Source organism: Dermacentor albipictus, chromosome 3 (genome assembly GCF_038994185.2).
Source record: "Dermacentor albipictus isolate Rhodes 1998 colony chromosome 3, USDA_Dalb.pri_finalv2, whole genome shotgun sequence".
NCBI classification, from domain to species: Eukaryota; Metazoa; Arthropoda; class Arachnida; order Ixodida; family Ixodidae; genus Dermacentor; species Dermacentor albipictus.
The window spans coordinates 25,547,402-25,605,537 of NC_091823.1; the positions used below are offsets into that span (position 1 = coordinate 25,547,402).

The window sequence follows — 58,136 nt, forward strand, 5'->3', positions numbered from 1 at the left end:
TCAGTGGTGCAGGTTGTATAGTGGTGTGTTCAAGTTGGGCATATAATCTTTGCCCACATCTGTCATGTTAGAAGGTTCCCCAATGTAAATGTCAAATATGGCCATTCTAGGCTTACAGACATGTGGTCCTAGTTGAAAACTTTGCACAGCCTACAGAAACAGAATGTAGTGAAAAGAAAGTTGTTCACTTCAGTCTACAAGTACCACAATATAACAGCTTTTTATTGAAATTGGTGCTTTGTATGTAACTGACACACTTCTACGTAGGTGATTTTTAATTTAGCGGTACACATAATAAAAAACAATTTCAATTGAGCAAGGCTAATGAGACTTGCAAAATACGCAATTTCTTTTGTAATTTGTTCCTAAGAGAGCAGGAACACAATATCAACCACTACGTCAATGCAATGCACGTCGTGTTTTCCTGCGCAACTTATCAGCTTATTAACATTTGGCTCCTAAAACTGGCCTAGACTGATCTAACCAACATTAAACATCTCCCCTCGGAATGCAAGCCTCGATGTGAAAGGCTGTGATGGGCATGTGAGCATCAACCATCCATTTAACTCCTTTGCTGGCTTCTTAACGCAGTGTTCAGAATTTTCTGTTGCCACAGGTGATTTCTTGCCAAATGCTTCTTGAAGAGTTTGCTGCATGAGGCCTCCAGGTTGTGCAGCCACCTCACCAGAAGCGCTGCTTTCACTCATATTTGCGTCGCCTATTATCACTTCCTCTTCTTCTCCTGGGGCAAGCCTAACTTCTTTCACTTCCGCTTTCCAGCCTGCTGTTACATTCATGCCAGCACTGGTACGTGTGTCGGGGCCGTCACTGCTACTGCTGCTAAGGGTTGCTTCACTTGAGCTGTTTCGAACAAGACGTTCGTTGTCCTGCTCACTAAACTCTGATGCATTGGCATCATTTTTGTCACCATCAGATTTAGCAAAATCTACAACTTCACCATCTATTGTAGTTGAAACCCAAGTCTCTGTCCGAACTGCTTCTTGAGACCCTTTGTCAACATCTTGTGATGTGGAGACATGTTTTGAAGAACTGAGTTCAGTAGGTTCCTCAGTAGGCTGAGTGTCATCAGGTTCACTGTCATCGTCCTCTGCAGAAGGGTGGCGCGAAGTGTACTCATCAATTTCGTCATCAAACTCCTCTTCATCTAGAGCAACGTCGTTAATGCTTTCTTCTTCGGAGGGGTCAATGCTTGTCTCTGTTGAAACAGCTCCTTGTGACAGTTCTGGATGCAGTTCACTAGCATGATTTGTTTCAGCTGCATTATATTTTGTTGAATGCAGAGACCCTGCAGCTGTATTCTGTGTCAAGTTACTTGTGTCACTATCAAGGTCACTCGGAAAACGGTTCTCGTTTGACGAGATTCCTGGCTCAGCAACTGGTGCTTCGCCATTGCTCTCTACAGCCCTGTTATGACCACCAGTACTTGATAAGTTGGGCTGATAGCTGCCTCTAGCCTCACCTGTCTCTGAGTTTGCCACATCATTATCAGTTTCTCCAACTTCACTTAAGAAACCAAACATGCGGGCATCATTATCATTATCACTGGATCTGTCCTCTTGCACAGCTTCTTTAATATTGACTTCGACAGCGCCTTCCTCCGCATTTTCTTGTACAGCCTTCTCGGAAGAAATTAGATTGGTGAAAAATAATGCAGGATCCTGAGCTGGAAAACCTGAAGGAGCCGAGGGGGCTGAGGACTGATTTTTGTCAGCACATTTGGGTTCATCAGAATCGTCAGTGTCATCTGCATCACCAGTGTTTTCTATGACCCGCAAAGGCTTGATGAAGTCATCTCTAGACTCATCTACAAGCAATTTGCTCAAATCAAATTCTTCTGCAAAATTTCGAAGTGCTTGGTCCTCTGATGCCTTGTCTGCACTGCAACAATGTACGGCCGCCACGTCCACAGGGTGGGCCTCAGTGTTGAACACGTAAGCCCCTGTGTCTATGATGCACTCTCCAGATGATGTCTGTATGATGTCAGCAGAACTGCCATTGTTGTGGATGAAATGATCAGGAGTGAAGAGGAGGTAAAGATACTTGGTCGTTTCAGCTAAAAAGAAGGATTCCATCCTGTCTTCAAGGGTGTGGTCCCCAACCTTCTTTATCTAAAGAAAAGAAAATAGAGAAGATATTACTTCATCTTTATTGATACAATATTTGGCAGAGAGCACAATAATATATATATAAACACTATGAATGACAAGCTATGAACACAGACAAATATCAGGTATAATGTCAAAACAACTAAAGCAGTTGGAAAACGACAGTATTATCTCGTGATATTATAGTTGAGGAAGATAGAATAAACAAGTAAATAAATATAGTACACTAGTACATTTGTATGTGACACTAGAGACGAATATTCACCCAAACTATTGTTCTGGACACATTGTAATAATATATGTTTTACACCAAAGAATGGCTCTGTTGTGCAGAAAACTGCAACTGAAGGAGCTGCACTTTTCTTTTACAATTTATGTTGCAGAGAATGAACAGGATGATGTATCTTGCCATATTATTACCACCAAGTTGAGAAAGAGCTACACCATGTATGGGAAATGGAGAAACTGCATCAGAAAATGCATCAGGTGTGGTGACAAAAAAAAAAAAAACTAAACCTACAGCTCTTTGCATAGAATTGATTGAAAGAACTTGAAATGTCATATCCAAATATCTGGTACACACATTGCCAGTGCTCTTGTTCATCAAATGCCACTTAAAGTACATGGACAAAATGTAGCCAATAGGTGACTCTTTACTGATGCAGTTTCAACTAAACTCCACACACACATAAAGGCCACAGTGGTCCAGACGCAAGAAAAAGCCATGAAAGAAACTCACTGTTGCATAGCCACATTCAGTCTTGGCACTGTGCCTGATTGATTCAAGGATGTCAACACCTATCTCCAGAAAATGTGGATCCTTTGTGGCTTGATAGAGATAAACTAAGCTCTCGACAAGTTCTGGAAGGAACGAAAATAATTTAGAGAACATAAGACATAATTCAGGACACTGCACCCTAAGAAACAGCTAAAGCAGCTTAAGGAAAATGAAATGTGAAGTCACTTTTAACTGGCTCATGTTATATGAAGCTTCCCAGTGTTTGTTGTATAGCTTGGCTATATTGGTTAGCTTCTGTATCATGTCACTCAGGATGGAAATGCTTGACTGGCTCCTGCTAGTCTAAATTACTTTATTAACCAGCTGGTGCAGGTTGGGAATAGGCCAAAAATACAACTGAGCTGGTAAGCCAAACTCTGGTCTCCAGTCTCTCAGCCAACACACACTAACCTTTCGCCTTTCTCTTCTCTCTCAATAATCTGTTTCACAATACATTACGCCATTAAAAGAGCCAGTCATAATATCAACCGACACTTGCCAAAACATATTTTTGTGTAGAAAGTAAGTCCCACTGCTATTTTGTCACCATCGTCCAGATGCTGTGGACTGCTGTATGTGTGCACATACTTAATTACAGAAGGATATGGCAGTGCAATATGAAATAGTAGTATGATTAGAGCTCATACACATAGAAATTGTAAGATGCTATTTGGCATGACAACTATAAAGGCCTCACAGTATTGGCACGTTTTATTACTTGCACATAAGAGCAGTAACTGTCTTCCACCCTCTATTTAGTACTACTACTGGTTATCTGAAAACAGCAATTTATATGACACCAGACCAAAAATTCTTTACCATACAGCATTTAGCAATATCTGTATAAGATGGGGTTATGCAAGTTTTCCAATATGTTGCAAGAAATATTGTCCTAAATTAAAACACTAGGGATGTTTTAGATTACAACTATAACAGCAATGTAGGGTCACATGGTCAAGAACCCAATAGACAATATTTTCAATTAAGGCAGTGCCAAATGTGGCCGCATAAAAAGAATACCACCTGAAGAGGCTACATTAATATGTTTGTATTTATTTTTTTCAATTCAATCTGCAATACAAGAGTTCACGGCAGAGCATCAAGTCACAACTCACCTGGCCTAAGCGGGTAGCCATCTCGCTTTGGGTGAGCTCTTCCATGCACCACTTCATAAAATTCCGGGGTGAACCCATACTCTCTCCACACCTGGTGGTAGTTATATAATGACTTACGTGCATTGTCCAGATCACCTATTAAAGTCTGCAATTAATACAGTAGGAAAGGAAAATCACTCAGAAGTCAGAAATAAGCAAGCATTGCATGGATTTAAACACAACAGGGTTTAAAATGTGGTGCTAGCCTCTATGTTGGTTTCTTTATTGGTGCTGCAGTGAGCATAGGGATTAGGAAGCATGTAAGCCAGCTTGGTTCCAATGGTGGCTTATTGCACGATGCTATTACAGCTACACAAATGTCTCAATATGTTGCTTGAACGTACCATATATATATTATACTTCCTGTAAAAAATTTGCCACTAGAAATTATGCACGTACTGTAGACTGCCATGAGGTTGCAGGCTTGCAAGTTTTTTTCACGCACCAAACTCTGCCTGCTCACTCAATACTGCTCATCATTGATGGCAGCTACACCACACCTGTATGCCACCATTTCATGAAAGCATATAGCTTTGAAAATTAAATTGTAGGGGTTAACACCACAAAATTGCACTGTGGGTTAAGAGGAATGCCACAGCAGAATGTTCCGGATTAATTTCGACCACTCGTGGTTCTTTAACGCTATGTTGAAGCGATGTCGATTGCAATACTTTTTCTCATGCAACACAATATACTGTGTTACTCAACTTACGAACTTTAGCGACCCAGAAAAATACATACACAGTCCAAACTATTGATTTTGTGAGAGACAAGAATCAGAGAACAGACAAAGCAGTGCTTATATAATTTGCTTTCATGTTATCTGCTCAGTCATTCTTGCTTAGCAAACTATTCACAATATAAAATCCTGATAACTAGCCAAAGCTAACACCTTAGTTGACATGCATAATAATTGAAGCAAACACAATGCAGAAATTTAAACTTAGCCAAAGCAGAAATGAAGTTTAATTATTGGTGACCTAAATGAATGATTAAAGAATAGAATAACGGATGTGTTACTCACCAACAAACCTGGCCAAAATGCTTCGAGGCTTTGGAATACTGGCATGGTAACTTTGCCAGATGAGTTTTCCACCCAGAAGTACCAATCGTCACGCTTCATATATTTGGTTATTGTTTTCTCATATTCTGCAAGCAAACAATGAAACAACAAAATGTAAGAGGAAGAAGCAATATTATTCTATGCATAAGTAACAAGCAAAATGACAGCTTGCATGTCCACTTCTTGCATTCAGGTCTACCACAAGACCCATTTTAAGGACTTCCAAGTTCTCAAGCAAAGCAAGAACACAGAAAAAGTGTAACAAAATTGCACTCAATAAAGAGAGATACAACACTTGTATAAGAAAATACAGAAGGATCAGCCTCATACAGACATTCTTAGATTGCTGTGCTGTGCAAAAAAAGGTTTGGAAGAGACATTTAAGACTGCTTATGTATGGGAATGTGAAAGCATTTAGTTGCTTTGGAGAGATATTTTCACTTAGGTATTCATCCGTATGTCGTGCTCTTTCTAAACTTGTACAGCATTCCTTTTGCGTTCCCTTGCTTCTATCTTCTGCAGCATGCTTTTGTGGGCGACCATGTTTCACAGATGCCGCTGAGGTAGATGCTTCGGAGTGCATCCCAGCAAACATACCACCGACAAAATCTGAAAAGCTAGTGATGTGCGCGAGGCAGCAACGTGACATGTGAAATGACACAGGCACTAGGCACACCTCATTTTATACACTCATGAATTGGCATCGAGAGTGCATCGCTGTAGACACAGCACTGAATAAATCCGAAAAGCAAGTGACACGGGGGAGGCAGTGACGGAGGCAGTGATGTGACATGTGCAATGACGAACGCACCAGGCACAACTTTAGTCAGCCGTAACCGTGGAGCCACCACAGCGTTGGGGAAGCCTGCTTACCTCGCACCCCGAAGGCCCAGGTTTGATTGCCACCCAGACCGAAATGTACCAAATTTCATTTCAGTTCCATTAATTGACTTTGTTTAGAGAAACTTGTGTGACAAATTTGATGTCAATCCAAGCACTTCTGACGTGTTTTTATTTGTTATGCCGTCAGCCATTTTTGGTACCATCTTTCGGTCACATTGCCGCCAACAACACTGAATTTTTGCGTAATGGGGCATATAATGCTTTCGCATTAAAAGAAGATTATGTCTGGCAGTGATGTAGACAGAGAGAAAATGGCCTCCTGGTCATACATGAACATGACTAGTGAGCCTACTCCCAACTTCAACAAGTCAAGACAGGTGTGGCTGAGGAACTCCAGTAATGTATGGAAGGCTTCAACAAACTTTCATTATCTGTTGTGTTACCTGGTGTTTGAATAAATCTTCAACGGTATGTTCAGTGCTTCTTTTTCTTTCTTTTATGCTTGGTGTTCAACTATGCTGTACTACTTCCTTCCAAATGCAAGACCACTAACTTGCCCTGTGTTTTCTTTCCTTCTGTCATAACTCAGAATTAACTGAGGAAGATAACATGCATGCACATGCAAAAACAGACATGATATAAGATACTTAGACTCCAAGGGTGCAAAGGACTTTATGGGAAGGGGGAGTGGATTGAGGATTGTAACAGAAAAAAGGTATGTGTAAGAAAAAAACGTGATAAACAAAATAAAAGTGAATGACTAGGATGAAAAACTGTGCACTGTATAAACTTCTAAAACAATAATTGATAATGGTTAAACATTCATAAAGCACAAGACATATAGTAATGAGCAAAATAGCAAAATTAAGAAGAAAATTAACTGTTATGACAGCATAAAGCAATTATATCACACAAATGCACACACAATGAAATAAGACCAATGTGCAGCCACCAGTTGGTGCTGCACTATTTACTACCATCTTTATGATGCCAAGGTGCATCAGCTAATTTTCCACATGGTGCATGCACAAGTTCACAAATACGTATAAGCTTATTCGTTTAGTTATGAATTTATATTTCTTACATCCTTTGTTGTGTTAGGCATTACGGCCATTGCGGCTACACACAATGAAATAAGACCAACGTGCAACCACCAGGTGGTGTTATGCTATTTACCACCATCTTTATGATGCCAGGTGCATCAGCTAATTTTCCCAATGGTGCATGTACAAATTCACAAATATAAGCTTATTCGTTTAGTTATGAATTTATTTGTTTCTTACATCCTTTGTTGTGTTAGGCATTATGGCCATAGTGGCTATAATGAAATACACAGTACTGAAAAAAATGCATATAGAGCATGGTAGAGAACATTCCAATCCTTTATTTTCTAAATAAAGAAAGAATATCACAGGATGCCACCTCTAAAAAGGAATGGAATGAAATTTCACATTTCAGTCACATCTTTGCAATGTGTAAGACGCTGGCCTAATATAACGTGTTTCTCTACTGATGTTAAAATGCAACCTCATCATACTAAATTTAACTAAAGAAGTACGTGTGAAATACTCCAAAGGCATAGAAGCATTGCTCGCACCTTTAAACATGCGCATAAGTTCAGGCCTCTGCAGCATGATGGCGCCCTTCACCAGGTACTCGTAGTAGGAGTCCACACCAGCTCCTATGCCAGAATCTGTAGCTGTCCAGATGCCAAGCTGAACATCAATGTGGTTCCCTACCTGCAAGATGGCAGCAAGTATTGCATGCCCGTTGTCATCATTGCAGTGCGAAATGCACATGTAACCACTTCCAAAGCCAATGAAACTTATACAGAGCACAGAACTCAAGGGACTTATATTGCAACTAAGCATGTCAAGATGACTCATACAATGCGTACTGCCAGCACATATTAAAATACAAACATAAAAGCCATGGTTTTCATGAAACCTAGCAAAAAGCTGTAAGTATGAAAATTTGTGCCCCACTTTGACATGTCATTAGCATTACTTGTGACAAATCTGAGTTGGTCACTTGCAACATCTCAGAGTTGATCACAAATCCATCACCCAATTCTTTTTGATAGACTTCACATATACCTACTGCTCCGCTATTATTTCAATCAGCGTTGATAGCTATACAGGTAGAATTTCAGGCAAAATTTAGTTTAAAAAAAAGGCAGTTCTGACCCTTATGAACAATAAGCTTATACTCTTCTATGATTATACTTCATAGACTTTCTACGATATTCATTTTTAAAAAGGAACTACAAATGGCATTAATTCATTATCAACCTTAAACACTTTAGCAACACTAGTATTAGTCTATTCAGCTCATGCATTTAACGCAAAGTGTCTATGAGTATACTGTAATCTTCTGAAGGTGTACAAGTTTTTTGTGTGCACTGTGGCAAGCCCACTACCAATCGCTCATGGGAATGCGAGGCATGCGCAGAGAGTTAGGCCAGCTCCAGAATGGTGCGACTGCAAACCAGGCACTGTCTTCTTTGTTCCCTCACAGCTCATGCCCTACCTTGGAACCCTCGAATAAAAGATGTTCAGATCAACTTGGCTGTCTCCACAGCGCGAACTGTCAGAAGATTTGATAAAAGAAGCAAGATGTGAACCTTAATAAAGTGTATATCCTTTGAAGAAAAGGCAGTGTAGAAGAAATTCGCAAGGTTCACAACCAGCCGTTTTTCTTGTTTAAAGGAGGCAAAAATACTACTAATGATTTAACAAGGTGGCAAAATTTCTCAAGTACCAAAAGGCCCTGCCCAGAAGCCTCCTCTAAATATTTCTTGAAAGCATCTGCTTTTAACAAGGTTACCAAAAGTTACTGCCTATCAATGGATTTTCTATTGCCCTGTGATTGGAATATGTGGGGCTTTTTATCTTCAGCAAGATTGCAAACTAGTTGACATGGGCACAGAAGCGAGAAGAATGACACAAATTCACCTTCTTAGCTGGGGCTTTGCCACAAAAAAGTGACGCTCACGCTTCCTAACATTGTGGTGCACAATCATGCTGTTTCCATTCTTACTTTATGCAGCTAATCTTGGTGCTGCCAAATTAAGGGCACATGGATGCTCACCTACACCACAATGTGAGCCTGGGTGCAGCCTGAATTTAAGCTCAATGCAAGAAACTGGAACTTTCAACTGAGTGCTATAGAGGGCACTGCATTCTGTTTATATTGATTGGCTAAAATTGGACATGGAGAAAACAGACTTGTTAGCCATCACACAGTGCGTTAGTTGTGTAGCTTGTAATTATTGAATGTGTCGAGATGGTAGGTGACAAAAACATAAGGATGCCAAAGTATGCTCCAATGCTACAGTGAAGCAATGAGCTGGATGATGTCATATGAAGGCACCTCGAAAGTGAATGGTCAGCATTATCAATCAAGAGTCAACAAATAAGGACATAGACTGACGGTGCACATAAAGAGAAATGTAGGTGTGCACAGTACCAAGCCTATGGATGTCCGGGACCTCCAAAGTGCTTTCAAGGCTCGTAGGGCGACCTTCTCGAAGACCGGGTTGCCTGTCAGCCGGCTGAGGGTGGCAAACTCGACCAGAAAGGTGCCCACACCAGCAGTACATGTGATGCTGGTCTCTCCCAATGGCACTCCATTGATTAGGTTAACTGTGCCATATGGCATGCCTGTCTTGGTGTTGAAAGCTGCACACAGAAGCAACATTGTCTCAGTCTGTCGCACCAGGCTTGCAGCTTTCATTGCAGAGCTCCTTGGTAATCAGAAAGCTCCTATAATGTAAATAAATTGCTAAAAAATAAAAAAAGGAAAGATAAATTGGCATGGGTGAACTTTATCAGGTTATGCCAGCACATCCTAAAGGTATGAAATTGTGGCGTTTAATGCCCACAAACTGCACAGTGGGCTATGAAGGATGCCTTAGCGGATGGCTCCAGATCATTTTTGACCAGCTGGGGTTTTTTAATGAGCACCTAAATCTGAGTATACAAGCATTTTTCTCATTTCATCCTCATTAAAATGCAGCTGCCATGCCCAGGAATCAAAATTATGATCTTGTGCTTAGCAGCATGACATAGCCACTGAGCCATTGCGGTAGGTACCAGCCCATTTCAGTGCCAGAAAAGCATGCAAGATAGGCACTTGGACTATCAACAGCAACTTGATGCTTCCAAAGACAGATGTTGTTATGTGTCACGGCCACAAGTCCAAAGCTATAGTCAAAACGTTCAACATCAGCCCATGCAGTGTTTAGAGTTGAAGCCTTTTTGATGCATCAGAGGACAGTCAAGGTCACCTGTGTTTACTATGGTAGGTCTTTCACTTATACACTTTACTTCAAATGCATATTTTTCAGGTGCATGGCCACAAGCTACAAACAATATATTTCTATTGCATTGTTGGCATTTTCCTTGTGGCTAGTCAACTACTCTGCAATGTATAGGTATCAGCACATCAAGTGCAAGGGAAGTTGGAAAATGAAATGGAATAGACTAAGCAATGGTCATGAGGTAAATGCAATACCTGGAAGCAATCGTGTGGCCACATCTTCAGCAAGGCGCAGGAGGGGTCCCGAACAAGGCCAGCCAGGCTCAAGAGGCATTTGAGCTTTTCGAGACAGTAGATGTGCCGAAAGCAGACCACCAACCACTGCCACAGCGAAGCATAAGTGTAACAGAAGGCTGCGCTCAAATGCAACCATGTGCAGCTGCGCATCCACTGTTTGGCACTTTCTCTACTGCATCTACTTAATTATTAATAGTTAAAGTTAATAGAGCACAAAGTTCACTGCACCAGACCTTCACATCCTCTTCCCAATTGTTGGAAATCTCTCACAAGCATAGTAACCAACATACCCGCTGTGTCAAAGGTCAGTTTTGGAATACTTTACTTAATGATCAGAATGCAAACTACAAATTTGTAACGGGAGTTGTTAAATCCTCAAATGAAACCTATTGTGCAGTCACTACAAAAGAAGGCAGGTGCAGTGCACGAACACTGTACAGCTCATGAGCAGTAAGGACATGCTAAGCAGGAAAATAGCATGTGCAGCTTACAAGCACCTATTCTAGACAAGGAAAGTAGCATCAAAGAGGTATTACAGTACCACTGACAGATCATGTACAGTACATTCATGTGGTATTCAGTATTCTCCTTAATATGATTAACCAGTTTTCAACTTTTTAACTGAGACACCTATTTACAAGCACATGAAGGCATATTATGTTTTTCCAAGCCTTCGGACAAAGATGCAGTAAATGCTGAATTGCATTATGATCAATAATGGCTTCTCAGACAATCTAACTCAATGATATATCTGTTGCCCTGCAACGTTCATGCAGATGAAACACTTTCTAATCTCACACAAGATTGACTTCTTACATGTTCATTGTGGCGTTTTTGAGCACATCCTACAGAGCACTAATTGACATCTTGGTTTATTGGTTTGGAATAAGTGATCAATAAGGAATTGGAAAAACAGCAGCCACATCAAGTAAACACAAGAGGTAACAAGGAAGTGCCAATTTCATCTGCATAGAGCCCTCTATTAATTTCTAACGAGAGAGCGAGATTATAGTTGGGATAACCTGTATGTGTAGTGTACTCACCTCGAATGTTGGTCTCAAAGACCGAGACATTGATGTTGATGTTGAAATTGATGTTTTCTGCAATCATTGTTGCTACCTTTCTAAACTCCGTGTAGTTGCCCATAATGGCCAATGTGTCGAGTGCATCAATGAGCGTGAGTGAGAAGCTGCCCCAAGTGTCAACGCCATCACAGGAAAGTGGCCGTAGCTCATCATAAGGGTAAGCATACTTCATGTAGCCATCGTAAGCATGCTGGAACATCTCCAACACTCGATTCCTGCAACAGGATCACAAGGAATGTGTTCACCTTTGGCAGGGAAACCAGGTAACCATAGTATGAGCAGACTAGTTGAGATGACGTAAAACATCACATGCATCTAAACTTGGTCTCTGACAGCATCGATTCAGAGCACAAAAAAGAAAACATAATAAGTCACATCAGGAATATTATAGGAACTTGAGATAGACTATGAAAAGGCTTCAACATTTACTTTGCTCCAGCTGACAATGATACTTACCACACTTTATATTGCAGAGGTTTAATAGTAAGGATATTCATGCAGGGCTGTTTGACAATGTTCATTAGCAGCAAATAGTTATCATTGTCAGAACCATCAGTAACATTAACAAAAAGGCGATGTTGGCTATGGAAATGCTGCTTTCACATGTGGTTCATGTACTCTGAATACCTTTACAGTAGGCCTGTACACCATGTATATGTTACGAGGTGTGCAGAAAAATAAATGCCATTTCTCTAGCAGTCTTTCTTAAAAGCAAATTCGGTTAAACATTGAGTAATAAGACAATCGTAGCACTAGACAAGCACAATGCTGCAAGAATGCTACTGTGATCACACTGTATAGCAGCAGTAAAATAAGTTTCTTTTAGCACTAAATACGACTGGAGGCCAGAATGTCAAGGTCAGCTGTGAAATGTGCTGTTCGCGCCAGCGTTTTTCACACAATGCAATTATTTTGCAGTAAGATGATGACGTTTCTAAGCGAGTACAAACAGTTTCAAATACATGCCTTCTTATTTTTTTGTCATCCGTATTATACCAACTGTTATAGTTCTTTTTGTATATTTTTATTGTGTGGGTGAGAAAGAGAACACCTTGTGAGAACTATACAGCGGCTTTGCATTATAGGATACACAGGTGTCATACACCGGTACAAAGCTTGTACTAAATATATTAATGGAACTCATATATCTTAGAGAACTGTCAATGACCTTGTAAATAATATTTTATAGGGATGTGTGCGTTGTGGGAAGCTTCAGAGAAACAGATTAATTACACAGCGAACACGATGAGTGCATAACCATTGGCGAATGCAAGGAAGAAGCCTGTTTGGCCATAAACGTTAGTAGCACAAAAATATCTTTATTTCCTTAGCCCAGGAAAGTAAAGCTATTTATAGTAATAATGACATAAGCCCAGTGACAGCCAGTAGCATACAATACCACAATAACACATCCTAAGGAGCCAACGTACGCGTCACCCAACGTAAACAAAATCGACTTCGACACTAGGATTAGGAAGGCAAGATAATCAAAGGTTATATCTACCTGTAGACTCCCAGTTTGTGGTCGTTGAATTTTTCGCACGAGATATGAGGAATGATTGCACACGACAATAATATTACGTGTACTAAGGAGCCCATGACACGAACGCAGACGCTTTAGCACCGGCAACGCTCTCCTGTGGTACATGTGTGCGTTCTAAACTCGACGCGATCGGCTAGGGCGCCTTGCCTGTCAAGTAGATTCTAGCAGTGTGCCATCACGCGTACAACCATCCGGTCCGTCATTGAACGGCTAATTACTGACAGCAAAATTACCTCCTTTCCATTAGCACAGTAAATACTACTCATATTACGCGATCAGCGTCAGCGTCGCCAGCTTCCTGGCGGCGTCTGCGGCTACATACTTGTCACGTGACCACATGAACCACGTGCTTAGCATAGCCTCGAACGCAAAGCTGCATGAACCGGAATAAGCGCTTGTCCCTTCTCTTCCTTTTCCGCTTAGCTTTCATGTCGGGCGCATTGTAGCCGATTGAAGGTAAGTTAAAAATCTGTTCAATCAGAATCTTATTCAAAATTATTCCATTTCGGAAACCGCGAATACCGTGCGGCATTGGCCATATGTTTGCTCGTTTGTATTATTTTAACGAGGTAAATGTTCCATTGCCCTTTATTGGGGTTCGATCCTACCGTCTTGCCTGATGAGCCGGCCTGTGGCGTTTACTTTGCGCTGAACGTGTGTTGATTGATTTGGATTTATCGCGCATTGGAAACAATCGATGGTTACTGATTTTTGGTGCGATGTTTCTGTATTCCACAAGCTTCTCCGCTTTTTGGCTGACGGAGTCATTCGGCTGTAGGTGGTGTGTGTGAGAGCGGATTGTCAATCGCTCCATTCTACCCTGCAGGTTCAACATGTTGATGCCCAAGAAGAATCGCGTGGCCATCTATGAATATTTGTTCAAGGTGAGCACACAACTGTCTTCGTGCTACTAAACCATTTTATCGGCTTCTTTGTGGTGGTCTCGCGACTAATGCAAGATTATCGTATGACCGTGTAGAGAAGCCTACTACGGCGGGCGGGCGGGCTTCTTCGGAGCCAAGCATGGTTACGAACGTCCATGGTGTATTGGGATATCTTGCTGTTTCCTGGACTGCAATCCGCCAAAAGCATCAGTAATCAGCAGCCAGTGCGTGCGCGTCCGCATATTTAACGTAACACTTTAGCTTCGAAAACTCCAAAGCATAAAACTGGTGTAGATGTCCTAATATCTTACATCCTAGGAAGGTCTCGTCGCTGGAAACCACCGTGGTTGGGGATACAAAGCGATATTGGAAGCGTTTACTGTTATTGCTTTTGTTAGCATGTTTCAAAGCTGCGAGGACAAGAAAGTAATGTGGCTCAGAAGCTCTGTTTTAAAACAGTTGGGCGTGAACTGCACAATGCATTTGCAGCGATGGGCAAGGTTGTGATTCGTTAAAATTTGTTTAAACAGTGGCGCAAATAGGGAACACGTGCTCTCGGTTTTCTGCATGCACTTCCTGCGTGCCGTACTTGTTCTACAAGCAAGCATTTTGTTCTAGCAGTATATTGAGTGCAGTAATCCTAATTCACTGGTACGACTTTCATGCATATAAGTGTTTTTCATATGCCACTGTTGATATCAAATGCATTGCGTTTATGCCCAAATTGTGAATATTACTTACATAGCGTCTCGTCTTGCCCATTTCATTAAGGTCAGGCATACTTCATTGCTCATGTCCATTCTTGTAGGAGGGTGTCCTGGTGGCGAAAAAGGATTTTCACGCACCCAAGCACCCCGAACTTGAGGCCATCCCAAACCTCCAAGTGATCAAGGCGTTGCAGTCCCTCAAGTCACGTGGCTATGTGAAGGAACAGTTTGCGTGGCGCCACTACTACTGGTACCTCACCAACGAGGGCATTCAGTATCTGCGAGACTTTCTGCACCTGCCACCAGAGATTGTGCCTGCCACCTTGAAGAAGCAGTCTCGCCAGGAGGCACCTAGCCGTAGGCCCAAGAGTGAGTAGTCGAATTCTTCCACATTTTGCTATGTGGTGAAAGCAAGGGCCTGCGGAGAGGCTCTGATGTGCATTTAAGAAACTAGTCAAAGCCACTCAGCATTATGGGGCAGCTCCTCAACAGGTGCATGTAAAGAACTGTAGGTGGTGAAAACTAATTTAAAGCTTTGCAATGCGGCATAGTAGCCCTGGTGTTGCTTTGGGACATTGAACATATTCTATGAATCAATCCAGCATTAATAAATCTGTCGGTTCTTCATGTTAAATAAAGCATAAAGCCTTTATTGCATGAAGAAATAATAGTTCGGCTAGGTGTAGAGTTTTGACAATGCAATAAAAGCAGTTGCAGGTGCATCGTGTAGGGTGTTCCACGATGGTAGTACTGTGTTCTGTGCACTATCTTGTGCCTTCACTTTATAATCCCATGTTAAATAGAATGCCACAACATATGCAAGGCTGTTGACTTCTAATTATTGGCGACTCTGCTGCTGAAGACTTACCTAGATTCATACGTAGCAGGCAACACTGAAGCTACGAAAGTAGTACAGTCATACCGAATTTGCTCAAATCCAGGTCTGCTTCATTTACAGTCCGACCCCAGAAATTGGGACGGTCAGGAAAAAACTGAAATTTCCTCTCATGCAAGTCGAACTAAAGAATGCTTGTTATCGATGTGGTTGTAGACAGGCCGAGGTAAACAGGCACCCGAACATGTTCTGAGTGATGTGTCGAACATTTGCAACCCACCTCGTCTTCGCTTGTATGATCTCGATTGTCATAGTTATTGTTGCTTTTTCTTTGTGTCTTGATAAAATAAGCAAGTTCTTTTTTCACTTTGAGGCATTGGCCTCCCTGCAGTACACTCAAAGCTGTGCTCAACTTAGTTGGTTTTTGTTTCTGCCATGTAGCCACGAGGTGTCACGTTAAGTGGTTGGCAGTTGAGGATAAAGTGCATACTTGGAATATAGACCACCCCGACTCACATAACATTTTCTTCTAAAAAAGCCATCAGCCTATATTTCTCTCTGTATATTTTTCAATGCAGTTGTTTTTTAGTTGTAATATATTTCTGTAGAAAGTGCCACAACTACATCCTGTGAACATAAGGCAATCTTGAATAGTGCATTATCTTTGTGCTTCCAGCATTTTGGTCATGACTGCAAGTGGTGTGCCGTGGCTGCTGGTCATAAACATGTCACTCTGTTCATTCAGTGGTAAATAGGCTGTGGTTGTGATGCCTTCCATTTAATAGTTACGTTGTTTTGCTACATAAAAAGTATCATACAATTTTACTTATACAGGGGTGTCTACCAAGTTGACATTCCAAATTCCCAGAGTTTTCCAGGTTTTCCGTGAGTGCCTTTGCGAAATCCCCCGAGTGACACAAAACTTCATTTTATGTCAAGACAGGTTGACACCATGTCGCCCAATGCTGTCACTCCCTAGCAAGCATGTTACAAAATAAAGAGCAACTTATTCCAGTTTGAATAGTAAGGACTAGTGTTTATTTTACTCAAAAAGAAACAAAACGGCAGAGTTAGTAAAATGCACAGCGAATAAAATATCTTTAAAGAAAACGGTAAAACCCATTGCAAGTCGTGTCGAATATTCTCAGATACGAATAAAAGGGAGATGCTTATGGAAGCAAATATTTTCGAATGTGAGCTACAGTGAAACCTCGTTAAACCGTAGTCGGCCGGAGCTCGGAAAAAGTACGTACTAAACGGTAGTACTGTTTAAGCGAAATAGCATGAGATCACCCACTTACCTGTCGAAAACGGAACTCAGCGAGAGTACGATGAAAGCGGAAAAAACATGCAGTATTTATTCACTTCGCGGGACGTAAGTGTTATTTTCGTTTGATGTCGCGGCGGCCTAGCACGACGACAGCGGCCTCAAACTTACTGAAGCTGCGTGCCAGCTTCTCAGCCAGCCCCCCCTCGATCCTCTCGGCAAACACTCGCACGGCGGATTCCTCGTTGGCGTTACGTATTCTCCGTGCACGCGCGCAGTAGTGCTGCATAAGTCCCGGGGAACCTTTTTCATTGCCGGGTGCCGGAGTTCGGAAAACTTTTCGTTTGGAACAGTTACGTTATCGCGCCCCTGTTCTCCTTGCGACGATCGCATTCATGAGGCTGACGTAACGCGCAGCTTCTGCCACTGTCGGGCCTGTCGGGAACACGCTTTCCGTGTCGTCCTCATCACTGTCGCTAGTTGACACTTCGGCAACAACAGCGGCAACGATGGTGAAAAGTCGAACCTCGTAGCCGACATCTCTTCGCGGTCGCAGCAGCGCTGCCGAGCAACTTCGCATTCCAAATGCCACACACTGTAGTCAACAGCAGATCCATGTCGCGGGCCAGCGCCGACTTCTTCGTGTCACGTTCGGTAGCACAGACGATGTCTAATTTTTCTTCTATGCTGAGCACCCGGTGTCTTTTTTATCCTAGCTTCGGCATGACACGCGTCCTCGCTTGCACGGCGTCCATGCGGCGTCGACATGCTGTTGATGTTGATGCGGCTTCACGTGCAAACGCACAGGGCGCTTGGAGGCCGTTGTACCGATCTCCGAGGCTTGTTGTTCTGCCGGGCCGCCCGATGGAGATGACGCACCGCCGTGTTTGCGCGACGAAAAGTGGAAACGCTACGTTTTAACCGATGAGTACGCAATAAGCTGGTACGGTTTATGCGGATACAAAATACATTATGTTCAATGTCCGCTGAGTCGGGGAATTGACTTTACTACTTTTAAACCGAAACTACTGTTTAAGCGGGTACGGTTTAACGAGGTTTTACTGTATTTCTATCAACTGATTGCAAGCTCATGGTATGAGGCCTGAACTTTGTCACAATTGAGATTCTCTCAAGATTTAGTAGGTCAACCTCAACTGTCCTGACATACTCTCAGCCCACGCACAAAGCCTCAGTGTTGTATTTCACTTCTTTAAAGAGTTTAGTTTGGTTTGGATGAGGGACACCTGCATGTCGACGTCAGCCAACACTTCACTTTTTGAGCTCAAGCTCCTTCAAAGAAGTGGTGGCACACTTCCTTTCCGTTCACTCCTCAGTGTGTAAGTCGTTTCTATTTTCGTCCTCGTTCTGCTGCGCGTTCACCCCCATGGACCACTTGAAGCATTTTTTGGACTCCCTAGGGGCCACAAAAACGTCCGAAAAAAATCGGGCAGTTCAAAAAGATGAATGCTTGCCTTTTACTGCCCTTAAAGGCTTAAATTGATACAGGCACATCCGTAAAAGCTCTGAAGGCCTGCTAGTACACGTATTACGCATATAGGTGCTCATACTGTGACCGGAGATGGCAGGTGCATGTTAAGGAATACATACTGTGTCCAGTGACAGTTGCCCCTTCCTACGCTTGCTTTGCTTCATTGCAATACTTTTGCATATGCTTCATTGCGTAACACTGCCATACTGAGGCAAAGCTGACTTTCGGAAACTGGCATTATGCACAGTGTTGTGCTTTACAAGCTTCGAAGCCAATCGCGAGGACCACAAAGGCTGAGTCGGTACCATTGCTCACAGCAGCGAAGTCTTTCAATGAAAAACACGACATAGGACAGCAAGAAGCTTAAGAGCGAACATCGAAGCAGCTAGGCCTAGCGTTGCTGTGGTGGTGGCTACAGCTGCCAGTGGATCTGCGTGCGAGAGTGCCGGTTCGAGCTAGGCAGCAAGGTAATCAAAATGGCGGCAGTGGTGGTGGCTTTGATTAATGCCGTTTCCGACCTGCGGTCACGATAAAAAGTTAGAAAAATCGGACGGCGAAGGGTTCTCGCGCCTGAAATTTTAGACGTTCTTCTACAGCGACTCTATGGGGTATGTGGTAGTGCCGCAATGCCATCCGGAAAGTCTGTAGTTGACAACTCCTCCAGCGGACGACGTGGCGTCAAAAAGGACTTGCTACGATTACCCTGTTATTCGAGCCAGCATTACAGGGACTTGTTCCCTTTCAACAATATAACCGTTCATTTCCCCTGGTAGAAGCACACATTCCCCGAGATTTCCTGTTTTTTCCGGTTGGTAGACACCCTGATATAGTTACATGACTGATACCCATATATTTTCTTTTCATATGTGATGCGCACTTTGGTTGTGATTGCATGTAGCTGAACTCTCTCTAGTCCTCACAACATTGCTTGCTATGTATGAAATGGAATGTCTAAGACCCGAAACCTTTGCTATGCTTAACTATATTTCTTTTCTTGGCACCCACACTTTTAATAAACAACCAGTTGACTATTTCATGCTTTCCATGACAAGTCAAGACCTACCTTTTCTTAATTTCAGCTGTACACAGCTGTAGTTGAAGGTTGAAGCTATAGTGAATAGTCATTCTCTTTGAGGGGAATTTCCTGCTGCATTCTTGACCTTGTATATTTATTTGTAACTGCGAGTGCTTTCTGGTGGTGTAATAGCTGTGGCTGTTACGTCTCCACGTAGCGTAGTTGTCAGTGTTGTAACTAAACATTATGCTTTGCTGCTGTTGCAGTGACACAAGACATGCAGAGCAAGACGACAGACGACCGCAGCGACTACAGGAGAGCACCAGGTCTGGACAAGAAGGGCGACGTAGGACCAGGAACAGATACCAACTTTGATTTCGTAAGTTTTTGCCATATCGGAAGATTTTGTCTTTAGAACTCTTGGTGCTTTTGTGTATGTAGGTAAGCATTTTTTCTGAGTGGTTATGTCAGGAGTTGCAGTACATTGGTTCTAGTACTATGGGTTACCTAATTTAGTGCCTCTTTGTGCTTGCTTGTGTAGGTCTGACAGTCGCACATTATGGAGATAGAGACACCTCATAATGTGTTGTGCCTCAATTTGTGAGGTCTTCGTGCCACCCTTCTAGAGGTGTTACATTTTAGTAACTTAGAAATCATTTAGCTTGATTACATTTTGCCTTTAGCTACCCTCCAAGCAATTGGCAATTGGTTTGTAAATTATTTGGGCTAAGTATCGCTTTAATTCTGGTTGGCACTTCATTCAAACCCGTCAAAATATTAGGCTCTCGTAATCTGCAGGTGACTGTTATGTCCTCAGTGCAGCTTAGGCACGTAGTAGTAGTAGTACATACCTGCCAACCTGTGAAAATTAAACTTTGCAAGAATCTCACGAACACAACACTGGAAGGGAATAGCATACATTTTTTTGTTGTCCCAAGCATGCTTTTTGTGGGATACATGCAATTTATTAAAGATTATTTATCATTATACACAAGCAGCAGCAAATTTTGAACACTGTAATTGACAAGCAACACAGCAACATTGCTGTTGCCAATTACACCTGATTTTTCAATCTGTTCACTTAAAGAAGTTACCCCTTTGGTTTCCTTTCACAAATGGAAAGACATTTAAGAGAAAAATTTTTTGCTAACAGCATTTACTTTTTTGCAAAACTACTAAACATGCGTAAAATTGTGGCAGCACGAATTCATAAAGCTTGCGAAAAAATATGGAAGTTGGCAGGTAATTGCCTCTGTGTAATCAGCTTTTCTTGTGCATTTTCTGTCCCTAACATTTTAGTTGTGAAGTTGTGCATTTCACTTATCAAATTGGTATAAGGATGGTTATTCATTGCACAGAGAAAGGCTGACAAATGTGTATGGTTCTGGAGGGAAAGAAATACCGTATTTATTCGAATATAGGTCGACCTTCTTTTTTTCCAGAAATGTTACCCATAATTAGCTATCGACCTATATTTGTGATCGAAGCTAGAAAAAGTACTGAGCTAATGGAGTTCCAATCTGGAACAGAGCTGGAGCCGGAGCTGCGAGGGCCAAGGCCACAAACCAAAACGCCCTGCCATGCATGTCGATACCATACATCGAAGCCGCAGTCACGCAAATCACAAATGTCTTATTTACTCTATTCTAACATGCACTGATTGTAATGTGCACCCGTACAGTACAGTACTAACTAAATTAACAACCATGGTTTTATGTGCGCACAAGCAAACATGAGCACATCTCACTTGATGACCTCAGAAACTCGCCGTCAAAATGCTGGAGTGAGGAAGCGTGGCGGATTCTGTTCTCATAGGTCGCTTTCAATATAAGGCCAAGGCGATCGTCACAAATTCGCCCTGTTTCGGTGCAATGTGTTGCTTTGCTGGCGAAAACCACCTTCTGTTTCCAGTCCCACACGAAAGTTTCGCACACTCTAAACACCCATGATGCAGCCCGATTTCCATCTGTCTCCGCACATATCACTTTTAAATGCGGCATCAAGAACTTCGCACTTCATGCTGGTAGAGCAAACACAGAAAATGGGAAGACAGATGGTGGACTAATGCCCAAGTACACATACTGCAGCACATGGAGGAAGCTACAGAAGCTGGACTCGAAGCACGTATGAGGCGGCCATATTGAAATGCCGATAGCGATATGGTAATGCAGATTTATGGCCGTACTCAATTCTACTGTGCCTATTCTAATGGTTGATCTATATTCGAATAACTTTTTATTTCATGGGGAGCGCAATCTGTAGGAGTTCACCTATATTTGTGCTTTGAGTAAATGTGGTAATTTGTTGCTTCGTTATATTATAAAGTGCAGAACAAAAATTGATCTCTATGCCAAGTTGGGCATAAATGGAGCTTGACAATAAGTTTTGTTGTGTGGCGGGGTCTAAAAAGAGTTTTCTTTCTTTTACAGCGGGGAGGCTTCGGACGTGGCCGTGGAGCTCCTCAGTAGAACAGTTCCAACACTCGTCTAGAGGCATGTGAATAAACTTGCTGCAGACAAAACAGTCTCTTTATTGTGCATTATCCCGGAAGAAAGTGATGTTCCTGTATGGGTACAGCTGCAAGACCAAGAGGAAACAGCATGCAAATTAGCATTTATGGCACTTGCTCACATGAGGTCTACCAGCCCTTGTATAATTTCTTTTTCAGCCACTTTCTTCAAACAAGCTACAGCGCAGAGATTACACAAAGGTGTCCAGTCAACCTTTAGTGACCGGACATGTATTAGGAAGTTATGTATTCGAAATAACGCACCTAGGAGTCTTTGCGTACTCAACACCCAGCAGTTTGCGTCTGCTAACTTTGGGTGCGCGAAACATAAAAACTCCGCATTACCAAAATTCGGGCAACTTCCCAGTACACGTCCGGTCCCCTGCTCCAAGTCGAAAGCCACATTGCACTTGGCATGCATTTCTAAAGGTGGTGTGCACAATTATTCAGCATGCTATTGAGGAAATTAAGCTTTATACAAAGCTATGAAAACTCTAGGTTCCTTAACTCAGACCTTTGGTATGCCCATGTGATTCAGTATTACGATTAATACCGATATTACGATAATAATATTACGATATTACCAGTTTTAACAATATATTGGTTATGACATATAGTTCTGCGGAAACCCGCAAGGTGGAGAGAAGTAATTAATAAAGGGAATCTGACATCCACTTGTTCGTAGCAATTGCTACAAAGGAAACCCATACGCATTCCTCGAAAGAAAAGCCTCAGAGTCCTGAGGAAATTTGTCCTTGTCCAGGACTCGAACCCGGGACCACCGCCTTTCCGGGGCAGCAGCTCTACCATCTGAGCTAACTAGGCGGCTAGCAGATAGCACGAAGCAAGGCACGTGTTTGACGTATAGTTCTGCGGAAGCCCGCAAAACTATACTTTATTAATATAACCCTTTATTACCCTTCATTAATATATTGGTTATAACAATGAGAAGCTGCTGTACTGTCAATTTTTGTATGTTTTCCATGGAGAATTAACCCGCTTATTACGATGCCGCATTATCGGTTATAACGATGAAGCTTGGCTGTCCGAGCCGACAGGTAGTGAAATGCGGAATTCTTGAAAAGAAAATGAGAAATTCAAGCCGCTGTTACAACAGCCACCGCACGCTCATTTTCAAGCCATCTCCTAGCACCTCTCTCCCGTCGCCCCCCCCCTTCCGAACACAAATGGACTGCACTGTTCGCATGTTGATCGCTGGCTCCTCATTCGTCGTTCTGCAAACAGCTTAATTGCTCGTGTTGGTCTTCGTTGTTTGCGTCGAAATCTTTCCTGGCAACGCAGTTTCTCGCCACTGAAATGGAAGATGGCTGATCCGCCTGCTGATAATTAGCAATGTACGCGTTGCCAGTGAAAAAGTGCACGGCTGTAGATTTGGAAATTAAGTGTTTCTAACCGATGCGATCGTCACGAACGTGCTTGCATAAGATAGCGTCGGCGACAACGGCAGCAATGACGCGGTAGGGCAGGCTGCCTCAACGTTGTCCTTGCAGGAGGCCTGGCAGATGATTCAGTCGCTCCAGGGCTTAGTTTTCGCGAGGAACCTTCTGCTCCACTACGTGGAGCACCTGGATGCCTTGGAGAAGAAGGATGTCGGCAAGCTTCACGCAAGGCATACACGGCTGAGGGACGTAGGGTTTTCTCATGCAAGCCAGTGAGAAGTATGTGTATGTGTCGAGATGCTTGTGGCGATCTCAGCGTTTCTTCTGGATTTTTCAAGCTGACGGGCTGCCGTGGCAGCGCCCTCGCCATCTTTAAAAGGCCCCTTTCGGGGCCACCAAAGTGATGCCTCAGCAGTACTCGCATATTGTTTCCCACCCGTGACACCTCTTTGTAGTTGTTATAGCAGTGCCATTCTTTAACGCCGACAGCCGCAGCTTGCTACACGCAATAGGAGCGCCCAGGAAGCAGTTAAATGAGTGAACACAATGAGCAGTTGGATGGAGGAAGGTGGTGGGGAGTGGTACTGGCCTCCCCGCCATTATAGTGTTCTCACAACAGTTCTGCCATCCCCCTATTTTGATTTTTTCATGCAACCCGGTTATAACAATGGAATTTTCATGGCACCTGAATATTGTTATAAGTGGGTTTGACTGTATACCTTAAAGGAGTACTAAGAAAATTTGTCTTGTTTCAATTTCTTTCTGTTGTGGAGCCTCTCCCCTGAGAGTACAAGTCATTAATTATCTTGAGCTTCAGTGTGACCTGTTCAACATGCATGCTAAGTGCAAAGTGGCTTTTGATGTGAAAACAGACTTGTCATCAAAACCTATTGTGGCGGTCTCGTGTTGCCTGTATCACTGATGTGTACACACACTGCGGCTGTGTTACAAGAAGCAGAGTCTGCACTTGATGGGACAGGAGGAGAAAGCGTGCCTCCTGCATTTCCAAAAGAAGCCAAAGAAGGGCCAATTTGGCAGCTTTCAGTGACATGGTTGTGTGGTCTTCAATCACCACACCAGGCTGACTGGCACACTTTTAAGTTATTTGTGATGCCATGTGACCACCATCCCCACTTTCTGTGATGTGGTGAATAGAAGCCTTGCTTCTTTAGGTAATTAGCTTTGACTGAATAGCTTTGTCATCAAGCTTAATTTTCTCAAGAGCATGCCGAATGATTAGGTACGCCACCTTTTGAGATGCATGCAAAGTGCAAATGTGGCTTTGGACACGAAGTGGGAGACTGAGCATACATTGGGAAGTTATTCGAAATAACACACCTAGACGTCTTTACACACCCAACGCTCAGCAGTTTGCATTCTCTAACTTTGGGCGTGCAATACCTAAAAGTCCCCATTACTGAAATTTGAGTTGGTTTTAATGTGGTATTGAAAACCATTTACCAGCCAGCATGGGTTGTCAGTTGCAAGCCCCACTGTGACCACTGAAACCTAGCTGTGCACGACCGAATTGGCCTTTCTATACCTTTTTGCCGCACTTCTCTGCATTTGACTTGGCATTAAGCTTTCTACAAAGCTATGGAGTCGAAAGCTAGCTGGCTACCTAAAGAAGCAATGCTTTTATGTCGATAGTTCTTTAGAAGGGCACTAAAGCGAAACACAAAATCAGTTTTGATGGATAAAGCGTTCTTTGAAAACATTGTTGTCGTTAATTTCGAAATAATAGGTTGATTATTAGAAGAGAAAATGATGTTCGAAGTTCTAGTTTCTGAATCTTGCGCAGAGTCCTCGACGCTAGCATGTCACTGTGACGTTGGGGATTCCAAAGTATTTTCTCGTATTTGGGCCATGTTACCTAAACAGAAGTTACTAATGCTTGCCATATTTGATCGTTGGCTCCTTTAGGACAAAATGTAGTCTATCTTTATCGCTAAAGAATTAACTAGGCCCTACAAAACACTGGCGAAATCCATGATGTCATAGTGAGATGGTGCGGAAACTACAAGGTGTTGCCACCCGGCTTTTATTATTGTGCTCTTTCTGGCTTACCAAGCGTCTTCTCGTGGTGTTTTTGATGTTGTAGAAGAGCAATTTACAGATACAGAAGACAATTTTTCTCTTTTGTGTCTCTTTACATGCCAAGAGCAATGGGGTGCAAAGCCTTACCCTGCACACTGCTCTTCCCCTGACAAGGCCGAGTGGAACGGGGCCATATACGCGGGAATCCGTTGAGTTCTCCTTATTGTCACCTTCGAGCCAAACATGTCCTTTCGGTATCTGCAAAGAATAGAAAATGTCGCCTGATGTACTAAATGTCCAACATACTGTTGAATGGGGCCATCAATTCCATTGTTTGAGATATAGTAACTTGATTCCTTGAGATGGCTGCTGACATTATAGTACACTCATTTAGTACCAACAGACCAACTTGTTCAATGTAAAATCTTTAGTTCACATAGTAGCGCAACATCAATAGTGGAGAGAGAGAGAGAGAGAAAAAACATTTATTAGAACCATCGAGGTGGTTGCACTTGAGGTCGAGTGGGTGGTGTCCTCATTCCAGGACTCCACTGGCCATGGCTGCTCGACGTACTTGCTGGACGAGAGCTTCTTGTCCCGCCAGGGTATCGCCGGTCAGCTGTACCTCCCACCGCTCAAATTGCGTGCTAGGAGTGTTGAGGTTTGCCCCCGCACCCCCACGAGATGTGGAAGAGTGTAGGGCGTGTGTCGTCGCACCAGGGGCAGATGCTGCGATATGTATGTGGGAACATTTTGCTGTATTTGTGTAGGTTAGGAAATGTGTTTGTCTGAATAAGTCGGAGAGCTACGGCATCTTCAGTGCTGAGCTTTCTGTGAGGCGGAGGATAAATCCTGCGGTTGAGTTGCTGGATCTCGAGTCGGTCGTAGTAATTGGACGGCAGGGGCATGAAGGTAAATGGTGGGGATTGATGAGACGATTCGTCTTGCCCCGCTCGGTTGATTAGCGCTCGAGCTAGGGCGTTCGCCCTCTCGTTCCCCTCCAGACCCGCGTGGCCCGGCGTCCACGTGATTTGATGGTATTCTTGCAGCCTCGGGCCTAGAATCTGAGCCGCCAGCAGCGGTGTTCGTCCATTGGTAAAGTTACGGCAGGCCTGTTGCGAGTCGGTAACGACATGGACTTCCCTGCCTACCCTGTCTTCTTGCTTTATTACCAGTGCCGCGGCTATGGTCTCAGCCACAGCTGGGGTCTCTGCCCTTACGGAGGCCGCGAGGGTCAAGGAGTTGTCTCTTCCGTTCACGGCGGCTACCGCAAAGAGGCCCCCTACAGGGTACGCCGCCACGTCCACGTACGTTACGTACGGGTCACCCTTAAATTGTCGGCGCTGTCTGTCGACGCGAGCCTTGCGTCGTCCTTCATGGAGTTCATGGCTCATGTGCTTCGGTATCGGGTTCGCCTTGATTTTGCCTCTGACCTCAGGCGGGAGTGATCGTTGCCCATCGAGGGCACGGAGCTCCGTTGCCGTTCCGGTCCGGTGGAGGATGGCTCTGCCCGCCGCCGTCTTCTGCAGTCTGGTCTTTTGCGAAGCCATAACCGCGTCCGACAGCTCAGCGAAGGTGTTGTGGATCCCGAGGGCCGCTAACTTCTCGTTTGAGGTGGTGACAGGGAGACCCAGGGCCGTTTTGTACGCGCCTCTGATGATGGCATCGACTTGTTCTTGGTCGCGTTTGTTTAGCGAGTGATAGTGATACGGCATGCTATACGTGATTCTGCTGATCACCAGAGCCTGGACGAGGCGAAGCGTGTCCTCTTCTCGCATGCCCTTGCGGCTTCTTGTAATTCGTTTTATAATCCGCGAGACCTGGTTGGTGGCAGACCTTAGGGTTTGGATGGTGTGGGAGGCTTTCAGGTTGCTCTGGATCCAAAAACCCAGAATCCTAGTCTTATTGCCCTCCGTGATCTTCTGGCCCTCAAGATAGAGGTCGATAGGGCCGGGAGACTTGTAGATTCCTCCTCCGTGCACCCGGATCACCTCGGACTTTTCTGGCGCACAACGCATCCCGCTCGCTGCCGCAAATCTCTCCACGGCCGTCGCGGCCTCTTGAAGGGTCGCCTCTTTTCGCGCTAGGGAGCCCTTGGTGGCCCAGAGCGTGATGTCGTCTGCGTACAGGGCGTAACCTAGGTCGGGGATCTTCCGCAGCTCTTTGGTCAGCGCTAGCATCGCGACGTTGAATAGAATCGGGGAGATTATCGCCCCCTGCGGTGTTCCTTTGTTCGGCACGTCGACCGTATCCGATCGAGTCTGGCCAATTCCGATGGTTGCCGTCCGGCCCGTCAAGAACGATTTAACGTAATTAAAGATGTGCTCCCCGCAGCTGATGTCGTTCAGTCCCTTGAGAATGGCCTCGTGAGAGATGTTATCGAAGGCCCCTTTTAGGTCGAGTGCGAGCAGGAGATGTTCTCCTCCCTTCGGGATGCCCTTAAGAACTTCTTCCCTTAGGATTAGGAACGCATCTTGCGCAGAAAGTCCCGGCCTGAAGCCAAGCATGGTGTGCGGGAAGAGGTCACCGTCCTCTATGTAATGTTGGAGGCGGGTTTCGATGACCCTCTCGTACAGCTTGCCGAGGCACGAAGTCAGCGAGATGGGACGCAGGGCGTCGATCGCGGGCTTCTTGCCGGGTTTGGGAATGGTCACGATTTCCGCGTGTTTCCACTCGTTCGGTACGTGGCCCTTGCTCCAGAGTTCCTCGTTTAGGCATTCGGTGAAGTCCTGGATGTGCATCGGGCTCAGGTTTCTAATCATGGCATTGGTGATTTTGTCAACTCCGGGAGCAGTGTTGCGCTGTGAGGCTCGTGCCGCGGCATACACCTCTTCCTCCGTGATGGGAGCGTCCAGTTCTGGTCTTGGTTCTCCTTCATATTTTAGGAGGCAGGGTTGTATGGCGTCGCTTCCAAGGTATCTGGTTATTAGGGTGTCAATCAGATCCTGGTCGTTTCCGGGGAACTTGTGAGCGATTTCTCGGAGCGTCCGACTGGTTGTCGATTTCGCCTTGTCGGGCTCAATCAGGCAACGTAGGATGGCCCACGTCTGCGCCGTACTCAGGGTACCCTTGAGCGAGGTGCAAAACTGTACCCAATTTTGATGCGTCAGCTTGTTTGCGTAATTTCTGGCTTCGTCTGTTATTTTCTCGATTCGTAGACGTAGCTTCCGGTTTAACCGCTGTCGCTTCCACCGTTTGAGGAGGCCCTCACGGGCTTCCCACAGGTGTAAGAGCCGGCGGTCGACTTCGGGCGTCTCGACCGTGCGCTGGATGGTTTTAGTGGTTTGGATGTGGGCGTCCCGGAGGTGCTGCATCCATTCCGCTATGTCTCTTATACCGTTTTCGGGCGGGGGGTACTGCCTGAATGCCTCCCAGTCCGTAAGCCTAATTTCGCCAATTGTTCTCTTGAGTTTCGGCGTGGATACCGAGATGCTGAGGATGTAGTGATCGCTGCCCAATGTTTCGCCCAGGTGCGCCCATGAGTATTCCCTTACGTTTTTGACAAATGACAGGTCCGGAAACGTGTCTCGACTTACACTATTGCCTACTCGGGTTGGTTGGAGGAGATTGGTTATCAATTCGAGGCCCATTTGGTCAACCGCATCGAGGAGCGACCTCCCCTTTTGCGTGTCTTGTTGGTAGCCCCAAGTCGTGTGTCTAGCGTTCATGTCTCCCACCACAACCAGCTGGTTGCCGCCAGCGGCTCTCACACTCTCGTAAATGATGTTGCGGAAGTCGTCTTTCTGAGCCCTCGGTGGACTGTACAAATTCAGGATGAAGGTGCTACGTCTACCCCTCTTCTGCGGGAGGACTTCCACTAGCACGTGATTAATGTCATGATGTTGATAATGTTGTCCCACGGCCGTCACCGTTTTGTGAACTAAAACCGCGACCTTCGGTGATCCCGCGTGTTTAATTACGTAGTAACCCCGCAGCCTGATCGGCTGGTTCCCGACCTCCTGAAGGCAGATGACGTCGGGGGGGTATAGGTGATTTTGGATGAAAAGTTGGAGTGAACTTGCCTTCTTGTTGAAAGAGCGACAATTCCACTGCCAGATCACGAGGTGTTCAGGCGCGCTGCGTGTGGTATTAGCCACTGCTGACGTTCATGGCACCGCCGTCACAGTTTTCGGCGTCCCTGACGTCACCCGTGTTGTTTATGCGCCTGTACGCCTTGATGATCAATAGTGGAGAATAGTGCAACATAGAAAGGTTTGAAGGTACTGCTTTCAACCTTGGGACTTTCATCTGGGAATTTTTTGTGCCATTTGGGGACAAATGGAACTTTTCAAATTTGGTTCACAAATTTTCTTGCATCACATCAAGCTGAGTTTAAGCCTCTACACTCTATTTTTGGAACCTTCTGCCTAGTGCATACCTCGTGCCTTGAATGGCACAAAAATGGTCTTGCATTAATCAGCGGCCGTATCTAAGACCATCACAGTCCAGAATTGAGAAGTCTGAAGAACCACATATTGCTTACACCACTTCGAGTTGGCAGATCATGAGAAAAGCCTTCAATTTATTGCCAGAAGCTACAGTGGGAATAATTTTATATTATTCCTGTATTTTGTCGTTCAGGCACACCTATTTTAAAAATTTCTTTAGATACAAAAAATTTGGACTAGAAAGAGTTAACTGCTCCAAATAAACTTGCAGCAGGTCTCATGTACTTGGTATCTAGAAACACAGTTCTCTCAACTGTTCCATTCATAGCCTCATTTGCCTTTATCTGCACGAGGAGGGAAATGACACAGAAAAATATGTATTAGCTCTGCACCACCTCCTTGACCTACGACATTTTGGTGCGACACCCTGAACTTTACCACAGTGGGACAAACCCATGTCAAAGATCCTAAATGACAGCTGTTGTCACAGCTGGCCTCTCATACCTTGAAAAAAATGTCTCGCCTAAAATTTGTATATTCATTCACACTCGCTCAGTTGGTTCTCCTGGACTAAAACTTTCCTTTCAGTAAGAGTTCATTCCAGTTCTCTAATAAATCACCATTAATTTGTTGTATGCACTTTGACTTTGTAATTTCAGCTAAATGTTAACTTGCTTTCATTCTCTAATCCATGCTTCGTTTATGCGCTCAGTTTCCTAAGCAGCTTGTCCCATGTTTTTGCTGCATACTGGAAGCGCACACTGCAGTAACCTTTTTTTTTTTAAGGAGTGTTATTGTGGCCAAACAGTAACTCCATACCTGGATAGGCCGACTAAGTTTTCAGACTACTACTAACTGCGACTTACTACCTATGTAAGCTCTTGTTGCCTTGCTAAAACGTGTTTGAGCCAATTTTCAAGCTTACCTTCAAGCTTGACCTCAGTGGGTGGTTCTCAACAATTTGTTGGTCAGCTCCCGTGTTGTGTAATAGGCCAATTTAGCTGACAAATTTGGTGTGGCATTCTTTCGTAGTTCTCAGTTGTTTTGAAAACTTGCAGATAAGCGTTGACAGCCGCGATCTTGGTCAGGATTATTTTCTACTTTTCTTTAAGACCAATCGCTGTGCATTTCTTGTATTTTCTAGCCCGTTTGAGAACCTATATCTACTTTTAGTTCCTTGTCAACTACGTATGCACATATACTTGAAAGCAACCCAGTTCCTCCAGTAGCAACGCAACAGCCAAAGCGGCCACGCATGAAGGGCGGGCAACTGAAGCTGGTTACGAAGCTAGTCATAATGTTCCATCTTGTTTATCGCGTGCCGATTGGGTTGGGCCAAGTTTTGCCTTGGCGCTGGGCGAAGTGTAGGCCACTGTTCCGATTGAGCTTGTCCAAAAACAAGTGACTGCCATGCCAATACTGCAACGCTCCACGTTTCGCTTCAGACCTCCAGAAAACGAACAATTTCCGACTCATTCCAACCACGGAATGACAACTCCGCAACGTCGATGATAAAACAGCGCTAAAGCCACAGCGTAACATCTTCTTTCTTCTCTTTACGTTCGTCTTTAGCGCTGTTATATTACGTTACCAAACCAGCTCGTCCAGTTGTCCTTAATTTTGCAATGCATTGGGCAAAATAACACACTTCAAAAATAACCCCAACTATATTCACGCACGGACAAGTTCGCGGATGTTGTGACATAGCATACATTTTTATTATGCAGGCTAGAGTGTTCGTTCGGCGCACAAAACGTTGCACGTACCCTTTGCACGAAGAGTCCTGAAATCAACTGGTCTCCGTGAACACCAACGACTCTCTTGCAGATATACTGCTTCGGATTGTTGGGGCACTTCGCTATGACGATGTCGCCTCTGTAAAAAAGTGGTGTTGCTTTTCGCCCAACTTTTCCAATGCACGTCGACTGTCAATTTACCTCTGAATGCGGTTCGTGTGCACAGATATATGTTCAGTGAGAAGGATGTCGTTTGAAGCAATAGTGGGCTCCATGGAAGACCCGCTGCACTGAAAAGGTTATGACGGTTACCGTCTTTGATTACGCTCGAACATTCGTGTTGATGACCATAGTATGGTCAAAATGACAAAATGACAAGCTAAGCACTTACTATAACTAGGTCTCCACAGAACTCGACGACACAGTACGCAATGGCAACGCTCTGGGCAACGAATCCGGTAGCACGCAAACATCGCGACAAAACACGACGTACGAGCGTCATGTGATGAAGTACAGCAAACAATACCTATATTAAACAATATTTTTTCTTGCTTTGCAATGGTAGACAAGCATTTCCGTTAATTAAGCTAAATGCATACGAAAAGCTTACAGCGGGCAACCGCTATGATCCGCAGCAAACCGCACGCCCTGCTTTGCGTAGCGGATTGGATCGGCACTAGACCGTCGTAATGGCTGTACAAAGTTTATGGTTTCTGTTTCTGTTCCGTTCACTTTTTGCCATAGAGTTAGCTTTTTGCTCTGGCACGGCTGCACGATGGAAACGCACGGTGACTTTGGCCCCTCTGACCATCTTAGCGGCCATAATTTGTCGTCCAGACCCTGTAACGTGCCCATGGCCCAGGCAGTACAGCCGAATGTTGGTTCAGATCTAGTTCAAATAGCGCACGCACTTGAAACAAATTAAATGCAGTACATTAAACCCGTGCTCCCACCTTGGCTTATAAATTTCGACTTGTGCGTTTTATTTTCTGCATAACGCTTGCCGTACTCCTCTTTTGCACAACACAGACTGGTTCACACAGATGCAAAATCGGAGGGCGTGAGCAGAGCAGACAGTGGAACCACAGAACACCTGGTGGAACTTTGTGGTCCGGAAATGGTACGTGACGGAGCAACAAGTATCCAACCGGTACGACGACCCCCCATTGGACCCCTCGTTCATTTCACTTGCCCAACATATGACATTTGATGGAACGAAACTTGCACGAGCGGTTTGCGATGCACGAACGAATAGAGGGGTTTCTACTGTGGCGACACGTGCATCGAATGATCGGATACTCACAATGGTCTTATTCATATGAATTAAGTTATGGCGTTTTGCGTGCCAAAACCGCGATCTTATTGAGATGATCTTATTTGGACCATCTGGGGGTCTCTTGAGTGCACCTAAATCTAAGTACACGGATGTTTTCGTATGTCGCCCCCATCAAAATGCGGCTAGCCGCCGTGGCCGGAATTCGATCCCGCGACTTCGAGCTTCGCAGCCAGACACCATAGCCATATATAAGCAACTAGGGCGAGGTAAATTAATTTGTGTGACTTAACTCACAATATACGCAGGCAGCGTGTGCTGAGCATGCACCAGTAAAATTGTAAAAATCCTGCAGGCGCGTACATCACACCGATGGGGAAAGGAACACAAAAAAAGCAAACTTTCTGATTTTTCGTTTTGCCCCGAACACACCTTTTGTAGCATACATACGCATTTTTAATATAAGTTATTTGCCATTAGACGCAGCACACAAGCGGCAGCCAGCTTGGAACAGCAGAGCAGACAACTGCCAAGTGAAAACACTTCATCCGTAAGACATTTAAATCATGTCCCAATGTTCGTGCATCATTTCAGAAACAAATGGGACATCCGGACGTCCAGTTCTGGGTATACTACCACAGATGTTCCAAGGTTATCGCACATGGATACATTCTTCGGCATACACATACGTGAATATTTGTCGGATTGAGGCTTTGTCCGAGTGGTCTCTTAACAGAATTATGTATTCCCGCATATTCGAATCCGAATCTATTATGTCAGCAGCTCGTGTGTACGTCGTATTTTACTAATTTTCTGACACAATTTACTTTGAAAACTTTAGTTAGTTCCATCTTGCACTCGGTGGAAGGCACATAGAAGAATGAGGGGCATGCTGCACTGAAAAATGTCTGTTCTTGATGCATGGGCGCTCTGTTTATTGCGTATGCCACACAGCGTGTGCTGCGAGCATAGCAGATGACAGACACTGTGCAATTAATTCATCGCCATATGTCCGTAAAATGTAAGCAGCATATATATCCCCATGATGTCCCTCGCTGTCTGTCTCTGATTATACCCTTGGAAGACCTTGGATGGTGAAAGGGCCTCGGAGGGTGAAAGTGGGGTGCTTGCTTCGATAAAGCAACTTTATTTAAGTGAGTTCCTGAAACAGGAGAAACCAGCCGCGACAAAATTTCTGTAGGACATCATTGTTGTCACGGCCCGGATGAGCAACACACTGTTCTTGGACAACACTGACTTTTTCAGCAACTTTGCTGTGACTGGTTTCTCCTGTTTCGCTTGAATAATTAAAGTTTGAAAGGATCCCTTTCACTGTCTGAGGTCTTCCAAGGATATGATCAGAGACAGACAAGTGAAACTTTCTTGCCAGCAAAATTTTACCTAAAGCTTAGCAAAAGGTTAGTAAAATTGTACGAGCCCAATTGATAAACTTTATGAAAAATTCAGAAGTTGGCAGGTGCATATGATGCTGCCACTATTAAAAACTGGTTCTGTGAAACCATTCCTCCCCACGCTAGGTGTATAGCAAATACTTTCAAAAATCTTTAAAAGTTACCTGTGGCTGATAGCTCAATTCTAGTTTATGAGACGGTCTACTCGAAGCGGCGGACAATACTTGCAGAAAGAATTGAGATGCAAAATCAACTAATTAATAAAAGTTCACTAATTAAATTTTTAACTAATTACATTAGGGTCATGTTGCAATTTACAAATTCTAGCCGTGGAGTTTGCAAGGCGGATCCGCTTGGAAAGCATTTTCAAGATGACACCAGTTTCAAGATATAAATTCCCGAACTTTGCAGAGAAATGCATTGGCGTTTCAGTTAATTTGTTACCAAAACGTCGCTTCGTGCACTGGCGCACACTAGTAACTGAAACGCCAATGCATTTCTCGGCAAAGTTCGGGAATTTATATCTCGAAACTGGTGTCGTCCTGATAATTCGTTCCAAGTGGATCCACCTTGCGAAGTCCACTTCTAGAATTTGTAAATTGCAATATGGGTCTAAGATAATTAGCTGAAAAGTTAATTAGTAGACTCTTCCTAATTAGTCGATTTTGCATATAACTTCGTTGAGCAAGTAGTGACTGCCATTTCGAGTAGACCGGCTCATAAACCGGAATTGAGCTGTCTGCCACAGGCAAACTTTAAAAAAATTTGAAAGTGTTTGCTGAAACACTTTGTAGATTAAGACATTTCTCATACAACAAGTTTCCAACACTGCGCTTCCGCCATGTTGTAGGTCAAAATGTCCCTGCCCCTGAGTTTCTGTGCTGCTGAGGCTGTCACTGTTACTATCTCAAATTTTACATACAAATCAAATCATTCTTTTGTTGCTCAACCTTCAACATGACAGTTACACCAAATAGCACAAATCTTACCTGATTAATCTATTTTTTATCCGCCACATTTTGCTGTAATGTAGAGGATCATCCTGTAGTTCACGTGTCTGTTTACAGAATCTTATGCGCTGTATGCATGTCACACTGTGTCTGTACGCAGAACTAGAAGTACCGAAGCTAGTGATTAAGCTCTAAATGTAAGTCAATGAACATTACCAATTTTATTGTGACTTGTATGACTCTGCCCCAACTAATTTCTGAATTGAAAGCCATATGCAATTACTTATAGCTTAGTGGACTTAAATTTGACTTAATATTCTGTTTGCTTTACCGTTACCATTCACACTCAATAACAAAAAAAATTAACACATGCAGATTTTAATATGCCTGCTTACATCACTGCAGCAGCATTTAATGCCCACGTACAGTGTGCTGCAGGAAAACTCGCAAGGCTGAAAGAACCGAAACAGCAAAGAAAGCAGCTGCAAAGCAGGTCAGTGAACTTCAGCAGCTTCGGCAAAGCCAACACGTGCAGCACCATAGTCAAAGACAGTATAGTAGCGGCCTATGAAGACGTCGCCAAAGATCCAAAGAGGTCCTTGTGGCGGTGGTATGTCAAGTCCGACGAACCCAGAAAGACACAGGCTGCGGCGAAACTGTCTAATCTGAAATTACACACAAGGTAAAGAGAATTATTGCCTTCAAAAAATAAATAAAAGTATAAGAGAAATAATGATTAGGCAACGGGAAGTATTAAGAAGCAATTACAAACTGGTTTGGACTAACTTACTCTGCATAGAACAGTGTTTCAGAAATCCTTATGACACTGTGTACCTTGTTTTCAATGACATGCAACCAACTTACTCTGTAAACACAGCCACGTTTCATATGGTGAGCACATTACAGCACCAATACTATACCATGTGCATCAAATGGGAAGAGTAATAATATTTAAAGGCACTGCAACAGAGATACCGTAATTATATGTTTGTTTTCATAACATCAGTGAATGTCAAATAACATGCAATAACTTATTAGTGAATCAATTAACCAAAACTTTATGATTAGCATTTCAATCTTGATTTAGGAAATTTGCAGGCATAGCATGAGTCACATGCAACACAGAGGTAACTGAAGGCCACTGGGAGAGGCCTTCATCCCACAGTGGACAAAACTTAGGCTAATGATGATGACAACTTAAATCACATTCAGACTGTCGTTGTACTCACGCGATTGAAGCTGATAAGTGCTCAAGGCACGAACACTGAGCAAAAGCTTGAGAACAGCACCAGCTTCCAGCTATATCCTTCTCAATATTGCTGAGAAATGCATTCAATTAATTCCAATCACCATTTTCCTGGAAAGCCTCCCTTAAGCAATGTGGAAAAAAGCGAAGTGGAGCATGACTGTGCTTTGAGACACACTTAAAGGTCAAATATCTTGAAAGTGGTGCTATTATCAATATTTCTACTAAGCGGACGTGCCTCAAGCACTATCCGGCTTCAACCCAGTGACTGCGACAGGTACCCTGAAGTGCTGCAAGGCCTATACCCCAGTCACACGGGCACTTTCAGAGTCCTTTTAACCAAAGATCCTTTACTTCAAGAAAGAATGCGCACGCTGTCACACAGGCACATCAGAGGAAGCCTAGCCGAAGGGACCTTTGAGTCAAAGGAGCCCACACCTGTTCTTTGAAATCTCAAGGGAATACTCTTGAGCCTAGAGGGCATCTGACAGAATAAAAAGTTCTGTATAAATACAGAAGTTCAATATTTAGCTGTTAAAAAGAAATATCACTGTATTATCGAAGTTTCTAAGCACAAAACACTTTCATGACACATGCAATCGAAATTATGAACATGTTAGTACAACAGTGCTAGCATGACCTGTCGCCAGCAGCAATGTCGTCACAACATGGGTGCCAAGTGCAATTTGGTTATTGGCTGCTACACACCAAAGTGTCCTCTTTTTTTTTTCTCTGTATCATTACCTTTTTTCGTGCCTTGTCATTTTGCATTTTAGAGTACTTTGTGGTTTCTGTTAAAAGCTTCAGCAGTGACCATCCAGAGACCGTGTAGCACTGGCACATATCCCTTGTACTAATGTTCCTTTGAAAGCTCTATGCTCCTTAACTTCAAAAATCCTTTGGTATGTCCATGTAATTTGAGTATTAGAAGTATACCTTAAACAAATACTGACTGAAATTTTTTTTCTTGTTTCTGTTGCTTGTGTCTTGTTTCTTTTGCTTTCTATTGTGGAGCCTCTATTCCCTCAGAGCACAACAAATGCTGAATTATGTTGTAGTGCACTACTACGTGCCGCAGTGGTCCGAACATGGTCAGCTGCGAACTGAGGCGGTGGTGACGGAATGAGGATTCGGTGGTTATGAACCAAAGTTACGAGTCTGGTGACCAGAACTCCAGGAGCTTGAGAGCGGAGACTCCAGGATCACGGGATAGTGGTGCTGACAGAAGTACTTGATCAGGAGAATCTGAGGCCATGGCTTACTGGATAGAAGGCAGACTTCAAAGACAGCGGGGCTTGAGCTCCTGGCGGTGGTAGGCCCACTGAAGCGGCTGAGGCACCCGCAGGTGAGAGCGATGACGCGAATCCGGAGTCACCAATTTGTGGGCAAAGAAAAACTAGACAGACGCTGGTGCCTGGTGTCCACAAATTGGTGGCACTACTATGTGCCGTCGTTGACTTTTTGTATTTGGACCACTGCGGCATGTGGTAGTGCGTTACAATGTTACCCTTCAATGCGACCAGTTCAAAATGTGCGCCAAGTGCAATGTGACTTCCCATGTGGAAACAGAGACTCATCATGTCATCGAAACCTATTGTGGCAGTCTGGCGTTGCCTATACCACCAACATGTACACACACTACGGCTGCGCTCACAAAAGATGAGTCCGTTCAGTACTTGATGGGACAGGAGGGGAAAGCTTGCCCCCTGCATTTCCAAAAGAAGTGAAGGAAAGTCCAATTTGGCAGCTTTCAGTGACATGGTCATTGTACGACCTTCAATCACCACACCGGGCTGACTGGCATGCTTTTAAGTTGTTTCTGATATCACATTATCACCATCTCCACTTTCTGCGACATGATGAATACTATGCTTTTTTATGTTCTATGCTGCATTGCGCTTGACATGCATTCTGAACGGGTCTTATAAAGGTACTGTAATTAATTATTTGTGGTGCTCACAAGGAATTCAGGCTTCGTACCATAATTACAGAGTCGACAGCTACGTAAAAATGGAAGAAAAGTGTGAGGCAAAATTTTTGTGTCACTGTTCCTTTAAAGTAATTTAGAAGAGTTATTCAACAAACCTTAAGTGAAATCAATTAGTGACTAATTTTTATGTAGTGATGTCACACAAAAGAAACACAATTTGTTTCTTTACTTGCCAAAGTTTTTGTTTGCCTGTTTTAATTTGTACCAAATCAGCATTATGCTTTTTGTGGTTGTTTGTACTATATGTACGTTTCTTTCCCTCTTCTTTGCAAACACATTCGATGTGTGTGTATTGCTCCCCTCTTCTCTCCTGAGTAATGCCTTCGTGCCTCCAAGGTGATAGTAAATTAAATTAGATTAATTTACTGACATTTGCCGCAGCTAGTAATGCATTACTGAAGAAAGGCCTGATTGTCTTCTTTACACTGTCTTTTAAACTTCTGAATCTTCACAGATTAGGCACATGGTACTATTGTCTTCAAAACACCAGAAATTCAGCTAGTTGGTTCTGCTACCTGTCCAAAGTAGTGCCGTTACATTTCAGATCAGATATTGCGCACAGCAACACCACAGTTACTCTAGTAGAAAGCTGGAAGCAGTTGCCTTTAATAATGAAATGCCACGTTCATTATAATTTCCCACCAGTAGTGTCCATGCATTTTCATAATAATATGATACATATCAATGTTGCCAAGGGCACCTCACCTTTAAGACATAGTCATTCCCTGTCAAAGTGTATGTACGATTTCCTATCTGGAACTTGACGGCTGGAAGCTTAGGAACATCTTCACATTTCACTGTGTACTGGAGAAGGAAAACTTTAGCTTAAGAGAACCATTTCTATAGCAAATGCAGTACAAGACACAAGCAGTAACACATGGGCAACAGATTACACTGTTTAGGAGAGGTAAGTTCCTAGGACATAAGACAGCAGAAAACAAATGCTTAGAATAAAAATAAATAAGCCTTTTGAATACTAGAACTTGAGACTGACTCCAACCAAATAACTGAATTTTATTAGCCCGACGTTTCGGAGCCCATTCGGCTCCTTCTTCAGGGGGTTGTTCTTCGGGGGGTGGCGTTGTGCCTCTTTTAAAGCGTCTTTTTTGAAGAAAGGAGGGGGGGGAACACGGGAGGTGGGGAGACACTCCACAGACGGAAAGGTGGGGGGGAACAAAAGGAAAGGGGGGGTTTGTGTTGTTGACCGCTTCCAAGGAGCTGCGATGACCGGTGCTGGGTGGAGTGCTCACGAGGGTGCCCTTGATGGGCCGCGGGGGGGGGGGGGGAGGTTACAGGGTCGCGCCGACGTTCTGTGTTGGTGAAACGAGCGGGAGTCTATCTGGCTGTGCGTCCTTTTCTTCTTTTCGTCATGTCGCCAAGGCCATGGACATAGACCGAGGGTAGGTTGCCCTTCACACGGTTTATGTTATTCACTTCACTTCTGCTTATCGTAGACAGTGTATTAAGCTATAACCACCATCTAGGAGATCAAAAAGCTTACCAAATGCGTTATACGTGGAACAGCCTGCCATATATCTGGTGCTTTCAATAAAGAAAATGCTATGGTAAACTGGACTATACGTGTTGCAGTGGCCAAAGGTGTAAGAAGTAATTTCAACCCACTGGCAACCAAATATTATGCACACCATGAGGCCCTCCATACTGATTATTTTTCCCACTTATGGGCACTATGGAAACTTCCACTAAGTACTGAATATATAAGGAAATGTAACCTCTGCTGTCATTGACAAGCACTGCCATCTACCTGCAAAATTGTCAATCAGTTATAGAGCATATTACTCGCCATGCCATCTATAAATAAATTTTTTAACCAACCATGCCTCCAGCCCAGCGAATCGCCGGCTTTGGCAATATGACCCCTGGTGTTGGGCCCGCCAGTCTGCCAGCTTTGGTAGCCAATGGGTTAAAACAAGACTAGGAAGACATAGAGTTGCATACAATTAACATGCATAGCTGTCTCTCTGTGTCAGCTCTATGTGCCTTTAATTAGTCATCATAGTATTGTGCCATTTTATTATTACTGCCAAATATGAAACAACTAGTTCAAACAAGAGTGAAAAGTCATTCAATTTCAGCAGCTCAATAGCAGGTAGCTGTTCAATTGCATAAGGTCAAAATTGTCCTTACTTGACCATGCGAGTAAGGATATGCACCAATAATTTTCTGAAGCTTCATGACTTCTAAGGAGGGGCCAGCCATTAGTGATGTGCCGGTGTCTGCTATAGCCTGACAGCCATTCACACAAAATCTCAGCGAGCTGTTTTCCACAGATATCCTGAAATATACAAAAAAAGTGATGTGTTATGTAAGCACAGCCCACAAGTGACAGAGGGAAGCAATCTTGTACACTTACTCTAGCTACATACATTTTCTGCTGGACAACTACTCTAATGCTCTCAATCCTTCTAGCTCTGCTGCTAAATACTGAAATAGTAAAACAGGTTCTAGACCCGTGTTAAAAATAAAACAAGACAAGGGCAGTGGTTAGTACTGGTTAAGATATAAGTGATAATATTATAACACGTTTTGTTACAGGTGGTTTTAGTTAGCAACCTCCTTTGATACATTTTAAAGATGTTTTAAGTCAAAATCATTTGAATATGTCGTGTAGCACGTGCATGTGTGGTGGTAAAAGGGCACTGTCTATGTATAACATGTGTTAGTTTTGAATAGGCCATATGTATTGAGAGATACATAGTAGGCTGTGAAAAGCTGTGAAAATGTTGTGTAAATCAAGTTGACGGAACCTCGACTCATACTATTATTTAGTTGATCTTCATGTAAAACCAAGTTGACAGAACCTTGACTCATACCATTATTCAGTTGATCTTAATGTAAAACCAAGTTGACGGAACCTCGGCTCATACCATTATTCAGTTGACCTTCATGTAAAACCAAGTTGATGGAACCTTGACTCATACCATTATTCAATTGATTTTCATGTAAAACCAAGTTGACAAAACCTCGACTCGTACCATAATTCAATTGATCTTCATGTTTAGAATGACCCTTATTACTATGTTAAAAAAAATAAGGCTCCGTTTCTCATTACAAACACAAGCTCAGATTTAAAAAAAAAGTTCAGCAAACTTTTTAAAGCTTACCCATCCATTGCAAACTGCCAGTAGCCTTTCTTTGTGAGAGGTACATAATCAATGGAGCCCTTATAGAAGCGCTTGTCCACACCGCCAAATGTAATTTCACCACCATTTGAAGAATTGTTGTTTCTGAAAGGAACAGACAAGAAGGAACAGAAGTGTTAAGTAATAAAAAGGAAACAAGGCAGCCATAACTGATGCAACATTCTTCGCAAAAGTCACTGGCCTTTTCGTTTATTTGAAAATGTGCCGCTGACTTCTGGATGCGCCAGTGATACAAAGACTATGCAAAAGCTAAGCAAGACTGTAAATCTTTAAAACACAAAACCAACCAGAAAAATACACTTCGTTTCAAGGAATGCCATACTGAGCTTACAGAAAACAGAGTTTTTCAACCGATTGTTCAGCTGGGGCAGAACTTCAGCTGGAACAAAATATGAATTCACTTGTCTGTATTCATGACTTGTTCTGAAATGCTCTCCAATGGTTGGCTGCTTTGATGGCATATAAGACTTCAATAAAAAAATTTAAGATTTGTGCAGGATTACTCTCATGATTTGTATTTATTTATTATTTCACAATACTACAGGCCAGATTGGCTTAAGCAGGAGCGGACTATGATAAAAAAAAGATTGTATGAAATGTGGGTGCCAGATACACAGCATTAACAAACAAAGAATGTATAAATATGAGTATTTACACTAACAGATAAACAGGGTTACATTTCTGCACCTATAAAAAAATTAATTCAGACAAAAAGCACACTAACGTAACATTTGTTCAAGCAGCCTGCAAAAATAAGTGGCCTCAAAAAAGTTTTAGGACGGGTGTTCCAGGCGGAAATCGTCTTAGGGAAAAACTTGTTTAATTGCATTTGTTTTTACAAATATTCAGTGCATGATCATGTGTGTGTCAAGTCCTTTGGGTACTTAATGGCTTGGCATACGAAGGTATAGACATTCGTAACTCACCTTTTAAAATATTATATATATACACTATGCAAGCATATTTTCTATACATTTTTAATGTTGGAATGTCATTTCTACGCATAAGCTTAGTAGGGGAGTCATTCCTTTTATATTTCACCAAAATAAATCTGACAGCTTCCCTTTACAACATCTCTAGCTTATATCCTATTTACAGTAAAACACATTGGGCTAGTTGGTGCATAGCTTTCAGTACGTGAAGCACCAATAGTGACGACACACAAGAAGGAATACAGACAGGACAAGGCGCTACTTGCAACATGTTGCAAGTAGCACCTATTGAAAGATATCCTGTTTAATTTGGGGATCCCAAGTCATGTAAGCATATTCTATTTTAGACCTGATGTATGTATTGTATACCAATAATCAAAGCTTTGCTGGAGCTTTTCATAATTTCCTCCTGAAAAAACAACTTCCTAAAGGCTCATGCACAAATGTCAGAAATGTGAGCTGACCAGGAAAGCTTTGGAGTGTGTGTAATTCCTAAACACTTGTGTTTAGTTACCTGTACTATTTCTTGATTCTAAGGTGCATAAGCATAAAAACTAGGCTGTACATTTTGTGTTCCTTAATAAGACGTTTTTTGAAGGTTAACTTCCATGTCCCATGTTTGTTATAACTGCTCAACGTTTCAACAACTGGTCCTGTAAAACAGCACGGTCAATTTCACACAATATTTCTTTATATATAATGCAGTCATCAGCAAGAAGTTTTATACACAGAGTCGGACACTAATTCAGTTAAGTCATTTAAATGCACTAAACCTAAAAGCAGCAAAGGGCCCGGCGCACTTCCTTGTGGCCCACCAGAAGAGACAGAAGGTTATTGAAAGCCTTATCATCCACCACAGCAAACTGATTTCTATTTTGTGAATACGCTTTCATCCACTTCACTAAATAACAAGAAAGATAAATGAATTCTAGTTCATGCAACAGTTTCCCATATGATACTTTGTCGAATTCTTTGTTGAAGTCTATCTATTTGCCCTGAGTGACCTAACGGCATTAGAAAGAAATCATGTACAGTGGTAAGAAGCTGAGTCATACATTATCCCATTTTGAAACCGCATTGAAATGGGGACAGAATGTTTTTGTTAGACAAGAAGGACCTAATATAACCAGCCATGATGCACTTCCTTAAGTTTCAATCAAATAGAAGTAACTGACACAGGGCTACAACTCATGAATATTAGCTTATCACCATTTTGGCACAACACCTGCCGTTTTTCAATCTGCGGGAAATTAAATTGTGTTTAATGAAAACTCTAAAAATTTTGACATACATTCTGCAATTTGTGAAGCAAAGCATTTCAAGAATTCTTTTGCTATTCCATCTGTGCCTTGAGTTGTTATCAGTGGTATAACTGACTTAGAAAATTTCTTCTTCGTAGCATAGTTGTCCTTCAAAGAAAAATCACTATGATAGCACAGGTTAAATGTGTGTGCTATATCAGCTGCATTACTTATAAGCTGATTGTTTATTGTAATTATTTAAACACTTCACTTTGCCCGAGATAATGCCAGAATTTTGACAGGTCTATTCTTAGGAATTCAGGAAGAATAGAACTTAAATAATAACATTTAGCCTGTGTCACTTTAGTTATGAAATTATTTTAAATTCTACGACAGTATTCAGGCACATATTCTTCTTCTTTTCCGTTCATCTTAATTTACGTTTAATGCATACAATTTCAGACTAACCCAAGCATTATTGTGATTTGTGGTAACCCTTCTCACAGGTACAAATTTTTCAACACAGAAAGAGTCCACTTTCTTAAAATGAAACCATAAGCTATGAACATTTTTGGAACTGATATTGATATCAAGTGTATCAGCTCCAAGCAGTCAACGATTGATATGTCATCACAACACTAAAAATTTCTGAGTGCATTTTGCACGATGGTTGTATGATCAAGAAAAAGTCAATGATGAATATCCATCTAAGTAAATAGGCAAATGCTTTTCACTTTATTAAAGGAATGATGCACTTGACAGAGTATATTTATTGCAGTGAGGATATTTAAATAGTGTTGGTAGTTTTGTTGTATAATTATGTAGAGAACAGAGCCGTTAGTGAACACATATGCGGTGGTAGTATAGGTGGACAGCATGTGTGTTTTAAAGTGCTTTAATAGTTGGCATTGGGTGAGGAACATGCCCCGCAATTTGGCTGCATGAGAGCAAGCACCGTACGCATTGTCAGTCTTTTATCAGCGGTGAAAGTCCAACCTCCAACCATGAAAACGGGTGAAAGAGTGAAAGAAAGCTAAGGAAGTCTAAACAAGGCAGATCCTCTTTGTTCACTGTTCTGCATGTCTTTTTTCAATTGCTTTAAGCAATAGACGAAGTATTTTGGGAACGTCTTGATGAAGTAGGAGGGCAGGTAGTTTTGATTAAATAAGAGCTTCAATTAAATTATGTGGCTTTTAATCTAATGTGCATCGAACTTCCTTTAGATTACATTTAGTAACTAAAGTTCTTAATGAATTCTGAATCACAGTCCTAGTAAACTGACAGTATGCTTTGAGTGTTAGAATGATAGAAATAAGGGCTCATGATTCGAAAATTTAGGTGTAGAAAATACAGACAAAAGAGGAATTAAAAAGCTGGTTCATACTAGTAGGCATTTGTGCTGACCTTTTTTGTTACTCTTAGCACACATGTTTTCTAATGCCTAACATTTCAAACCATCAATGCTTTGAGTGTGGCCAAGTGGATAAGGCAACAGACAAGAAACATGATTGTATAAGATGACAGAAGACACAATTAACTCACCGATTTAGAAAGAAAGAAAAAACAGGTTGTGGTAAAAGGCCCTGCAAGACCATGTTGTCAAACACTGTGTTTGCACCGGATGCAGCAATGTTTTTAAAGCCCAGACCTAAGATACCATCAAACTTGGCTGCCACAAAAGTCAAACCTGGCTCAGTGACTGCTTCAGCAAAAGTCTGGTTCTGAACCTGCAACAATCAGATGAAGGTGCATTACTCCACATGAAACACAATGATGCTCATTCAAAATAAACAGCTTTTAGCAGATGCCCTTTATCAAAGAGACAACAATGAACAAAATGAAGAATCTGGCTGGAAGTGTGAAAGTATTATATCTTTACATTGAGCCTTTGATTAAGTTTTCTAATTAGTCTGTCACAATGTATTATACCTGGTAGTTCTCTTGCGATAAGCATTTATAAGTAATACAAAAGAGCAGATATGTAGCTGGCAAATGGTGATAAGTTTCAGCTGAACAGCAAGTGTGTTATCGTCATAATAAGCATGGCGAATGAAAGAAAGCTATAACATTTCAAAGGGCCAAGAAAGTTGTGTTCATTGCAGAGCGCTTGCGCACTCAGAATGTCCCTTTAATATAATGCATTCAACTTTGATGTAAAAACGCATGTGAAAAGTTCATTCCTTCAAGCATAATGCAGCAGTCCTTGGTGGAAGAGACAAACCATCTGATATTTTTAACAAGCTGGCACCACCGATACCTTTCAGTCAATCTAAAATTGTGCTACAGTGACCTCTTTTGTCTCCTTGTTCTTGTGTTCCTTGTTAGGTGCTGTTTCTCCAAATGATGTATCACAAACTGTCTCCCTTTTTTAAAAAAGAGTGAGGGTCATGACCAATATGCTGTGATTAACAAAACTTTCAAGAAATGTTTCAAATCCCATGTGAAAGCTTTGTTCACAAAAATAGAACAAGGCTTCATTATGGAAGCTGAAATGCCTTTTTAGAGCTGTGCTAATTGCATCGTTCTGGCTAAGGTCCAACTTCTTTTAACATGAATTCACTGTCTTACAAGAGAAGATGTAATCAAATCATCTATTTCATTTTTTTCAATCTAACTCAGCAATATTTCTTAGTTAATCTACTGTCCTGCTGCAGCACAGTGTCAGTCATCTTCTTGTGTTTGTGTTCGATGCAGTTTCCACAGTATGCATAACAAGTCAGCCCAGCAGCCCTGCTTAGTGAGATAGAAGTGCCCAGGCCAAACTCACTCACATCAATCCCTGCAAGTGAAACTGTGTCAACACTCAGGAAGCCAGTCATGCTGCCTGTGCCATAGCGCAATGAAATGGCTGTGCCATTCTTACGGTACGTCCTTGATTTTGCATGGTCATACTTCTTGTGGAGCACTGTAACAAGAAAGCCAAGAAGAACAATCATATTTGTATAGCTCATGAATAATATACTAGTTCCACTTGAATGTTTTCATTTAGGCAAGATGAACAGGCACTGCAGTTCCCAAAGGAGCAACTGTAGCTAAAATGCTGCTTTCGTAAAAGCAACTTTTGCCTACTGTAAAAGAACAGTGCCAAAAGAAGGTGTGCTTCATGTACTGAAATAAATATAGAATAAGAAGTATCATAAATTAGGTTAATTCTGTCTAAGCATGAAGAGATGATTAGATTTCTTGCATATGGAACATCGTCAGCAGGAGTGACATATCTTGTTTCATGCACGGTAAAACTGGCAATAAGTACGATATATATTGCAGTGGCCACTCATGTTATCAGCAAAGCTATGCCCATGCATTGCAGAAACCAAGCGTTCATTATCAACTGGATGTTTTTTTCTTCTAGGCAGAAAATTTGTTGGTGGTATTCTTGACAATCGAGTAAGTAACCAATTGAGTAACCATTTCCATTCTCAAGGCATGCATCCAGCTACATGTACAACCAGTAACTTTGGAAAGAAAACCAGTGCAAAGTCTCTCAAGGTGCATAAATTCAACCTTTATACATGTATAGTCTACTGCTTGTAGTCTCGAGAATAAAGTATGCTGTTCTCTCAAATCACTGCAGAAGTTGTTGAGGAAATAAAAGGTACCCATGGAGTGTGAATCACTATTTCCTAATACACGAGAGAATTATTATTATGGATTGCAACATTTTAATATGTGGTTAGCAACACAGGAAGGCGATCTACAGAAGCTTACGGCAGGCAATGTTGGTCCATTTGCAGCGTCTCGAAGGAACCCACAGGTTAGATGAGCCAGTGTCAAAAACCACGCGGAAAGGTTGCGGAGGTACTCCTATGCTGATTGGTCCGTAATATTGAGCCTGAAAAAAGGTGTATTAACCAGAAACATATCAAGGCATTCATTTCTACACACTTGTCTTCACTTATTAAATTGAATTCCACTGACCATCGTAGAGGTTTTACAATAAAGAACAGATAGTACAGACAGCAGATGAATACAAATGGTAGGCACTCCCAAATAACAAACAGCAGGGAAATGCAGTCAGGTGGCGAAAAGAATTACGTGCTTATGAAAATAGAAAATTTGCAACCACAGGATGTAGCTGGTTGATACAAAATGGGCAGTTAGAAATAACTGGGAGAAGATTTCAACCTGTGGTGAACAACAGACAGGTGATGAGATTTTGGAATAGCAATGCAGAGCATGCTAACAAAGATAGTGGCTATAACTCTGACCTTACTTTTTTGTCTTGACTTATGTGGCTTCTCATGCACTCATTAAAGATCAGTAGTCATGAAAACAATGGGGCCAGTACAGTCAAAGTATGTAGCAAGAGGGCAAGGGATAGTATGTTTACAAATTGTTGAACAGATTAATCAGTCTAGGTGTATGCACTTAATTAATTGGGAGCCCACTTACAATACTAATATAAGAAATAATACGCTGGTTTGTACTATTGTGAAATGCACAGCACTTCAACCCAAATTAAGTCTGATTCAGATGTGTACTTGCAATAAACAAATATGTACTACTGGGAAGGAGATGCAGGTCTCACTTAGTTACAACACAGAGCTTCGATAACTTTCCTAACATGCCAAACTTTTTAACAAGAAGTCTTCCCATAAATGAACAGCCTGTGATGGAGTGCTACTATGTGCTTGTGTAGTGCATGTGGAGTCACCATACAGAGAATGTGGTTAACATGCTGAACTGAATGTGGAACTGTGCCAGCGTGTTTGTTTCACATGATATTGCTACACGAGCATGTTACACCTATGAAAACATCTTTGAGTTGGTCTCGTGTAGAAAAATGCTATTCATATCAGTTTGGAAATGTACAGCATTCATTTCCACAAAACTAGAAACCGTAAAAAACACCATTATTTTATTTTGATATCTGGTGGAAAGCTCGTGCAGTTATTTTTCGCACTGTAACCTCTAAAGCACCTTTCTAAAAGCTATAGGAACATCGGACAAGCTGCCTGCACAGCAGGGAAATGCAGTCAGGTGGTGAAAAGAATTACGTGGTTATGAAAATAGAAAATTCAAGTTTACTCAAGTTTTAGTTTCAAGTTTTATTTTCTTTCATATTTTTGTCTTTTGTTCTTCCTGTGCACCTTTCTTATATGACTTTATTTCAGATTTTTGTGTTACGACATGCTATTAACACCAGTGCATGTTTCATACCTGTGTCCTAATTGCACTGCATAACATTCTGAACGAATGAATGAATGAATGAATGAATGAATGAGCTTGAGATTCTGAACATCAGGCACATTGTTCTTTCTCTATAATTAAGCATTCAACGAGAAATAATTATGTCTGTGTCACTGACACAGGGCAGCAGAACAGTAAGGTTGCTTAGCTACTGAAAAGCAAGCATAGAAAGTGAGCAAGATGAATGAGAAGGTAAATTAATATGTGTACCCACATTTCATGTCACCTGGAAAGATGAGAAAGAAAAGGTGTGGGCATGCGAATTAGAAAATAGAAAAATGAATATGCTAGACATGGCACCAATAACAGGTTAGAATGTCCCTAAAAAGATAATGACATAGGAGGCTAAATAATTGAACAAACCTTTGAATACTTCACTGCTTGTCAGTACTGTTAAATTTATTGCTATTCAATCTTTTGCATCTATTCACACTTCCATGTATTGCAAGACTGGCATGCAATGTCTCTGAGGCATAGTGTAGTCTGAGGCCTTCAATGTAAAAAATAACACAGTGTCACTGTGCCAACTCCCTAAATGAGCACTCAGACTATTGTTTTGGCGAGAAAACCTCCATGCGAGTAAACAGGGATGTTGTACAGGAACATGCTGACCACTCACATCAAGGTAGTTTGATAGTGGTTCTGGAATTGGCAGTTGTCCACCTTCTTCACTGTAGTATTTTGGCTGGGCCACAGTTAGTTCAGTGTCTACCTCGCCCAAAGTTCGCCTCACAGACTTGAATCGGTGTAAGGGAATGCTGGAAGTAAGAGACGAAAGCAAGGATCAAACTTAGTGCAGAGGGTTCTGTCACACACCCCACAGGTTCATATTAAATGAGAAATATTTTATAAGTGGGTAGGGAGAGCAAACAGAGAAAGAAAAGAAGAAGAAAAAAAAACTGCTTTTATACAAGTGCTCCTGGCCAAGTTTGGAATAGACATCCGGTTCAAACCACTGTGCTGTATCTTGGGACAAAGTATCTGCTTGGATAATGGCATTAAGAAAAGGCTCAATATTCTATACACTTGTATTTGCATTCTCAGTAAGGAACTATAAGAATGACGGCAATGGCTCGTACAGGTGTAGCTGCAACTCTTGCTGAACCACAGTGCACCTCAGGTCGTTCTGACTATTGCACATGTCTGATGGCTGTCACAGGTTTTCCCATCAAGCAGCCCATTCACTGTAGGCAATACAGCAAGTAAAATTAACAAATGGGAAGAATTGTCACACACGTGTAGTAGCGTAAAGGCTCAGAATAAAACGAAGAATTTATAAAAAAAAAATTCTCGGGTTTTTTGCCTTAGACGAAAAAAAAAGAAAGAAAAAAAGAAATTGATATTATTGATATTATTATTTCAAGCCTTCAGATCGAATAATTTCATGGGGCGAATATATTTTATCATGATGACTACAGCCTTGAGTGAGGAACACTGCACCTCAAAACATTAAACTCAAACATTGTTGTGGTTCAGAGATGTGCATCTTTGCAGCTATCGCATGGTGCAAACTTATATCTTGCGTCTACACATGTATGTCTAGGTAAACATGCCCTTCTGACGGACCACTAAAGTTAAATAATATATTAAATACACAAAGCTAGGAATGATAAAAGAATTTATTTTTCAGTGTCTTGATTTTGCTTGTGTTGGTAAATAGCTCAGTAAGCTAATAAATCTTACTGTGAAATGATGTGGTGGCATATGAACAAAATATTACTTTCTCATGCATTCGAGCTTCTTATCATATTCTTAACAAGTGCGCTGTTCAGAAACACCTGCCTCTGAGGTTGTTCTCTGCACATCCGGAATGACAGTATTTCAGCAAATGAGATACTCAAAATTTCGAAACATTTACTTAGGTACTTTTCAATGACTACTTACAATAATGGCTGAATATGAACATAGCAGGCTAGAGGTTTGTTCGATTCAGAAAAAGGTGCACGGCACCTCAAACGAAAAAAAGTGCAGGAGGTGCCGGGCTGCACCCACCCGCTGCAAGGTTCAAGGGTGCAGTGCACCGGGGCGGCACCTTGCATTGCACCCCGTTCAATCGAGCACGGGGATGCAGGGTGCACTGCTGTACCTTGGCGAATCGAGGGTCTAGGTGCAGTGACCGTGAATAGGTGCAGAGAAATTTGGCTTAATCGAATAGACCTTACATACTAAACTAGACTTTTTTTTGGGGGGGGGGAGGGGGTGCACCATATCGACCCTCGGGGACACGTGCGGGTGTGCCACCCTGTGGCTGCGCCACTGATGTGGAGATCGATCTCAACGGCGATTGCCCAGCAAGCACGCAAGTCAGAAAAAAATAATAATAAAATAAATAAGCGCCGCGCTCCAGCGCGCGTCGCGGTCTGTTCACCTGATGAGGGCTGTCGTCGAGGCGACCAGGGCCAGGAGGGTGAAAACGCGGAGCGACTCGCACATATCCTCCGCGCCCCGGGACCCGACAAAAGAATGCGACGCCTCGACGCTCGCGCGGCGATGCCGTCGCCCCGCAGCCGCACGCGCGCGGCTCTGCAGGCCGAGGCGCGGTGGCGGCCGGCCTGAGCAGCAGCATTCAGGTTCCGTCTCGAACTTGACCTCCCCGGAGCATCGTTGGCGCTCCCTCTTATCGACGCGGCCTGGTTCCGTTTACGTGGCTCACTGGTCCCTGAACATCATGCGCGAGGGCATTCACACGGCAGCACGCGCCGGTGCCTGTCCCCTCCTCCGCGCGCTCCATCCATCGCGCGTGCCTCGACGACTCCACGGAAAGATCGAGCCGGTCACTTCTGCAGCGGCTTGCGCTCGGCAATGAGAAAGGAACCGCTTATGCTACTTTCTCACCGTCTTTCTTTTCTCAATTTTTTATGCGAAGCATACTAGCTGCACAACCACGCTCTTCCTTGCTGCGCCGCGCGCGGCCGCGTAGCTACCATATGACGTCATAACAGCTGCAAAAGCGGAGGCTCAACTCGTGCGCTCGCTTGCGGCCGCGTAGCTACATAGCCGGGTCTCAGCTCGTGCGCTCGCCTGCATGAGTTGTTTCTTCGTCTAGCCGAACCAAATATAGCCAAGCAACAGCAGTTCACCAGGATAAACAGTGGTTCAACAACTAAAATAAAGGCTAGTATGCGTCGCATCCTGGGCTTAACCTTAGCTAAGCCACAGCCATTTTTTTCTTCTTCCGAGCAGTCTTTGTCGTTCGTGGTATTGACGAGGTCTAAGCGGCGACTCATTAGGGATCGAGCTCCGGAAATAACGCGCTGAAGCGTCAGAAACCCGAAAAGCCAAACCCCGCTTGGGTTCTTTCGTGCTTTCTTTCGCGTGCGCGCATCTAACCGCGTGGCCTTTGTTGGAGTCACGAACTACGCTTATAAAAAATATACATTACGTTTCCATGACTTTTCAAAAAAATTTGCATTGGAATTTCAAGGGAACCGACCGGTGGGCTAGTTGGTACTGCATAACTTAAGGAAAAGCGCAAAAAAAAAACGAGGACAACAGAAGGAAATGAAGACACAGCGCTATGTCTTCGTTCCCTTCTGTTGTCCTCATGTTTTTTTTTGCGCTTTGCCTCAAGTTTTGCACTGAAAGACAACGGAATCTCAACAGCACCAATTAGGATGCCACAAGTCAATGTGTGCTTTTAATTTTTCAGATATTTTTGGCGAATTTCTTTTTGCCATTCACATTTTAAAATTTGCTTACGAAGAAAATTACAAACAACCAAAGTAGTCTTTCTAAATATTTCTTATTTATTTTTATACAAAAGTGACAGACACAACAAGGAACCATGCACATGTCTCGCCTAAATAATAAAAATATATGCATTTGAAAGGGGAAACAAAGAAAGTGATGTAATGAACTCTTTTTTTTTATTGCATTCATATATCAAGAACATTTTTGTACACACATATATAATGGGTAATTTCATGCACTGGATATTCTAATCATGATGCCTAGGTCTTTTGTAGGTACGTATCACGTAAGTTTTCTAAGCATGTTTTGAATTGGCTTCTTCAGCAGTGTCCTGTTCACATTGACTACTTTCACAACACTGTCCAAACAAGCAGGTGACATCTGTGAAGGAAGGTGAAATAAATGAAAAAGTGATCATAGACATCCTGTAGCTCCAAGATGTCGCATAATACGTCTTTAAAGAAACAAGAAAGCTGTGTGGCAAAAAAAATAAAACAAAGGAGGAGGTTACCTGTGAGCCATAAAAGCTGACAAAATCCATAAGCAGCTTTGAAAACTTGCTGTCAGTACTCCTTTCGTCCTTGACAGAAGTAAGCCAGTTGACTAAATCTGCAGACACACTTTCTAGAGGACCCTGCAAAAAAATTGTGTAAGTTTTTTTGGACATGCATATTAGCCATGAAGCAGTACAGTCCTTACCCGTTTGAGGACTGCTGTGTGTACAAAGGTAACAAGTGAGTCGATGCAGGCCCTTGATTCTTGCAGCATTCTCCTGTACAGTGGTGTTTGCGTTACATAGTGCACCAAGAGATGAATCAATGACCACATTATCCTTTTGCAATAATGACACTTGCAGTTGAAATGCTTCAATGTAAACAACAAGCTGATGAGGAAGGGCAAACAAGACTGTAAGTGAAATAATTGAATTTGCAAATTCTGAGCATTCTAACACTGTCCTTACTTCACCACTAGCGGCAGCAGTCCTACAGCTAGATTTGGTACTTTAGAATGTTGGACTGCATCAGACTTTGAGCAAAGCAAGGGTGGGTTTATATTCATACAATATATTTTCAAGCAATGGTGCATTCAAAAGAGGTGAAAATTTTCTTTTAATTTAACAAGCAACATTGTAACACATTTCTGACATCACAAAGTTATGTACCATCAGCATCAGTTGAAACAGGAAATAACCGATCAGAAGGCCTGTTACATGCATTTACGTGGAAGTGCGACATCTAATCATTCTGTATCCAGTTTATAAACAGAGTCATTCCAAGTGTAAGTGTATCTGAGTGTGAACTAGGCCACTGTTACAAATGTAGGTGAATTTGGAAGTGGAACGATGTATCAGAGTAGTTTCAGAATTGTTCATGTTTGAGTTTAAGCTGATGGTAAAAAACTAAAAGTAAAGGTGAGAGTAGTCGCTAGCAAGCGATTGTAAATGCTAAATGCCTTATCTGTATGGCTATCGCTTATTAGCCCCTTCAATGACTAATTTCATTAAATTTTGGTAAATTGTCTATTTATATGTCTGCAATAAAATGGCTGTAATTGTATCATAATTTAAAACATATGCATACACAACAGTCAGTGGATCATCCAGAAATTTTTTCAGAAGGAGGGGTGAGCACCCATTTCTCCAGGGAGAGAAAGGGGGAGGGGAGCTGGTAAGGCTGTGTACTAACCACCGCCTGGTTACGCCACTTGCAGCAGTGATAACATGCACTTTACCATCTACTTTCGCAGGGTTCTCTGGATTCAAAGCAGTGAAATGCCTTGCACAACACTCTCCATACTAAGTTTGGTGCAGCACGAATATTTTGGCCAACAAATAAATTGCTAATAGGTACCTCAAGCAGATAGCGGCATAGTCTTTTGGTATCCCCTCCTTGATGAGTGTCTGCACAACATCAGTCTGTGTCTTGCCTATGTGAAATCATAAAAAAGTCAGGAGGAGCGTTCATGTTAAGCACCCGTAATACGAGTTCCAGCATTAGTATAGACAGGTGTATGTACATATGTAAAATGTTCGTAGACTAACCCATGCTCTCAGCAGAAACCAATGGGACTAGAAGGCCTTCAACTGTCACATGTGGCATATCCTTTGCGAAGGCTATGATTGAATCTATAAGTGAGCGAGCTGTGGTGCCTTCTTCCAAACTAGAAACCTAAGAAAGAAACAAGCATATAACTTCGTAAGTTCGTAATATTGAACTTCTTAATATTGATTGAGCCATTGAAATTGCAAACTACGACTTGATACTTCTTGATATAGTAAAGTGCAACTCATCTTGAGAGGAAAATAATTGATTTACATGAAAGCTATAAATTATTGCTCAAACAAGGTTTTGTGGTAAGGGCGACATTGCGCTATTCCCTTTAGGAAATAGAGTTGTTCGAACAGTGAGATTTCCAAATAGAATAAAATGTTTGAGAAAGCATTCTCCAAATATCAAACTGAATGTTTTTTTTTTCATTTCCAGACAAAGTGAAATATAAGCTTCGCATGGAATCCGTATTGTAAAACAACAGAAAAGAGAGGCTTATTTGCATTATTTACACATGCGTGTGCTGCCGTTAATAATTGGATGACCTGTCAAGTGAAAAGCTTGAAAATTGAAAACAAATTTCAGTCACCTGTATGACAATGACAGTAATGAAACCCGGGAACACACGTTACCATGATGTACGTATAGTGTTGTGTTCGATAAACGAGAGAACCGCACATTGCTTTAAAGGGATCCAAAGATGGTGAGACTGGCCAGATAATAACTTGCTTTGCTTAAATACACGCAACAAATTCGTATATAGGCTGCCTAAAAGAGGCATTATTATTGAATGAGCTGAAATTATTGAGAAATTATCCACCCGTGCGTTTTTCGAAGAGAAGCAATTATTCAAATTTCGGAAAGATAATTATCGAATTGAATAACAAAGACTATTCGATTTGTATTCTAAATTTCGAGTTTGCGCACCTCTAGTAATTAGTGAAGGGGCACGTAAAATGAACAATGTTTACAATAGGACACCAAAAATACTAAGCGTTGCTCTGTCATAGGCTGAAAACAAGACAGCGCTTTACCTTAGGCAAAAGAGCAGACTTCACGAAAACGACACCGTTGATGAGACTGATCTCCGATTTCAATTCTGCAAACGAACGCAGCAGCAGTTGCATCTTTGAATCGGCGATAGTGTCCGTCTCGAGTTCATCACAAACCGCTGCGACCTGAAATAATTAAACGTCATTGCGTTAAAAACACTGTCCACACTACGTCATAATAGGACACTGCCAAATATGCATGCTCCTGCCATAGGCTATGCTCTTGCGTACCGTCTCTGGTCTGGCAGAAACCATGAAGGACAGGTCAGCTGTCCTAACAACCGTTTCATCGCAAGAGTGTAGGGCCTCCTTAATTTTTGAAATGTTCACCTGCAGTATCGAACAATGATCAACCGTCGAGATATTCGCATGAAAATGGCCAAGCTCAATACAGTCAAAGTCGGACAGCGTAAAACTTTGTTACCTGTATTTCCTCTGGAAGTTCAGTCAAATCGTCTGGAGCACCACACACTTCAAGTTCATCCCTATCGGGTCTGTAGGTTACACGGGTATTGCTAGGCACGATTTCTTCATGGGCTTCTTCAGCTTCTGACATTTCCATGTCTAGAAAGTCACCAAATGGCTCCGGTTCAGCTTCCCGGGGAAGGAAGTGAAACAGCGGTTCGCAATGTTCTTCAAGGCGTACGAGTTGCGAATCGGGTCGTTCATTTTTCTTCTTAGCTTTTAACTCTTCCAGCAACTCTAATACCAAATTACGCTTGCAGTCCGCGTAGACGCGGCCGTATAGCGGGAACATATTTTGTCTGTAGCACCAACAACTTCGCGATACTACGGCATTTCGATCAAAGAAAGCGCGCTTGTAAACACGCCCTTGCTACTTCGGCTTGCTTCGACTCTTTCGTGTACTAAAAATGGCTAACTACATGGTTCATCAAATTGGTTTCGGTTTCGTTTATTCGTTTTTTGCAGGGGTTTCCTGTGAGTGCAGGTTGATCACTGAAGTTAGACCACGGCAATGAAGGAAACATCTAAAACATAACGTGTAGCAAAGTAAACGTGTTACAACACAGTGCAATTGACGATAACAACATCGGCGCTCTTGTTGACCTGTTGGACGTCGCTGATGCAGCGCAACCGCGCGCGCACACATAACACACAACGTGGCAGTGACGGTGCTGTTTTATATAGGAGGGCTATTTTTTTTTTACCTACACAAGTTGGTTCTTTACTCTATGCCTACACTTCATGCAGGCTCGTGTAGATAAGTGTAATGTCGGGTAGAGGCTATGATCGACGTTGTGTGCTGCACTTGGCTCGCTGGGCTGTAGCCAATGAGAGTTGAGAGCGCGACGTCTTCCACATAAGCAGACGAAAAGCGCCCGACTCCGCACTTCGCCTGACTTCGCGCTTACTGACTGCATATATGCCTTTGCCTGTAACTGAACGCTAATGTACGAGTTTCCTTTTATCAACAAATCTAGACAAACTGCAGTGAAATACATCGCGGATGCACACTGCACGAAGACAATACGCGGAATCTGAAACAGCCTCCTACTTCCGTAAGTAAAATAATTTCATTTTCTTGGAAGATTAGCTGACCTTCGTCTGTGACAGATGGTCACACCAGCACTTCCCTACCGTCCCTGCAACGAATATTCACTATCGTCGCTATATCAGCGCCGACAGTCACAGAAAAAATGGCACCACGCGTTTGCAACGCCAGTCTGCTCGTTTGTCGTCTGCTGCCTACACTCATCGAAACCAGTGCAGAAAGTGTAGATTTCACGCTACACTACAGATATAAACAATGGATTCGTTTAGGTGGCCGTACCTACACTTTTCTACGCCAAGTAAAAAGGATGGCGACTTCCTACACTAGCTACATTCGTGTAGCCAGATTAGGTAAAAAAAAAAAAAGCCCTAGGTTAGACCACCGCGGTCCCCACATTATCTTGAACAGTACTGACTTATCTACGCCCCAACTGCGTTCCGCGTGGAGGAAGGTGTCCCATCGAAAAGATTTCGGGTTCGGTTCGGATTCGCGTTCAGGTTCAGCTCCAGAACAAAAATATATAATGGGTCAAACCGTTTCAAGCCAATTCATATGGGTTCAAAACGATTCTGAATTAACAAGAATTAAAAGCATTTGAAAACTCCCCCCTTTTCCCTGGGGGGGGAAGGGCGGGAGGTAATGACGTAGTTGTCTGTTCACCTGATTGTGACAAACTTTGTAAATGAAAAAGAGTTTGCTCCAGTGTGGTGCCGAAACTGCCGACTCTTGAGCAAAAGTTGCGATGAAAAGAATATTGTACTACTGAATGAAAGCTTCAGACGACGGCGATGTATGCTTCGTCGCTGGCGACAAAACTTAATTTTACGAGTACGATATGGCTGGAATCCCGAGCAAGGAGAGATGAAAAAAAATCATGCACATCGCACGCACTGTGGGAAACGACGTTATGCGAAGCATTTTGCTGTTAGCTAGCTATCCAGCATCTATGGGGTTCCGAATGACGGCGACGACATGGCTTGTATTCCAGCCGTTCGGCGCGAGTTTACGGTATGTCGATT

General features: G+C 42.7%; 5 protein-coding genes and 1 long non-coding RNA gene across 10 annotated transcripts; 2 read left to right on the forward strand and 4 right to left on the reverse strand.

The window, feature by feature from the left end:
• Positions 1-201: 201 nt before the first annotated feature.
• On the reverse strand, positions 202-13,467 carry LOC135903854 (ER degradation-enhancing alpha-mannosidase-like protein 2). The gene is made up of 9 exons (XM_065434259.2): positions 13,111-13,467; positions 11,565-11,821; positions 10,480-10,605; positions 9,433-9,644; positions 7,562-7,703; positions 5,083-5,207; positions 4,020-4,164; positions 2,866-2,987; positions 202-2,129 (listed from the first exon to the last, which is right to left on the reverse strand). The coding sequence occupies exons 1-9, from the start codon at positions 13,203-13,205 to the stop codon at positions 480-482; spliced, it is 2,874 nt and encodes a 957-aa protein (XP_065290331.1). The 5' UTR covers positions 13,206-13,467; the 3' UTR covers positions 202-479.
• A 37-nt stretch (positions 13,468-13,504) lies between these two features.
• Positions 13,505-21,867, forward strand: LOC135903858 (small ribosomal subunit protein eS10-like). Of its 2 annotated transcripts, none has more exons than XM_065434262.1 (5): positions 13,505-13,605; positions 13,976-14,033; positions 14,842-15,109; positions 19,613-19,725; positions 21,776-21,867. In XM_065434262.1, exons 2-5 carry the CDS (start codon positions 13,983-13,985, stop codon positions 21,812-21,814), a joined length of 471 nt encoding a protein of 156 aa, XP_065290334.1. In that variant the 5' UTR covers positions 13,505-13,605; positions 13,976-13,982; the 3' UTR covers positions 21,815-21,867. The 2 variants fall into 2 exon arrangements, with proteins under 2 accessions (XP_065290334.1, XP_065290335.1); XM_065434263.2 differs by lacking the exon at positions 13,505-13,605 and adding an exon at positions 13,665-13,718.
• On the reverse strand, positions 21,848-32,063 carry LOC135903859 (mitochondrial inner membrane protease subunit 1). Its single transcript, XM_065434266.2, has 5 exons — positions 31,808-32,063; positions 31,618-31,706; positions 31,447-31,555; positions 25,440-25,550; positions 21,848-21,923 (listed from the first exon to the last, which is right to left on the reverse strand). The coding sequence occupies exons 1-5, from the start codon at positions 31,916-31,918 to the stop codon at positions 21,876-21,878; spliced, it is 468 nt and encodes a 155-aa protein (XP_065290338.1). The 5' UTR covers positions 31,919-32,063; the 3' UTR covers positions 21,848-21,875.
• A 17-nt stretch (positions 32,064-32,080) lies between these two features.
• On the forward strand, positions 32,081-47,179 carry LOC135903861 (uncharacterized). Of its 3 annotated transcripts, XR_010564942.1 has the most exons (5): positions 32,081-32,204; positions 32,446-32,536; positions 37,356-37,642; positions 46,319-46,488; positions 46,977-47,179. It is a non-coding gene; the product is annotated as an uncharacterized lncRNA (long non-coding RNA). The 3 variants fall into 3 exon arrangements; XR_010564941.2 differs by lacking the exon at positions 32,081-32,204 and having other exon boundaries at positions 32,245-32,536; XR_010564943.2 differs by lacking the exons at positions 32,081-32,204; positions 37,356-37,642 and having other exon boundaries at positions 32,245-32,536.
• Positions 35,351-56,843, reverse strand: LOC135903856 (lysosomal aspartic protease-like). Of its 2 annotated transcripts, none has more exons than XM_070535233.1 (9): positions 56,778-56,843; positions 49,434-49,572; positions 47,333-47,456; positions 46,396-46,529; positions 45,167-45,351; positions 41,413-41,535; positions 40,436-40,583; positions 38,993-39,091; positions 35,351-35,716 (listed from the first exon to the last, which is right to left on the reverse strand). In XM_070535233.1, exons 1-9 carry the CDS (start codon positions 56,810-56,812, stop codon positions 35,546-35,548), a joined length of 1,158 nt encoding a protein of 385 aa, XP_070391334.1. In that variant the 5' UTR covers positions 56,813-56,843; the 3' UTR covers positions 35,351-35,545. The 2 variants fall into 2 exon arrangements, with proteins under 2 accessions (XP_070391334.1, XP_065290332.1); XM_065434260.2 differs by lacking the exon at positions 56,778-56,843 and adding an exon at positions 51,183-51,688.
• LOC135903857 (Fanconi anemia group E protein-like) lies at positions 52,659-56,469 on the reverse strand. The gene is made up of 8 exons (XM_065434261.2): positions 56,029-56,469; positions 55,836-55,934; positions 55,587-55,730; positions 54,546-54,672; positions 54,355-54,430; positions 53,204-53,276; positions 53,016-53,138; positions 52,659-52,885 (listed from the first exon to the last, which is right to left on the reverse strand). Exons 1-8 carry the CDS (start codon positions 56,359-56,361, stop codon positions 52,787-52,789), a joined length of 1,074 nt encoding a protein of 357 aa, XP_065290333.1. The 5' UTR covers positions 56,362-56,469; the 3' UTR covers positions 52,659-52,786.
• Positions 56,844-58,136: the final 1,293 nt, after the last annotated feature.

Coding starts and splice junctions, on each gene's coding strand:
- LOC135903856 (XM_065434260.2), bottom strand. CDS start 51,247: ATGTGCGAGTCGCTCCGCGTTTTCACCCTCCTGGCCCTGGTCGCCTCG. Junction 45,352..46,395: donor TTTCACTTGCAGGGATTGAT/GTGAGTGAGTTT, acceptor TGATTGTTGCAG/GTTCAGAACCAGACTTTTGC. Junction 40,584..41,412: donor TGGCAGTTTGCAATGGATGG/GTAAGCTTTAAA, acceptor TGTATATTTCAG/GATATCTGTGGAAAACAGCT.
- LOC135903854 (XM_065434259.2), bottom strand. CDS start 13,205: ATGGGCTCCTTAGTACACGTAATATTATTGTCGTGTGCAATCATTCCT. Junction 10,606..11,564: donor CTTTGAGACCAACATTCGAG/GTGAGTACACTA, acceptor TCGCTGTGGCAG/TGGTTGGTGGTCTGCTTTCG. Junction 2,130..2,865: donor CTGAATGTGGCTATGCAACA/GTGAGTTTCTTT, acceptor TCTTTTCTTTAG/ATAAAGAAGGTTGGGGACCA.
- LOC135903857 (XM_065434261.2), bottom strand. CDS start 56,361: ATGTTCCCGCTATACGGCCGCGTCTACGCGGACTGCAAGCGTAATTTG. Junction 55,731..55,835: donor TTTCTGCCAGACCAGAGACG/GTACGCAAGAGC, acceptor TAATTATTTCAG/GTCGCAGCGGTTTGTGATGA. Junction 53,139..53,203: donor ACACAGCAGTCCTCAAACGG/GTAAGGACTGTA, acceptor ATTTTTTTGCAG/GGTCCTCTAGAAAGTGTGTC.
- LOC135903858 (XM_065434262.1), top strand. CDS start 13,983: ATGTTGATGCCCAAGAAGAATCGCGTGGCCATCTATGAATATTTGTTC. Junction 14,034..14,841: donor TCTATGAATATTTGTTCAAG/GTGAGCACACAA, acceptor CCATTCTTGTAG/GAGGGTGTCCTGGTGGCGAA. Junction 19,726..21,775: donor CAGATACCAACTTTGATTTC/GTAAGTTTTTGC, acceptor TTTCTTTTACAG/CGGGGAGGCTTCGGACGTGG.
- LOC135903859 (XM_065434266.2), bottom strand. CDS start 31,918: ATGACGCTCGTACGTCGTGTTTTGTCGCGATGTTTGCGTGCTACCGGA. Junction 31,707..31,807: donor TCTGTGGAGACCTAGTTATA/GTAAGTGCTTAG, acceptor TAACCTTTTCAG/TGCAGCGGGTCTTCCATGGA. Junction 25,551..31,446: donor CAGGACTCTTCGTGCAAAGG/GTACGTGCAACG, acceptor TATTCTTTGCAG/ATACCGAAAGGACATGTTTG.